This window comes from Sturnus vulgaris, chromosome Z, assembly GCF_052056855.1.
Source record: "Sturnus vulgaris isolate bStuVul1 chromosome Z, bStuVul1.hap1, whole genome shotgun sequence".
In the NCBI taxonomy this organism is placed as follows: domain Eukaryota; kingdom Metazoa; phylum Chordata; class Aves; order Passeriformes; family Sturnidae; genus Sturnus; species Sturnus vulgaris.
In genome coordinates, this window is record NC_142283.1 from 11,460,580 (window position 1) to 11,532,668 (window position 72,089).

Sequence of the window (72,089 nt, forward strand, 5' to 3'; positions counted from 1 at the left end):
GGCTGAGTGGCACAAAGTCAATGGAGAGCTTTTATTCCCTCTCTTTCATCCATGGAAAAGCAAGTAGTTCATGCACTAATAAAAACCAATCCAGGCAGATGTTCAACCTATTCCAAAATAAACATTCAGTTTCTAACAGAAGGGATGAGCTCCAGACATCTCCTCTTCAGCTTTCTGTCTGGCTCCTGTCCTCACAGGCAAAGTAAACATTCCCAGACACTTTGGAGTGCTTAGCAATTGGAGGAAAAATTTGCAAATAGGTATTGGAAAGAGGCAAAGAGACCCTGCCCAAGGTTAAACCATAACACCTTGTTCCTTCTTCTGGTCACTGACCAGCAATAGCAGAGTTTTATCAGCACTGCCCTCTCTTTTCAGCAGCTCAGAATCTGGTAGGGTGGTAAGAGGCAACTCTGAAACTCCTCTACAGAACAGAGATCCTGGAGCACCTGCCTGTTTGAGAGGCACAATATCTTTATAAAGACTTTAAAAGGCTTCAATCCCAGTTCAAGACAGGGATCTGCAGCAGAGGTATCAACGGCTGAGGCTCCAGGGAAGAGCCAGCTGAAGGAATACTTCCCCCTTCATCACTTTTCACTGATACCTCTAAGAGGTTCTTTATTCAGAATAAAACAACAGTGATGCTGCAGCACACATCCAACAGGGCACTCACTGCACATTCTACCATTTAGTTTGGCAGAGTAGTGCCTGACAATTTAATAAAGCCATAACTGGCTTTTTACAATGGCCAATCTCCCTGGCATTCATATTCCCAAAGTGGGTTCAGTTTCATCAAATAAAAATAAATAAATTTAATAAATTTAATCTCATGGTCTTTTAAAAATGATGCTAAAGTGCACTTTTTTTGCCTTACTCTTAGAGTGTATAATATAAAAGAAATGTAAAATGTAGAATTAATTTGTAATCTTCTGTATAAGACTCCCACATAAATGATGAGGCCTGCACTGATGAAACCGATCTCCTGTGGTTACAGGTGTTACAGACAACCTAATCCAGCAGCCTCAAGTCACTCAGTATTTCAATTTGCTCCTACCAAATTTAGGATTTCCAGTCAAATACCAGGCAATACATACAATTCTTTGTTTTTCTGCAGTTCAAAAGCTTCACTTCCCTCTGGCACTAGTGGATGCAGAAAGATCAATTGTTTAGCAAACTGATTTTGGAAGTGTGCAGCTCCAGGAGCCAGAAAGTTATGAACCCTCAATCTGCTCTGCAAAGTTTTGTAAGACCTATAAGGATAAGGGTTACAGAGACATGGGAAATGCTGCACTTCTTTGGACATTTAGGGATTCATTTGTATCAACCTGCACCAACCTGTGGGAGTGGCTTTGGTCACCTTGGGGCAGGGACAAACCTGCTGGGTGCTGTGATCTCCACTGGCTGCACTCCGACATCAGCTCCATACTGTGCTCAACAGCAGGATTAAAACTGAGCCACAAACATTTAAAAAGCACTCAAGCTCGCCTTGAGATCTGAGAAACTCTGAAAAACAAAGAAAAAAATAAATTCGAGCATGTATGCTTATATACAAGCATGAATTATCCAAAAGCTTCCAAATTTGCTGTATTAAAGTGTTTTGCTCTAAACATTTCTCATTTATTTTCTAACTGGAACGCACAATAGACTGAGGGGGATAATCTCCAAGTTCATTACTATTTGTTCTCTGTTAGAAAGATTTCATTTGAGGCTTAATGCCTTGAAATATGTAAACTTTGCATTTAATCAGAACAGCATCCGTTTCTACAGGCCCTTTTCCAATCACTGCTCCCATTATAGACCAGCAAACTACTCAGAAGCAAGAAGTAGCTTCTGATAATTTTCTGGTTTAAAATTTCAGAATTAATGAAGAAAGTTTAAGAAGATTCTGTAGCCCTTTTAGAGGAGCAGAAACTGTCTGGAATATTATTTTCATGGCAGTGGAGGGAACAGTTTATTTTCATTTTTATGCAGTCAAGTTTTCTTACTGAATATTCTTTTGAAGTGAGTATGTTAACATTCAAAATATTGAAAAGTTTCTTCTCATCCCTTATTTACAGTTTTTTAACAGAAAATAACTTCCAAATTTCACTTAAACTCAGAAATATTTTGAACATTTTAGCTATCATAGAAACTATAGTTATGTGCTACCTCTGACATTTCGGGATTTTTACTTTTTTTCAGTAGAATCCAAGGGGATCCTTTGAATTCCTCTTATGCTTCTTGAAAAAGCAGGCACTTGTCAAGGACTAAAACCTACTCTTACTCTGGAATTCTACAGTTAGCATATTTTTGGTGAAGATTTGATTAAATAGGAAGCGAAAAAATAGAACCAGGTGTCATTCCTATATTTTGATGTGATTGAAAATGGTCAGGTGTCTTAAGGAAATGAAAAAGACAATATAAAAGCAATGTTTGTATTATTGTAATCATAAATTAAAAAATACATAAAAGCAACAAGTGTTTTGCTCAGGAGCAAGAAGGCTCTTGTTTTTAACTGTAGGCCATTTTATGTCTTTTATTCAGAATATCTTCATATTCCACCAGCAGATCTGGGACATACATTAAGGCATCCAGAGTTTTAGGTTATTAAAGAATGTCATTGAGGACAAAAGCATGAACAATTAACTTGTGTGCAGTTATGATGCACATAAAAACCTGTATGAGGCTTGTTAGCTGCTTACAGAACCCACTACTTTGCACACCACCATCAAGATCATTCTCCAAGTCCTTACAAACTGCAATCTTTTTGCCTAGACTTTTTGTGTGAACAGCACTCAACCCTGCTGGTCTCGATTCCTCCAAAATCTACACACGGAATTTCTAATCAGAAAATATAAAACCTGGCAATCAAACCTTTGACAGCACCATAACTCTGCTAATTCTTTAGCTTTTTATCATCTAATTTCCATTACCTAAATTTGCATAGTCCATTGCTAATGTCATGCTGGTTAATTGTCACCCTGGGGAGATCTTGAATAATTTGAATTCCTCATAACTGCAGTCGTAGCTTGTCATTGCACTTAAGTATCTAAAATCTCAGTTACCAGTCAAATATATTGGGGCTCTCAGGAGTTACAAACCAGACCAATTCCCTTATGTGAAGACAGCATATTTCTTTTCATGGTCCTGATGTATGGGTGGATAGGAAAGGGCTTTACTCTTCAAGCAGCACTTTGGCATCCCAGAAAAATATCTCTGCTAGAAAAATTCACCAGGCAAAGCTAAGTGTAGCTCTGAGATTCCCAGTCACTGAAATAGTGGAGCTGAAACATTGCTTTCCAAGCTACACCAAACTCCCTGTAATTATCCCCTACTTCTCTGCTTCCTGAGCTCCATAATTCATCAGGAATTCAGCGTGGGAAAACAAAGCCTAAAACAAAGGTGTTTTGAACAAAACTCTTAGATTTTTAAGAGCTAAGCCTAGACATTGAGGCACAAAAACATGACTGACAAGCTGGTTAGTGTTTTAAAGACCCAGAGAGGAAAGAGGTTTCTTAATCATGACCTAAGTGACACTAAAAGAAAAGACTCCCCCTAAATCCTATTATCCATGACAGACTGAGAAGTGTGTGACAGAGTTGTACCATACACAAAAGGAAGGAATATGAAGCTAGAGCCACGTCACAGTATTTGATGAACTCTACACAGCAGCAAAGCTTCTGCACTATTTGTGGGGTGTCAGGAAAAAGAATGGGCAGGAAAAAATTTCTCCTTTGCCTTGACTTCTCACCTAAGACCTCCATAATGCAAATCTTATGCCCAGAGCTTCTTGAAAATAGAGGCTGAAAAATTAACTTTTCAAACAAGTCAGACAGGCCACTGATTCTGAGTATTATCTATGAGTCACATTCTCACAGGCCTTATAAAACAAAATGAAAATTTTTCTTTCAATGTGCTTCTTCTAAAATCAAAAACACTTCAATCCTCTTTTTCTCTGAAAGCACTGGTTTGGGGACAAGAAAGATTGATTTATCAACACATTCCTGCAGCAGCACTGTATTTTTTCATTTTTTCAATTATTTTGCCAGCATTTGTTTTACATCTCTTTTAATGGAAGAGGCAAGGAGAAATTATTATTTATATCTTACCATTTGTGGCTTCACCTCAGCAAAGGGGCCTTGGAAAAAAGGCAGGAATGATATGCTGCAATGAATTGCCAATAATGATTTCAGCTTTGTAACATATGCATAATATTTTCTATAAACAGAAAAATTGTGATTTTGGGATACAACTGCCCAAAATCAGCTCAAGGTACAGCAACATATACATGACATCCAAAATTTGCCAGAATCATACTGATCCCTCGTTAATTTGGGATCAAGAGACCAGTGACTAAAGTGTCACATAATTCCATGAAATAGCCCTCACTGGTCATTTTTGTAATTTGTGACAGAAGGAAAGCTGAAGTCTGAATAGAGAGAGACAGCACAAAGCACAGTGTAAATGTTTAGACTGAAACTATTCCTGTCTGGACAGACCTGTTTAAGCATCCACTTCAGTGCTGCTTCACTTTACATCATATCATCCTGTGTTTTTCATCACGAAAATTTTACTGCAAGGCATGTATTAAGACAGAAACCTTGAAAAATCACTTCTGCTTTAAATTCAATTTAAAAATTTAATTTAAAAATTCAATTTAAAATTTAAATGGATGTCTTCTGCCAGGATGCAAGGAAGAAGAGGAACTCTTTAATTGCCTATGACATCTTCTTGAGGCGTTTCTGGCTCACTTACCTGCTACACTCTGCTTTAATGAAGACATAAATGAGAGACTGTAGCATGTTACAGGAAAGCCAAAGCCCAAGAGGTCCTGTTTTAATTTGTGCATTATTATCTATTGTGCTCAAAGTGAATAGGTCATAAAAACAGGTGTTTCTGTTATGATCATCACTGGCATAAAGCCAAGCTATGGAAGTGCTATAAAGGAGTGCTTTGTGTATGTCAAATATTTCTCTCATGTATCAAACATCTCCTGTAATTAATACATTTATGCTAAAAGTGTTAATGAGATACAGATAGTTTATCCCTGGATGAGTGGTGCCCAAGACAGCTAATGATTTGTTGAAGGTCACATGTGTTAGTTGTGCTAGAGTACAAAATCCTCATACCCTTAATATCCCAAGATCACATCTTAACCATGGCTGTGCTGGGACAGGGAGAGAAAATCACCAAAGACATATCCTGGTCTTTCCTCCAGGGAAATCAATACCTTCCCACCAAAGAACCACCTACTGAAGGCATGTCATACAAAATCAACCTCAAGTCACTTAAATTACATCAGGTTTTGTTTATTTTTTTGTTATTTGCAGTTAATAGTACTTGCCAGTGACGGTCTATTTTGTTTGTTTAAACCTTTTCTGGTTTTCTGAACTGTTTCCTAATATTCTTACCCATATGTGCTGTACATAAATGTGTTAGGACAAAACTGGCCCCTCTGTGACCAGTTTTGGCTCCTGGCAATGAGGGTATCTCAGCACTGCTCTTTTGGTCACTGAACCCCACTGATGTTCCCTTATACTGGCAGGAATTTTGAGCCTTCAGCCCAACGAATATGCTTTATGTTTTGTTAAAATAAAATTAATATTCTGAATTCTGAATATTCTGCTTAGAGAGAATATTTCAGGGGGTGTTTTATTTGCTGAATCTCAGACAGCAGAGAGATCAGGAACTGAATTTAGAGAAACTAATTCTGTAACCTTGGATTCAAGCATTATTCTTCTCCATCCTCAGGAAATGCAGCAGCTGAGACTCCAGCATGTCATGGGAGAGCCTCTGCCAAATAGAAAACCAGTAGCTTATGGCTGCACTGTGCATTTGGAGAGACTTCCTTCACAGAGAGTCCTTCGTCCAACAACAGGATACTTATCTTCATAACCCAAACAGTTTGGCAAACAGCTTTTTGTGCAGCATTGTCATCCAGGAGTACCGGTATTTCACTTGGAGGTGCAGTGGAGAGCCCCTTCCATAGGTCAGAATGCCAAAGAGGAGGGATCCTGCCTCCCATACCTCAATAGCTGACACACAAGTAGTCTTTAAATACTGAAAACAAACACCAAACTTCTACGGATTCATGCACTGAGAGGCTAAATTAACTCAATAGGATCACTGTACACTGCATGAAATAAAGCACATGTTTGATTCCTCTGGCTTCAGTGTTATTTTGATATTCTTGTTCAGTTGCCAAGAGTCCCGAGTTATGGTTACATTACAGAACAGATGCTAAAATGTCCCCTCAGAGCATAATGAGCCACATCAAGTGACAGACACATTTTCCTAAGCATCCCAGTCTGGCTGGCATTGCCACTGAGCCTATGAGATGGCTCAAATATCCTTCCTTCTTTACAAGGCAGATCAGGGCATTTGTGTAAATAAATGTTGGCCAAATGCATTAAACTCTTCCCTCAGCTTGGAGGAATATCAACCACATTGTAAGGTTCAGTGTTAGGGAATGCTGTATTTATTTATTTATGTCTTGATCGGGTAGCTGTCAAATACACTAACAATGCAAATGAGTCCTCTAAGAAATCATTAAATTAGAGAAATTAAAACAATCACAGGTCATGGTACAGTTCAAAGCAATATCTTACTAGTTCAAGGTAATATCTCCCATAGACCGCCTATAACCAGAAGTAAATTGTATGTTTGCCTTGCAAAGAAAAACAAAAAAAAAAATAGCTCAGCAAATTATGCTAAGACTTAAACAGACATTCTAGGAGCATTTGTCTTCAGTATGCAAAAAAGTATATTAATTTGTTTGTTGTTCCTAAATAATTACCTAGAAATGCTTTTTTTTTTTTTTAAGAAATGAAAACAAATGTGAAAATTTTAACTTGCATTGATTTCAACTCCAAATAGGACCGCTGTGGTATTACACAGAACATGAAGAAAGTTGCACCATAAGTGGCTTTAAAAGATCCAGCTTCCAGAGGGAAGAGGAGCAATTTGAGCAGTTTATGTGACCAATTTCAGAATTTGATCATGCAGAAATTATATAGACTCCAAAAGCATCTTTTTGCTGTAATCAGCTACTGCAGTTCTTGAGAGTCTTTTATCACACAATCTTTAATCTTGCTTTATGTCCCTGGCTCATATGTCTTTAGCAATTCTACTTAACAGCAACAGAAGTGGTTTATTCACAGAGAAGAAAGAATCATCATCCCAAACCAACCACCAGCTTAACTATCAAAATTCTGGTTACAGCTGGCTACTACCACACCATTTTTTTGCACACCCATGTATTTTTCTGGGTGACCAAGCATTAGTAGCTTGCTGCCATGATCATTTACTTTCCCAAGAGTGCAGGTGCCTGCAGAGACAGTCAGATTTCCTCCAGAGGACTGATGGACCAACTGTCTGCTGCTGTGATCAGAAGGGACTGCAAACCAGCTCCCCTATGGAAATCCAACATGGAAACCACTCAGATGTCACCACCCAGAACTGTTCAGAGGACTTGGTCAATGTATCATCATCACCAGTTGAAAATTTATTCCACCAGATATTATCAGAGTCAGAGGAAGGGTCAGGGCACCCCACAGGGAGATCTGGTGTGACCCAGAGCAAAACTCAACCCTAAGTCAAGGAGAAGTTTTCTATTACAAGTTTTTTTTCATCTTTCCAGAAGCATTTTGTTGATACTCTCTGCTGTCAGAGTGTGACTCTGGGCTTGACAATGCTTTATTTTTTAGGAACCAAAACTCCTATGTCTAAAAACCTCAGATGTGGAAAAGAATCCAACTCAGTGAAGAACTTGACTCTATTCTCAAACAGATTATTCTGAATTTTGAATTAATTTCTTTCTGCATGCTGTGCTCAGCTCAGCTCTAATGAAAGTAAAAAAAAAAAAAAAAAAGGTATTTTGGCCAACTCCTGTCACCTCTGGTGTGAAAAAGAGTAGATGTGCCACCAGGGGTTAACTCTCTCTCTCTACTGTAGAAGTCATTGCATAGGATGTGTAGGACATATAATAACAAGAACTGGAAAGAATTTTAACTATCATATGTTTTCTTTTCATACCTTTTCCTTTAACCAAGAGAGCAGATGTGGTTTTTGCTTACAGATGAACATTAATCTTTTAATGAGAAGAGGGGTCTCATGCAAGGTGGAGGCTTTCTGAGAGACTAAAATCTACATATCCCCTGTAACCAGGCCAAGCATCTCCACTCTCACCACCACAGGAGGAGATTCCTGCTTCCACTTCATTTTCTTAGGCTTGCCTGCTGTCAGCAGGTACAATATGAGTTGCAGACACTACCAGTAATCACTTACAGTGAAATATTCAGTGCCATGCTGCTCCAAGGCTGGTAACAGTGCCAGGCACTCCAACAAGCATCTAATTTCCCCCGAGCTCCCACAAAAACAGCAGCATGCTTGCAATCAACACCACAAAACATCAAAACTTAAGTGACACATGCCAATAAAGGAAGAAAGTTTCATTTTATTTCAGATCAGTGAGCATGAACACATATAATGGGATTGAGAGAAAAAATTCCTCACATCCTTCTGCACTCATACACACTTTAGGCAAATTCTTCTTATCCCCAAATGAGCACAATTAGCTATATAATCCAAAGAACCCCAAAAGGAGGAGAAATGCAGGTTTATCCCCAAGTATCCCTGAAGTACCAGTACTTGTAGTAAAATTTATTAATATTTTGCCAGAAAGGGTTCAGAACTACAACTCACAACTGTTTCCCTCTCCTGCTGACTGCAGTGAGTGCAGGGCTCTTGGCTGCCTCTGGGCTTAACCTTCAGCTCTTGAGGTTTTACATTATAACTAAGGGCAGATTTTGAGTTTCAGTTGCTCTTATGTGAGTATCATAATCTGCAGGGAGGTGCTCTCCAGAAACAAATTCCGGAATGGAAAAACTTCATTTCAACATGATGCTTCAGACATCTTATCAATGGTTCTGTTGCAGTGTCTTGTAAATAACAGTATTTAACAGGAATTCTGCAGCAGTGTTTTGACTGACACATGTCACATACTTTCTCTATAAACATCCTTTTCCAGTGATTTTGAAGGATTATGATTGTATCCTGAAATGGAAGTGGTGTTTTAATTCCTGTCCTTGTCAAGAAACTTCCTTGACACTCAGTGCTGTTATGTCCTCCCAACACCAGAGCAAAAAGCAGGAAAATGTCTTCACTCTGTCACAGACTACCCAGGGCGGTGATAGAGTCACCATCCCTGGAAGGATTTAAAGATGCCTAAGTGTGGCACTTGGGAATGTGTTTTGGTGGTGGGCTTGGCACTGCTGTGTTAGTGCTTGGACTTGATTGTAGGCACACGTATTGAGAAAGCAAGAAAATTACAGCCTGAGAAATATTCCAGGCCGGAGCTTTTCAGCTCTGTTCCCAGCCGATAAACTGGTCCAGCTCTAGGCAAGGGAGAATTTCTCCCAGGGTGATAATTTGGTCAAAATAAAGAGGAATTAATAACAAAGATAGAACATCTGTTGTGGTGGGTGACCAGGCCCTGGGAATGGGGTGCCTTCTCTCTGAACCAATCATCTTTTTCTACTCTTGGAATTGTGAGTCATGCTATAAAACCAAGTGTATTTCTGAATAAACTTGTCTCTTTCTTTCCTATCATGAAAGACGACCATGTAGCTGTGCATCTTATTTCTGCCACACCTAAGGGGTTAAAACCCCTTTTCACGGCTACACTTGATGATCTTAGAGGTCTTTGACAATCTGATTTTATTCCAGCTTGATTCTATGGTTCAAAATTCTCTACAAACTGAACTTTCAAATTTGTGAAAAATCACATAGGGAAGGAAAGCTGAAAAGGAGTAACCTCACCTGATATAGATGTAAATCTGACAGACACAAGAAGAAGAACCAAGGATTACAGGGCTCAGTAAATATCTTACTGGAAATGCAAATTTCCCCAGACAACTGCATCCCATCCTGCTTGTAAACAGCAAGTGGCTGGACAGGACAACCCAGGGTCTGGCAGTCAAGATCCTCATCTCCAAGGATGCTCAGAAAATTCCCTGACAAGGAGACAAGTGGTTAAGTCTTTTTCATGTATTTCTCCCCTAAACTGCCAGAACCCTCTAGAGATTCTTAAAAGTTCCTGCCCTTAGGAATGAGAATGATCCAGAATAGGCCAGGTGACACTTTCGGTGCTGCCCTTGGCACTATGTGGGGCTGGTGCAGAGGAGGAGTAGTGGAAATGTTCAGACTGACCACACCACTGCTGCAGAACCTGAGATAACAGGCTCGTTCTTCAAAGCAGTAGGAGCTCCGGTTTAGAATTTTCTCATCATTCAGCTCATACTGACCACAGAAGGGACCTGCTTGGCCAGCACTGGCAGAAGTTAGGTATTTAGGGCTGAGGAGGGTGGGGTTGTTCAGACTACTGTGATGTGGCCAAGGCTTTCTCCTGAGAAGATATATTAAAGAAGATGGGAATGGAGAGGGAGAGAAACTCTCCTGTTGCTTAAAACACTCCCTTCCCCCCAAGTCAGGTTTCCAGTTGCCACTCACTTGGTCACTTCCCATGAGCTGGGTTTCCATCAAACTAGGAAGGCAGAGAAGACCCTGCTGAGAGCCTGGCTGCACTGATTTACAGCTCCCTGCACACTGTAGATGAGTGGGAGTACAACGAGAAAAGTGGAGTGGCCCCACCACCTCCTTGGCAAGGTGTCAGGACTGGGGATGAGACACAGGGCCAAGGACATGTGATGCTGACAGCTGAGATAGAGCAACAGGCAAATATAAAAACTGAAAACAAGAATTGGTATTTTTGTTTTCTCCTGATGCTGTGTGTCTGCAGGGGTGGATATCTCATTGTGATTGAACTGAGTCATGGATGGTGACTTCACTGGGTGTCAGATTGTGACATCTCCGAGGGATTTATTGTGACATCTCACTGCTTATATCTGGATGTCAGCAGAGTCTGGGCCAGTCTGGCTTGAGACAGAAATGGCCACTGAGAGAGACAGCAACTGCCCCATCTGCCAGGACTCTTGGAAGGACGTGGCTTCTGCTCTGCCCTGTCGCCACCGCTTCTGCCTGGGCTGCATCCTGCGGTGGGCACACAGAAATCCCTCGTGCCCACTCTGCAGGACACCCATAGACACCATCAGGTTTTCTGAGCAGGATGAATGGGACTATGTAGAATTGATCATCACCTCCTGTAGAGAATCACCAGGAGGCCGTAGCCTGGCAGGGAGAACTCCTGATCATGTGGATGAAAACAGCATACATGGCTCTGAGATGTCCCCTCTGTCCTCTCCACAGGGGACACTGTCCCCAGCTGAGCAGGGGCCTGCAGGGCCAGAGTCTGTTGGTGCCCTCCTGCCCGAGCTGTGGGCCAGACTATTGCAGCAAAACCAGCATCTCCTGGATTCTGTGCAGCCCTGGCTGCGCCAGAGGCTGGAACAAATATTCCGGGGCCGCTGGTGGCATGTTGAGGCCACAGAGAGCTGCATCCTGCGCTACCTCTGCGTCTGTGGTCCGGATGCAGAGGCCTTGGCCCGGAGGCTGCTGATTGTCCTTAAGGGGCACACAGCACCGCTGGTCCGTGGCCTCATCCAGGCTGTTGCAGCCCAGTGCAGCAAGGAGGCCCAGAGGCTTCTGCATTCCCGCAGCGCTGGGGATGAGGACAACAGCCAGGCGGACAACACCCACTCCAGCGGATCCAAGTCCAGCAGTTTCAGCTCCAGCAGATCCGAGGAGAGCACCCCCACCAGTAGCTCCAATGTGGAGGAAGAAGCTGGTACCTCAGAGGTCACTCACCATGGGGTTCCCAGCCACTGCCCGCCTGTGCCCGACCATGAAGAGTGGGACCAGCCCCAGCTGGAGCTGGTCCAAAAGGAGCTGGAGCTGCAGCAGCAGCCAGCAGTGGCAGGTCCCTCTGATCTCAGTCAGGGCAGGGGCTGCTTGTCTGGGGTGATCCCATGTGCCCAAAAGAGGAAGGCCCCCGGGCCTCTGGATTCTCCCCAGCCCAGCAAGAGGCCATGATGGGACTGACTTGACCCCTGCAGCCCTAAGGGAACCTCGTCATCATTTCAGATTAAATTATGAAACTTCATCTCTCTCTTCATTTCCCATCCAAGGCCAATGGAGTCCACGATGCCTTTGGGAAGTGATTTCACCCCTCCAGGTCTGACTTCCAGAAGGCATTTGTGAGGTCTCCATTAGGTCAGTCCCACAGAGCCAGGGGACTGAATGAATAAGTCTGTAAATGTTGGAGTCACTCAGTGGCTGAGACTGACATCCTTAAATGTGATCACATTTGAAAATCTTGCTTCATATATGATTTGACTTGTGAAAGGAAAGCCTGAATAAAGAAGCAAAAAACCATGGAGAAATAAGATTCCATTAAAGTTCTTAGTTCTTGCAGTGTTATGAGCTAATTTGAAATAGATTGTTAAGTCTGTAAGCACCTAAACCAGAACCCAGTAGTTGCTAGGCAGCAGTGCCTTTGCTCTGCAAAGACTCCGCTGTGAATGTGAGGTCAAGGGGAAACAGTCTTATGATGGTTGAGTCAATTGCTCTGCTTCAATCAGCACAAAAGGTGTTTTTCAATGATCTCCAGGGCCAGGAGGCCAATAGCTGACAAGTTAGAATTAAAGATTAATAAGAATGGTGACCAGAAGTATAGTGTTACTTTTACACTAGAATTTATTTAAAATTGCAATGACCACCCAACTTACTTCACACAGAACAGTGAGCACTATGCACAAGTGGACAGAATCCAGTTGATATTGTATATTATCTACTGTATTAGTAATGAGTGACAATGTGCCCCATCCCCATAGCAGCAGTGTATTGTTAAAAAAAAAGTAACCCTTTAACCCCTAATGCTATGGCTGATCATTTTGTTATATTATGCTATAATTATTGCACAGCAAGTTGTTCACTCAGGTGGAATAATGGACAAGGATGAGTAGTTTTTAAATCTTTCTTCTCTCTTCCTCTCCGAGTCTTTGTGCACATCTCCTCCCACCCTTCTCTACTTTGTTATGTACAGGTGTGTTTTCAGGTCCTGGAAACCTTGATTTTAATGTTTAACTTTGCAGATACTGGTTGCCTATTTTTGTTGCACCTGACAGGCACGGGTTACCACAACACAAGATGGAAAAAAAAGTCATGGTGAAAAGCTTACACTTAAGGCAGCTTGTGCTTAAAGGGAACTGCATATATAGGAAGGAAGTCTTTTATTTTATCTTGAAACCAGTGGGAGCTACAATTCAATATGTGTCTTTTGACCTGGATGTCTCTGGAGTTAGACTTCAGGATACCTCATTTTAATTTTGAGGAGTTCCTTCACAACATGGATCTATCCTGGAGCTGTTGGTCCTAGAAGTGCATAGTGCCTTGGAGCAGTGTTTCAGCAATCGAGATTCCCAGATTCCCAGCTTCCTCATCTGTCAGCCTCCAATGACCTCAAGTGACAGTCAAGTTCCACTTTCTTTGTTACTTAAATCTCAGGAGCTTCACTTCTTGCTGGAATTGCCTTTTGGTTTCAAAAGGCAGGCCATGTTAAAAGTCAGTGGCCAGCAGTACTGGCCAGCATCATGGCTTGAGCAACACCTGTCTTCTCAAAGTTATTTTCACCCATTTTCAGTTGTTTTTTTTTTTCCTCTGCAAAGATCAGTTCTTGAATGCTTTTTATATACTTGGAGGTTTCACACAATTTTTAAAACAACTCTGCTGAATTTTTTCTTTAAATAAAAAAGCATCCTGCCTGACTGAAGAGATATGTGACCTACAAAACATTGGATGAAGGAAAAAACACAGGATAGCAGCCCTTTGTGCTCGTTTCAATCTTCTGTTTGTCACTCTCTGTTGTTTCTCTCTTTTGGAGGCAGGCTAATGAATGACAGGGCTTAGTAATTATTTGGTCTGACACAGTAAAACTATTCTTACTTTGTTGCATTCCATTCTGAATCTGGGGGATTAACTGTCCCAGAGAAGTCTCCTGTTGCAGGTGCCAGTTCCAAATAACTCTGCTTTGGGCTTGTCATTTAGGGACAGAGTTCTGTAAGAGCAAAACCTTACCAGGACTCAGGGCCTTAGTTGAAAGTACCAGAACAAAATCTACAAGAGCACAGAAATTTAGGCAATGAAATGCTTTCCAGTTTCTTGGCATCCCAAATGAAAATGTTTTCTGCAAGACCCACAATAGCTAGAAGAGAATTTCTTCTTTTGTGAGAAAGAGCTCCCAAAGATAAGGAAAACTGAACAAAAAGGAAAACATAAAAGCAAAAATCTCTGTGTTGTAGAGGTTTAAGAAATGATTGATAAAGAATTATAATGGAAGCCTTTAGAAAAATTTTACAATACTGACTAAAGCCTCGTTCCAAGTAGGAGCTTACTGAGAGCCAGTGCCAAGGTCTTATCATCTGTCAAACTATGAGCAGCTTGCAAACCAGTTAGATAAATGGCTTCCATCCTTGAAACATTTAAATAAAACCAAGCACTCCTTTTACCCCAGAGGGGCTTTTGGAAGAAACTAGCTAACATAATTAATCAGGCTGTATGCTGGATATATGATTTGTGCTATATCAAACAGAGCATGTTCCAGAGCATATCAGCTCTTAGTCACAAATCACCTGTGAAAGAAGCTGTGAAAGAAGATTTGGTAAAAATTGGTGTAAGTGAGAAACAACAACATGAGCATTGTTGTAATAACAGTTCTTGAGGTATATTCTACATCTTTTTTAAAGACGGGTTTTTTCCCATGTCTCTTTTGGTCCATTTCTCTTGAGATTCCTTGGATTTCACTGACTATTCCCCTGGCTCGATAAGAGACAACTCTGCTATAGCCTTCTCCTTAAAACCTTGATGCAAGCACCAGCTCCTTGTCATCATGACAATTCCCATCTGTCTCTCTTCAGCCATTGGCCTCGGGATCTCTGCAACAATCCCATCAAGCCCTGCAGAGACCAACATGGTATTTGTCCCCAAAGTTCTCTATCACTCACTGTCATCTTACTGTGAGTGACCAGTGAACCTCCAGAATGGAAGGAGATGCAGTGGAGACAGACAAGGGACATATGCTCATGAAGCTGTAGGAATATTTCACTCTGTGATCCTCTTCCCATCTTCTGGGAGAAGGATGCACTCATGTTGTAAGCATCACAAGGAGGCGAATTTTTAATTTAATTTGGAAATTAAGTGAAAGGAAGTGGAAGATCACATGGAAAGTTTTTACAAAAAATTAACTGCTTTGCTCCTCTACAAACCTTAAATCTTTCTCTGCAAAGACTCCCCAAAGCACACTCTCTGTTCCTATTGATGAGTTGCCTTCAAGAATTGCCCCAGAAGGATGACACTGCACATCCTTTTTTAGCTGCTCAGATCATGTCCCTCTTTTCTTCCTTGTCCATGACTTCCTTGCCTTACTGTAACATTCCCAAGAAAACCTGTGGATTTTGGAGGTGCTGATTTTAATCCAATCTATAAATAATACAGCCTTGCAAAGAACACACTGGACCATAATATTTGCACATTATTTGGTCTAAACGACCTTGCTCTGATTTTTGGAGGGTCATTTTGTAATTTAATGGTTCAGCTGAATTCCTTGTCCTGAAACATTAGGTTTCTCGTTGTCTCATTCAATAAAGATGCAAACATTCCAGACCTTCTCAAGGTGAAACCAGCCATGAGAATACTGCACAAGTATGTGGATTTATGTGGATTTTCTGAAGTGATTACTTTTCTTGTCTAACCCTACAGAAAAATTATGCTGCTGAAAAACAATTGCTGTAATTGAACTGAAAGGATGCTAGGTAAATTTTATTCCAAAGTATAAGTTTAATAAAACTACATGTAAAGCAAAACATGAGTATTGATAAAGAGTCTTTGCAATGCTATTCTACATATTTTGTATTGATGGCAGAAATTCATGTGGGTTTTTTTCAGTCCCTCAGTTACAAAGAATGCCATAAAGCAAATTGCAACTGAGTATTTTCAGCTTCTGCAAAAGACATTAAGCAAAATAGCAGAAACAGTTATATTTGAGCTGCATTTACAAAGCCAGGGTCTTACTTTAATGCTTAAGGTCAGAGAAGGTAGAAGGAGAGGGCCTATTTGTTGAACATAAAGCCATAATGGAACTGTGCAAATTTATTCTGTTCCTCCCACCAAATGGACATTCTCATATTCAAAAAATCATTGAAAATTGAGGCCAAATTTCAAGTGACTTTATTTCAATCAGATGTGTTAAACCATTATAAAGAGCATTTTTAGTCTGGCTCAAGAAGTATCTTAATGAATGATAAGCAGAAAATCTGCACATTCAAAATTATGCTTTCTTGAATAAGTCAGATTTTCCAGAGGATTCAGAAAACAGGTTTGGGGTTTTTTTGCTTTGTTGAAGGGAGATTTCTGTGTTTAAAAGAAGTGAGAAGACCTCATATTTTTGGTTAGTTAGCTTAAGGGAAACTGGTTTGAGGGGTTATTTGGCTACTACTGAGGACACAGAGAATTCTGAGCATTTCCAAAAAGGGCTTCCTTTACTTTCAAACTCATGAGAGAAAATACATAATCAAAGAAAAAAATGAAGTAATTTTAATTCAGACATTGCTTTGCCCTCCATTAAGCCACAAAATTACACTCTACCCTTGTCATTAATACAAACACAGAAACACTGACAGCCTTGGTTTGGAGAAAAAGAAAAACTGTCACTACCAGTCACCTCATCATGATGAGAGCAGGCAGGGTTGGCAGAGCTGTTCTGCATTTAAGTTTCAGCCATTACATTGACTTATTGTATTCACACTAAGTGAAAAATGCAAAATAAACACAATATTTACCTCCAAAAGTGATACTGTGAATTTAAATCTGTTTACTTGTTTGTCATCCAGGCATTTATGCCAAAAAGGAATGTAATATGAATCCCACAGAAGACTCCTTTTTACCTTAATAACACTATTACTTTATTGGTCATTTAAAGTAAGTTATAAATTTTAAATATCTGAGCTCTGAAGCTTTATATCTGCATTTCTTAGATAAATCAAACTGCCATTTTACATTTGTAATTCTGTCCTAAGGAGGCAAGATTGTGTAAAGCAAAGAGGTGAAAATATGACTTAAAGGTAAAGCTCTAAAGGATTCTGCCCATTTAGTTTGTACAGAACTAGTTTTCAATTTAATTTAAAATTATTTAAAATAATTTGGAATTGAATGTGTGAGAAAATTTTGCAGATTTCACAACACACCTTTGTGATAGAAAATGGTCTTTTAAGGCTACATTAATTATGTAATAGATTATGTAGAGCACTCGTTCAAATCCCTGATATGGTTCAAACTCTACTTTTAAAAATTAAATAATCCAGGCAGTCCCACAAGTTCCAAGCTCCGTCCTTACAGTGCTATCCTGAGCAGTGTGCAGGACACACGGACAGCCTGCCCGCCCCTGCAGGGTGTCTGAAGCCAGGCTCACATCTTGGCCATGATTTGGTTTCTTCTGTTCTGTTCTCAGGGATCGTTTCCCTGCAAACTGAGAAACACAGAAAGTCCTGCACTGGTCTTTGGTTGGCAGCAGCTGCAGGATCTGGGTGACCGGGCTGCTCCAGCCACCGTGTGCTGCTCCTCAAAACAGCTTCAGGCACCATCCCAGTGACACTGAAAATGTGTTCTGGATGTCTGCACAAGGAAACACTGATCCCACAGGGAGAGGCTGCAGGGATGTGAGCCATGCAAGGAGAACAAAAATCAGAGGAGACATGGAAATTGAGGTGATGTCAAGCAGAAAAACCAGATAAAACTACATTTAAATTCATGTTTTAACAAAACAGACTGAAAAGATATTCTGAAAAATAACAATTTGTTAAATCTCTGAGATAGGAACTGGAAATAAAAGGACAGATCATGTCAGTTTCACCTGGATCACTGCTCTCATGGATTTATTTTCACATTTAAATAATCCATAGTGTATTGATTTAATGAAGCTTCCCTCACACACAGATTCCAAACTGTAACAGGCTGCAAGGTGCCTAATCCTGTGCTCTATTAAAGAATTCCATCCATTGCTTGGTCACATTTTCCTGTCCATGAATCTAGAGACAAATATGATGCACCACACAATTAGATGCAAATTATATGTGAGAAAGGTCTGGAAGAACAAAGGCTAGAGCCAGAAATACAAGTTAATTTTGACATCTAGCCTACAGACAATCAATTTCCAAAGGAGACCAAATGAAGAACATTCATTAAGCTAACTCACAAGTTAGAGGTAAAACTGAAGAAGTCTGAGGGACACAGTTTTGATTTGGAAAGGGGCAAGTTCAAAATTCAGGCTGCCCTGCTGTACCTCAAACCGGGCAACCTAGGCCTGGGACGTGTCCAAGTAACTATTACTTGTGAATATTTTGCTCATAAAAGCATCTTGCATGTCTTGGGATGCCAGTGCAAGCCTATTTCCTAAGCACATGCTCTCTTCAGAAGGAGCATGTGTTCCTCCTGGCTGGAGTGCAATCCAGTGCTGTGGGAGGGATTTCTTTTCATTCTTTGAAAACAGCTTTTAAAAATAATTTTCTTTTTAATACTCACTTCATACATTTCAGTGCAGTTTAGGTTGCAAGTTGGTGAAGAGATTCAATCTCTTTCTGCCTTTAAAAATTTGAGTGTGACGTTTCAGTAAACATCAGCTGAGTGAAAAGATTCTGCTGCTGTTTGTGTTATTACAAGTCTGGTGTGGTTCTATAAAAACGGTTTTGGTGTAAGCCAGCACTTAGCTCGTGCTTGAATTCCATGGTAGTGGCCTTACTTTGTTGCAATAATAAAATGAAGTCTTGGGAGAGAATAAAAGCTACAATATGCAGGGTAGAAAGAGGTCAACATTATTTGCTATTTCCACATGGGTCTCTTTCAGCTGCCTGAGCTGCAGTAGGTGGTTGTTGCATCTTCCTCTCTGCTACTTCACTGCATGAGTGCCATGGTTTGAGCTCTGTCAGCATGTGGAAAGTCTCACCCAATCCTCAGTATATGGGGAGAGAGGCACGAGGAGTGCCAGCTCCAAGGCTCTGTCTGAAGGGTGTGTTACAGGTGGGCAGAGGTGTCCCAAGTCCTGCCCTGCAGGGGGATGACCACGTCTCCCCAAGGCTGAGTGAAGACAAAGGAGAACTTCAGTGAAATCCCCAAGAGGATGAGAAGGTTGCACAGGGAATGGCCAGACTGAGTCAGACACAGCTCCCTGGGGCTTTGGCTCAACACATAAAACTGGAAGACAGCCTTTGCCTGAGCAGTAACTGAGATAGTTACTACACCACTACATGACATTCTAGACTCTTCTTCCAATCAATAGAAACCTCCACTTTTTCACAAACATTGACTTCGAAAAACAGTTGCTATAAACAAGCATTTTATTAAAATGTCAGGTTTCAGCCCCTGAGGGTGCATAAAAAAGGCTGATACAGAAATCACTGGCTCCAAGACAATTCCCTGAAATTTGTGTGAAATTAAAGAAGGGGAAAAAAGAGCAAGACGGAAAATACAAACTTTTAGTCACACTTGGAGCCAGATATATCCCCCTCCTGAGCACTTCTAAGAATTCACTTTTGTAATTCAAAAATGGTCACAAATTCTCCCTTTCTCATGAGTCAAAAGCCTGCTTAACCTTCAGCAACAAAAACATCCTCTTACCCTGGTTGCTTTATTCCATAAATCTTTCAGTCACCTAAAAGTAGAGATGAAGAACAGAAAACTAAGACAAAGTTAGGCCTGTACCTGAGTTCTCTTTTTGTGTACAAAGTACCATTACACATTCACTCCAACTTTGCCATTCAAAGTGCATTAGAATTTCACAGTTCACAGAATCACAGAATCACAGGATGGGTCAGATTGAAAGGGACCACAGTCAGTCATCTGGTCCCACCTCCTTGCTCTAGGGCCATCCTAGAGCATGTGGCACAGGATCGTGTCCCTATGGATCTGGAATATCCCCAGTGAGGGAGACTCCACCGCCTCTCTGTGCAATCTGTTCAGGGCTCAGTCACTGCACAGGGAAGTTCTTCCCCATGTTCAGGTGGAATTTCCTGGGCATCAGTTCCTGCCCATTCCTCTGGTGCCATTGTTGGGCCCCTTGGACCAGAGCCTAATCCGTGTTCTGAGATCCCCCTGCAGATACTGACAGACAGGGATGAGGTCCCTTCTTAAAAGTCTCTCCTTGAGGCTGAACCTCTCCCTCAACCTTTCCTCATAAGAGAGATGCTCCACCTTCACCTTTGTTGCCCTCTGTTGGACCCAGAGTCTGCTTCATAACCTTTTGCACGAGGCATGGTTATATTTGTGTATCTTTACATCCTCATTGCAATCAAGTGCCCAGCATCTGTGTTTGATAAATTGTCCAGTGTCACCAAAGGCACTCAGTATAGGGCTGGCTGCCATAGCTAACCCTGTAAAGCAGCTGATTGGAACCTGGAATCCCCTGTCCAACACAGGGGCTTATGTTACAGTCTTCAGGTGCTGGTCAGGAGCAAACTGTGTGCAGAAATTGCACACTCAGCTTCTCCCTTCTGTTATTCCAGTTCCCCTCTTGCAGGCTCCTTCAGAGTAGAGTTGCAGCATTCCCAGGAACAGCACTTAGAAAACAAACATTTAGAACAGAGCTCCAGCTGAATCTTCAAATTGTGGTTTGTCCACATGAAAGTGCTTTGCTGTGGTTGCTTCTGGCAAGCACAAAATTCTAAATGATCCATTTGATCTTCCTCCATCTCCTCCCAGCAGGTGAAGGTAAGTCACAGATGGTTTTGGGTTTCTGCTGTGTGAAGGGACCACTTTCCAAAGTCATCTAAGGATGGTTTTGAGCACTCTGCATTTACAGAACTCCTTCTCTCTGCTGTCTGCAGTGGCCCCCTGCAACTGCTCAGCATCTGATAGGATGCTTTCCTGTTAGGCATTTCCTTCAAGAACTACTTACTTTCATAAGCACTCTCTTTTGACATAGTTTCATTAATTTTCCAACCATTCCCCTCATATGAATTATTTTTTATTTATGTTTTTTCTCTCAGGTGTTGGCCTACAGGTGCTGGGTCACAACTAGGACCCTGTTTTCAAAGTCCATCCAGAAACTGGGGGATTTTATGGTATTCACTGGGCTTTCCTTCCACACCAATCAATCTGGATGGGAAACAACAAAACAATAGAGGTGATGAATGGATTGAGATCAGCCCTGTGGAGAAGGACTGGATGACACCGGGAAAGGAAACATTGGATATGAGCTGGCACTGTGTGCTTGGAGCCCTGAATCCCCTCTGTGCCTGAGTCTAAAGAGGGATGTCCAACAGGTCAAGGGAGGGAATTCTGCCCCTCTGCTCAAGTGAAAGCCAGGAACAGGTTGCCCATGGATGTTGTGGATGTCCCATCATTGGCAGTGGTCAGGTTCAGGTTGGATGAGGATCTGAGGAACGTGGTCTAGTGGAAAGTGTCCCTGACCATGGCAGGGGGCTTGGGCTAGATGATCTCTAAAGGTCCCTTCCATCCCCACCCTTTCTATCATTTCATCATTTCAGTGTACATGGGACAGGAGGGAAAAAGAAATTAAATGTGATCATGGCAGCAAGTTAATGGGGGGATGTTCTGGGGCACAGATGTGCAAAGAACTCAAGATGAAATCAGCACCTTGGGGAAGAGTCCTCTTAAAGCAGGAAATGCATCTCCTGGAGTATCTGTGGCCTTAGTTTCCACAGAAAAGAGGCAGTATCTCGGCACTCTGAAATTCCAGCTGCTGCTTGCATATTTACACCTTTAAAAGTCCAATTCCAAATGAAAAGGAATATAAATGCATACTTTAAGAGGCACTTACTGAAGCAAGGAGAAGCACCCCTCCCAATAACAACACAAAGAAGTCCTGATGAGCAAACTTCCATCTTTTTCCATGTGGGTTGTTAAGCACCAAAGTCTGGCAATGGACATCCTCCATTTGCACAGGTTTGAGGAGAGATCTCTGCACCCGGAGGCAGAGCCACGTGGTGGTTGCACACAGCGTCCTTGACTCACACCAGCCAATCCTCAAGCTAGGAGAAATTAGTGCCAAGTGAAGAAAGAACTGCTTGGGCAGATGACTCTCAGGGATGACAATAGCCAGAGGCGAGAAGGGAGGATGGCACAGCAAGGCCCACATTGTTATGGGTCCTGGGCTCTCCTGAGTTGTCACAGGGTTCCTCTTGCCCATGTACCCCACTCTGCTGGGACAGCAACTCCAGCTCCTTCCTGAGGCTGTGGGGAGGAGTACAAAGGCAATGGCTTCTGGAAACAAGGGACTTGGGAAGTGGAGAGGGACCTGGCACTGTGGGCAAGTCCCAGTGGGAGTGGATGGGGCTGGAGCAAAACATTCCTTTCTGCTTCTCCTTGAAGTGGGGAAACAACTCACAGAGATGGGAGACTCTCATCCAGGGCTGGCCACCAGCACCCAGGTTCTTCAATTCCCAGCAGTGCCCAGGAAAAGGCAGTGACAGGAGGAGGCATCATCCAGCCACAGCAGTCCATGCTGACTGGTCCCACCACTCCTCACAGAAAACCTTGGAAAGCTGTCAGGGGCAGAGATGAGACACAGGGCTGTAGACACATGATGGAAATGACCAAGGGAGAGCAACATGGAAATGTAGAAATTGAAAACAAGAAAAAGTATTTTCTTGTTTCTCCTGACAACATGCACTGGTAGGAACATGCACTGGTCACCTGCTGATGGAGGGTGATATCAGCGAGAGGCAGATTGTGACATCACCAAGTGCAGGATTGTGACATCTCACCCCTCACTGTTTAAATACAGACATGGGCAGAGCTGGGCCCAGTGTGGATCTGGCCTGAACTCCTACTGAGCATGACTGTGAGGTATGGAGGATCGAGCCAGATTTCTCTGGTGCTGAGTGGTGCCTGTTCTTGGCAGGTCCCAGTGCCAGTCCCAGAGCTACCAGCAGGGATTCCCCAGCCATGCCTAGCTGGGGCAGTGTGTACTTGCAGCACTGACAGGAAACATCCCACAGTTGGACATGGGCAGGTGACAGGGATTTAGGTAGGTGAGAGGGTATCCTTCTCCTTCCTCCTCTCTCCTGCAGGGTGTGACACCAGCAAAGGAGAGCAGCTCCTGATCCTCAGCTCTCCCCATGTACTGCAGAGGCCAAATATGGCCACAGAGACAGGTGGCCACTGTGCCATCTGCCAGGACACTTGGGATGATGTGTCTTCTGCTCTGCCCTGTGGCCACCAGTTTTGCCGGAGCTGCATCCTGCAGTGGGTACAGACAAATCCTGTGTGCCCACTCTGCAGAGGAGCAATAGAGACTGTCAGGTTTTCTGATGATGCAGGTGACTATCTAGAGATTGTCATCACAGCCCCTGAGCAGCTGCCAGCAGCCACGAGCCAGGCAGGGAGAGCTCCCGGCGGCCAGGATGAGAACAGCCCCCATCACCCTGTGCCGCCCCATCCCTCTCTTCCTCAAGAGACACCAGCCCGAGCTGTCGGCGGTGTCCTGCCCGAGGTCTGGGCACAGCTTTTCCGTCAACGACGGGAACTTCTGGACCCTGTGCGGACTTGGCTGAACCAGAGTGTAGAGGCCATCCAAAGGGACGAGTGGTGGGTGGCAAGGAGCACACAGAGCGCCATTCTGCATGCTCTGTGTGTGTATGGGCCAGACCAGGAGACCATGATCCAGAGTCTGCAGGATGTCCTGGAGGAACACACAGTGCCACTGATCCAGGACACCATCGACATCATTGTGAGACACTGCAGCTCAGGGGCCCAGAGGCTGCTGCGCTCCCATGCTGCTGTGGATGAGGATGACAGCCCAGAATCCAGCAGCAGCTCCAGCAGCTCCAGTTCCATATTCTCCAGCTTCTCTAATTTCTCCATCTTCTCTAGCCCCAACAGCTCCAACAACCCCAACTCCTCCAGCCCCAACAACCCCAACACCTCCAGCCCCAACAGTCCCAGCTCCCCCGGCCCCAACAGCCCCAGTTTCAGCTTCTCCAGCTCTTGGACAGGGGCTCTAGCCAGCAGCCCTGAAGTGTCTGTGGAGGAAGAAGAGGGAGCTGCCACAACGGAGGCCATGCCTGCCAGGGGCCAAAGCCATCCCCCAGCTGTGCCAGTGTCTCCAGAGCAGGACCAGCTCCAGGAGGAGGCAGGTCCCTCTGTCCAGAGCACCAGCCCCAGACCCTCTGGTCTCACCCAAGGCAGGTGCTCCTCACCTGGGCAGCCCCAGCGGTCCCTAAAGAGAAAGGCCCCTGACCCTAAGGACTCTTCCCACCACTGCAAGAGGTCCCCCCGCCAGTAGCACCAGCAAGGCTCTTACAACCTCTTATTTAAGAATAAATAAATAAATTGTCTTTATTTCCCTCACACAGTCTCTGGCCTCTGCTTCCACAACCTTCCCCTTGTGCCCCACCAGGAATGGCACCCATGTCCTGTGGAATGCAGCCTTAGGTCCAGGGCCAGGGTCATGTGGGCAGCAGATTTTTCCCCAGGAAATCCAATGCTCCAATCTCTCTGGATCTCTCTGCATGAGAGATCTGGTCTCTCAAGAGAGTCAACAGCCCCTCCCAGTTTGAGATCAGCAGCAGCCTTAAATTGGAACATTTAACTGCAGCATCCCAATCTTTGAAAAATCCCAACCTTCTCCTCCAGCTGAGGTTCCAGCTGTCACCCACTTGGTCAGTTCCCATGAGGTGTCCCACAACAACACAGGGAGGCCCACAAGACCCTGATGGGAGTCTGGCTGCACTGATTTGGACACATTTTTATTTATTTCCACAGTTCTGTGGCTTGATAATATGAAGGGGCTTTTGCCTGGTCAGCAGTGAAGTGTCAGACTGCACCTTGCTGGCACACTGCCCTTCCCCGTCTTCAGGATTCAGGTGGTGAGGACAGCTCAGCAAAGGCAGAAGGAAAAAAGTAAAGCTGCATCCCTGGGGTACCATTTGTGTATTCGCAGATTTCCTTTGTCCGGGGGCCCACATGTTGTCCTTTGGAGTGTGTCCTTGTCACCTCAGGAGTGCTCCCAGGATGGAGGCCTGGCCTTGTCATTGTGCCATTGAGACAACTGCTGCCAAAACAAAAGGCAGAGAGAATTCCTTCCTGGGTTTGGAGCCCCTCTAGACAGCACTGAAGGGACCCATTTTACAGGGCAAGCAAGGCAGAACAGTTCAGTCCTAAACACAGCTGAAAAGTGTCCTTGTGCCCATCACCTTCAATCCAGCAGGGCTGCAGAGAGGGACAAACTGTGACTTTTAAACCAAAAGGGACAAAATCTTGTGCAGAGCCTGGCCTGAAAAGCCTGGATGTGATGGCCTTGCCCAGGGAGGCAGACGAGAGGCCCCGGGAATAGAGACCAGGACTGTCCCCAGGAAATCATGGCAGAGTGTGAGGAGCAGGGATTAGGGACAGGGCCAAGGACATGTGATACAGGTGGCTGAGGGAGAGCAATATGGAGATATAGAAATTGAAACTAAGAAACAGCATTTTGTTTTTCCTCCTGACAATGTGCACCTGCAGGGATGGAAGGCATTCTGTGTCATCACAGCGTTAGAAATGAACTAACTTTTAGATACAATTAAATGGGAAAAAAGTTGTGTAGGGAAAACTGTTTATTAGTGACATTTCACCCAAGCTGCATGCATGCCCTCTTTCCCCCAGGAGCAGAACACATGCACCCTAAAAAAAATTACTACATTTTATGCCTTTTCCTGGCCAAGGGCAGTCCCTGTCTCCTTTCCCATTGGCTGGGTACTCAGGAATTTATATTCTCTCCTGACTACCTACTTTTCTCTCCCCTCCCCTCTCATCCTACTTCCTTTTTGGTGAGTTCTGCAATCTGGCTGCTTCTCCAGCTCACAGCAAAACCCAAAAAATTAACTAGAGCAAATCCATATCATAAATAACAACATATAGAACCAACAACTTTTGTTCTTGTACTTAATAAGCTTTTGGCTTCAGCAAAATAATACCTCATGTCTCACAACAGGGTAGAGGACTCTGATGTCACCAACCTGTGGATGGTAACATAAGGCAGCACTGGATTGTGACCTCACATCCCTCACTGGTTATCTTGGGGTTCCAAGGACTTGGAATGCTTTTTGTGTTGTCACTGGGGGTGGAGGCTGGAGTCAGAGAGCAGTGGACTGTGACTGTGACTGTGAGGGATGGATTGTGACATTGTGCCCCTCACTGCTTCCGTTCAGACATTGGCAGGGCCACTTTGGCTCCAGCCTGAACTCCCACTGATCCAGACTGCAAGGCCAGCAGGATCAAGCCAGCCAAGCTCTGGTGCTGGGCACGGCCTGTTCTTGGCAGATCTCGCTGCCAGTCCTGGAGCCATCACTCCTGATATGGCCACAGAGACAGATGGCAACTGCCCCATCTGCCAGGACTCCCAGAAGGATGTGACTTCTACTCTGCCCTGTCGCCACCGCTTCTGCCTGGGCTGCATCCTGCGGTGGGCACACAGAAATCCCTCGTGCCCACTCTGCAGGACACCCATAGAGACCATCAGGTTTTCTGACCGTGCAGACGAGTATCTGGAGACAGCCAGCCCTGTCCCCGAGCAGCTGCCAGTGGCCACCAGCCAGGCAGGGAGAGCTCCCGGCCACCCGGACGAGAACAGCCCCCATGGCCCTGTGGTGTCCTGTCCAGCTGCTCCACAGGGGACACTGTCCCCAGCTGAGCAGGGCCCCTCAGGGCTGGAGTTTCTTGGTGGCATCCTGCCCGAGGTGTGGGCTGAACTTTTCCGTGGACAGCCGCAGCTGCTGGAGGCCGTGCGGCCCTGGCTGCGCCAGCGGCTGGAGGGGATATTCCAGCACTGGTGGTGGCTGGTTGAGGCTGCAGAGAGCTCCATCCTGCACGACCTGTGCACCAAGGGGCTGAATGCCGAGCTGTTGGTCCAGGGCCTGCAGCCTGTCCTCGAGCACCACACGGCTCCACTGGTGCATGGCGTCATCAGCATCATTGTGGGCCAGTGCAGCGAGGAGGCCCAGAGGTTGCTGGGCTCTGGTGCCATCAGGGACGAGAACAACGGCCCTGTGGCCAGTGCCAGCTCCAGCTCCAGCTCCAGCTCCAGCTCCAGCAGCTCTCAGACCAGCTGGATGGGGGCTCCTGCCCATGGCCCCAGAGTCTATGGTGTGGAGGAGGAAGCTGGCACATCAGACACTGCTTTCCCTGGGGGTCCCAGCCACCCCCCACCCGTGCCTGTCCCCATGGCGTGGGAGCGGCCCCAGGAGGAGCCATGGCAGGAGGCGGTGACAGCGGCTGATCCCTCTGCCCAGGGCAGCAGCTTCAGCCCCTCCATCCCTGTCCTGGGCTGGGACTCATTGCCGTGGGGACCCTTGCACCCTGTTAAGAGAAGGGTCCCCAGCCCCCAGGACTCTCCCCAGCTCTGCAAGAGGCCAACCTGCTGGAAACTCTAGCACGGTTCTCTTAAATCTTCATTGAAGGAAAAGGAAATAAATTGTTTTTTTCCCTCACACAGTCTATGGGTGGTTCTTTCTCCCTGCAGGGCAGTAGATGCCAAAGGCAGAGTGGGCAGCAGAGGCAGCTGGTCTCAACACAGGCCCATGCCCTCAGCCTGTCTCCAGTGCTCCTCTCTGTCCAGCCACTGGCACGTCTGCTCTGGTTTCTCTGTGCTGCATGATGCTGACCAGGACAACCTGCAGATAGTAATTTTTCTGGCAGACAAGCAAGGTCTGGTGCAAAATTGATACTGAATCATAATTTTATCTCTATGTCCCAATCAAATAAAATTGTTTCAGCACAGATTTATTGTTATTGATAATATTATTGAAGGATAAACTAGTAAGTTTGACTCCAATCATTATTAAATCTTGGAAAAATACTTTATAAAGCAATAGTTGTCCTATTTCCTATTAATGAAAAAGCTGAAGTTGCCCAGTTTGAGGGAATTTGCTGAAAATATGTATTTAGTAGATACACTATCCCAGGAGAGTAAAATAAAAATGACTTGTAAAAGAAAGCAATATAATAGTGCTGGATGAGAATCATATATCTCATGAGTAACACATGACTGAGATTAATAGGGACTCAGAGATTTAATAGCAGAGGGATCTATTTTGTAATTCAGTTTATAGGAGAAGGAAGTTTAGAAGCCAAATTGCCTTTTAATGAGAAATTTTTAAATCATCTTTTCAGAAAGGAGGAAAAATAGTTATTTTTCAAATTTTATTCTTTTAAAATATTTTAAAATAAAAGTAAAAGAAGAGCAGCAACTCTTTTAATTCAGTAAAGAAAAATCGACAAGGAGATGGATAATGGATAACTTCATTACCAATTTTTTTTCCTTTTTCACTTCTTTCAGCCTGTCTCCACAGCAGACCCACACCATTTTTGTGCTGAGGACCCCAAAACTGGATACAGGGCCTCTCTTGACTTTCTGGATAGCCTTCTTTCATGCAGTCCAGGATATAATTGGCTTTCCAGACTTCCTGCACATGTTGTACCTCTACCTGGAAAAGGTCTGGGCTTATGCCTTTCTAATGGCTTTAGAAACAAGCTTTCAACCTGGCCAACAGATGTAAATTTCAAACAGAAATAAACCAAAAGGAAGTCACAAAATAAATAATAACAGAAAGAGGAAATGCCTAGGAGAGATAAACAGACTCAAGAATGGCTGGAAGAGCAATGTACAACGGAGCCTGGTGACATTGCCCTGAAGTACAGATTGGCTCTCCCACCACAGTGATAACTTTGCACAATATCAGGGACAGGTTTAGCTGGGGTTAATTTTCAACAACTGTCAAAGTCAGATGCTTTAAGTAGATAAGTGATAGGCTTTCAAACGCAAAGCCACTTTAAGAGTCGGCTGGTAGTCTTGAAGCCCTGCTAAGCCTCCAGCTCTAGATTTCAGATTTTCATTCCCTGTATTCATCTTAGAAATATTGCAGAAATGTTATCAGTTCTTTTCTCACTGTCTCCCAGTGGGTGCCGTTCTTTAAATCTCATTTGCCTTGGCTTGTTTTCTAGACTCTTTTTCAGAATAACCTTTAGCCATCTCAGAGGCTCAGGAAGCTGCCGAAGAAGGCTTTGGGCAAAGTTCTTTGTTTGTCATTCAGTTAGTGTGAGTGAATATTGTTCCACCTGCACAGACTCTAAGCAAGGTTGCAGCCGTGGAGACAGCTGGATGACACATTAATGTTTGGCTTAGTGTTTTTTCATCTTCTCTTCCATGTTCACATCACCAGTGTTAGATAGGAATTTTTCTTGAGGTTGACTGCATCTCTCAGGAAATAACTAGGTTGTTACATGCTCAACATTTTTAGATAAGTACTACCTATATAAAGAAAGATCTTGAGATGTTTTCTTTGTACCCCTCTGAGCTCAGATACACCAGACTACCCATGAACTGATCTTCATGAATGGGCATCAGATATTACTCTTAGAGTCCATTTTTCCAAACTGGTTAATCCTTCGGTTGTGTTATTTGCATTTTGCCACAACAGATGTTGTCATCTCTCGTTTATGGATGCTGCCACTGCTAAGCACCACGATATTACTGTCAACAGTGAAAAAGAAAGGGCCTAAAGGAAAAATACCAGCCAGCAATGGGGTTTCAATTAAATCTACATTTCTTAGAAAACTTTCATTTCCTTTATATTTTTTCAATTGTTCTAACGAACTAGAAATAAAACACATCCCCTAAAACTAAACATGAAATCTCATTGCTAGAATCTATCTTTTCCCTACTTCTAAGACATAAAGCAATCACCTCAGAATCTCAGAGATTTATGACAGCTCTTTACTCTGTCTTGTCCCCCTTTTATTTCTTCTTCAGAAACATCATGTTGGTTGTTTGATTAATCTGGAATCTGTAATACCTTTTCTACCCAAGCACCAATGAGTTATAATAAAGTTTTAATGAAAGGCTTTTAAATATGTCACAGATTCCTAGAATAATTTAGATCGGGAAGAATTTCTCGACATTTGTAAGTCAGATGGCCTCCTTAGTTCTGCACGTTGGCTGACTGTTATAAGAACAACTTCTCTCCAAATTAGTGGATACCCTGGACTTGCCACAGGAAAGGAGGGCAGAGAGAGAAAAGGGTTTTATTGACAGCATACAAAGGGATATTTGGATATTTCCAGTGATGCTGAGGACTGGAGAAAGCAGCTGGAGCAGTGTAAAACAATTGTGTTATGAGAGCAATTCAACAATAACTCAGTTACAAATCAGCAGTGGTTATTTTCCATTTAAATTCAGTGATGGGGTATCTGGGATATAAACACTTGGATTAATCTAAATCCAATATTCAGCAGTGGATATTTGCTGAATCAAGTAAGAAACTCATAATTAATACAATGGGCTTTTCTTTTTGGTGTAACATGCTCCCTATATTCTCTAAAGAAACGAACAAAGACATGCACACACACACAAACCTGACAGCAAGGCGCAATCTTTAAGTCTAAAATCTTTGATTTTAGGATATCTGTGTGATTTCACTGCACTAGATATGTTTTAATGAAGTGAAATCAGTTCCACACAAAAGAAGGAACTCAACAAAAAGAAAATGCACATTTTCTAAAGGGAAACTTAGTTTAAACGAATGTTTAAAACTGATAGCGTTGAAAACACATAATCACAGAATGATTATCTGCAGGTGCTTTATTGAAGAGCTCTGGGAATCAGGGGTGCAGACCAAAATCTGACTCTGACATGGATCCGAGATGAACATGTTTTTATACCTTTTTCATTATATAACTCTATATTAATTATTAAATCCATATTTTTCTATTGTATACTATATATATTGATCTTATCCAAGCATGTATTCTTGTAATTTTTATTAGGCCCCCTCAAATATTCTTTCTCATGATTCTTATTGCGATTAAACAATAATCATACTCAATTACCAAACAATTGTTACATTTAACAATCATTTCATTTATCATATGATGATTACGCAGGTGTAGCTTCACATGATCTAGAAAAAAACAAAGCTCAATATTCGTTCCCAGGGCCTAGTTCCCTTTCCCAGGCTAACCAGACCCAATCTTCTTTTCCACCCTCCCGAATCTATTGTATGCAATTCCCATGATTTTTAGAAACATTTTAACCCTATGCTATCATAACCACCATTGAAAAAGTTAAAATTAAAATCTAAAAAGCTGCATTGCTTTTGGATTTTCTTTTTTCCTATTTTCTTTTCTGCAGAGTACTGCCTATATAATATATTTATTTTCCTGCTATTTCTCCCAAATTCAATTATCATTTTAAATGCATTTTCATATTTACTGAACACCATTTATGTTGTTTTTATATAATTTCAGTCAAAATAAGTTTAAATTCATATTCTCTTTGCAGTGAAGCATGAAAGCTTTTAAGACACAATTAACTTCGAAATACTCAAAAAACTTTCATCAGCTTCTTAATGAGATAACAGCAATTTAACTCCCTTTCACAAGAGAGCATTAACATTTTAATTCCTAATCAACGATTTTATGAAACCGATCAAAATGATCCTGTGATACTCAAAACAATCCTGTGGTATTTTCTATGCAAGTAACTGACTTCTTTTAAAGTTTTGTTTTTCAAAGATAATGTCCCAAAAATACTAGCCAACCAAAGTGAAACAAAATGGAAAACCCTGACAAAAAGTCATTGAACCTTCACCTTAGAAGAAAAAAGGGGCAACTGTGCTTTTGCAGAAATGAGATAGAACTATCCCAAAAGAACTGAAATATTTCTTGTGAGGTATTTAAATTTCTTGTAGAAATAAATGGGCAAAATTCAAAGGCAATTTTAAATTTCTTTTTTTTAATTTAAATTTAAAAATAATTTTTAATTTTAAAATATTTGTTTAACATTTGGTGTTAACTTTTGATAGGTTTGCCTGAACTGCACAAATAAATAACTTAAGAGAGAGGAAAAAATAACATTACTAAGAATTATACAGTAATATATAATAGTAGATGGCATCATCTGTGATGAGAGCAGGAGCATTTTCAGGATGCATATTTCTCTACTGAAAAATCTCACCCTGCATAGTTACTAATATTTTAGGAGTGAGAGAGTCTATTGCCCAAATTCCTCATTCTCCCAAAAGAATATTTAGCTGCTCTCTGCCACACTAGTTCATGTTAAACCTAGCAAGTTTCAATTTATTGCTAAATACGCCCAAGTGCTTCACTTATTTTGCTCACAGACACAGGCACTGAGAGAATATAAAATCAACTGCCTTGAGAATCTCATATAACCAAGATTTTAGAGTAGTTAAAATGTAGTTCTTCCCAAGTGGTTTTCCATAAAACTTGTCTTCATTTTTTTTCTTCTTCTTTTTTTTTTTTTTTTAAATTACACTAAGCTGTAACTGTGATAATGTCAGCTAAACAAGTTATTATCTCCCAAATTTCAGTTATCCTACAAGTGGAATTATAAAATTGCTTATATTATCACAGTCTGTTGGTTTTCTACCTGTAGATTTTGAAGTTATGTTTGGCTACTATTTTTCTCCATCTCTCTGGACGGAGAATAGGGGATAGAAACGCAGATCCAACAAGCTGAGAAGGATGCAGTGTCTTACGAGCTGCCCTGATTGATACTACACTTATTTTCAAGCTGATGTCACACATACACACAAATCCGGCCATCAGTAGGTGGGGTTTCTTTTATCAAATTTATTTTTACTGGGTGAATTTGCTTTGCTCTGCTTAACCACACCACAATCAGCAATAAGCTGCTTATAGCAATCTTCTCTTCAATCACAGTTATCATTTATGACATAAAGCCCAAATTCCTCCTAGTGAAGGTGCCCTCTGCAGTTAATGGCAATTCAGAGGCACTAAGCAGAGTTCTTAAAGTGCCTAAAAAATATCTGTTTCTCTTTACAGGCTGCAGTGAATTTCTAAATAAAAAACAGGAAATAATCATAACAACAATTGAAAAATCAGCCCCTTTGGTCTAGTCACCTTGATTTGCCTCCACCGTCAGACCATTCACCTGTTTTGCACCCTTACAAAGGGTGAAGTCTGTTCTTTTTAGGCTGAAAAAGCCTAATTTGAAAACTGCTTCTATATCTTGTAGCTGAAATCCCATCCACTCCAGAGCAGCTGTAGTCAATCCCCCTTTGCTGGACCCTTTGGAATGAGGAATGTGGTTTTTTTTCTCAAAACAGCATAACTCACATCTCTGTGGATTCATCGTGCTTCTTATTGATCCATTCTATTGCCTAAGAACTCCGAGATCACTGTATTAAATATTGTTTTACTACATAGTGATTTTTAAGAAATATTATTTTAGAAAGTATGTACAAAACATTTTGAACTCTCCTCACTCTAAGAGTTTCAGGCACAGCAGTCCCTTAAATTCTGAGGCAGCACAAAACATTTCCGTTTCATCTCCTGCTACAATTTCACCAAGTCTTCCTGAAGGAAGAAAATAGAAAGCCTTTAAGATTCTCATTGAAACATTCATCTTGTAAATCTCATCTTTTTTCCAGTTAATAGTTTTGAAAACTTCCTCCCAAAGTGAATCTTTCTCCAAGCAGATGATCTGGCAAAACCCGTGTATGATCAAGTGACAAGACAGAGTTTGTAATCTCACAAATTTGTTTTTCCCCCTAACACCTCTGAAATGTATTTTTTCTGATTTTATTTGCTCTTTAGAATCTGTGAGAGACGATAGGAATATTTTTGCTTGTTGGGAAAGTGCCATAGCAATGTGCTGTTGATTAGATATGCTCTTGTCCTTACCATAAACCAGAGACACTGAACTACCAGAAACATCAGGGATTTCATGGGAGGAGATAAGAGACACAAAATCTGGTTTATTCTTTAAGTTCTCTTGAATAATTCTGCAAGTTTGCAAAGTGCACATAGAGGTAGTCACTAGAATGAGAGGCCATTATTCACATCCCCAAGTCTTTGCTTCATAGTTTTCATATAGTTCGTAAGTGAGGGATAAATCCAAGATTGGTCTAATTAGTAAGGGTAAAGGTACACTTTGGTGTTTGATGTGTGGGGATCCCTGCAGTCCCAGAAGGGATGTTCAGACCAATTTCTTTGGTTTCATTCCCTCACAGCAAAAAATAAAGGAAAAAACTAGCCTCAAAACACACAAACACACTTGTTAAAGCAGTTTATTATAATAAGGAAAAAGTCATCTGACATTTACATTGCCATTTCTGTAGATACTTCAGGCAGAATACTGTACATATGAACTGTGGTTCTTGTAAGTTACACTGACTATGAATTAAAACTTATACTAATATATGAGGTAAAAGCATTTTAGTTTGGGTCAGCTAGTTGGCTGGACTCCATTCATGATATATTAACACACTCATTCCAAGAGATGAGATAAAAGTTACTATAATTAAAGCAGCCAGCTGGTGGTCACAATTGCCATGCTGTGATTTGCAAGTCATGGGTGTAGCCATGTGAAATGGAAAGCTACCAGAGAACAAAAGCATTTAAAGTGCCAAGATTTACTGTTCTAGCAAGTGTGGATAAAAAGGCCAGAACCAGCGAGCCTGAGTTCTTGCAAGAAACAGATGGTAAAAAAGTCTACAGAATTAACATGCAAACACAGATAGATTGCTGCAAATGCCACCAGCCTTTCTTGCATCAGATCACATGTGTGGGAAGATGAGCAGTTCATCAATGACCTTATTTCAGATTTCCCAGCAGAGCAGTGTCATTTCAGAGAAATCCATCTTTCCCTACATAAGTAGTATCAGTTTCCAATGGCTGAAACAAAAGAAAAAAATCTCTGAAGGAATATTCTAAGAAAAGAAAGTATTTCTTTTCATCCAGTACCAGAGGAAATCCAACATCTACCATCATATTAATCACCTACCATGATAATAATAATTTAAATCAATATAAATTGGCTGGGGAAGGTGCAAAACGCTGCCTTTAGATCATATTCATTTGCAATAAAATTGATTCCTTTTGTGGAGGGGATCATAACATTAGAGTTCTGATTTCTGGTAAAAATATATATAAAGTTTACTTAAATTTTTATTTCTAATAATCTCAATGCATCTGCTGAGCTAGGTGAGAATGAAAAGAGACAGTAAAAATGGTTCTACATTGGTCCCATTTGATGTTAAGTGCTTAAGGTTAGATATCCAAGTATCATTTATGAAACATTACCAATGCTATGTTTGAATTATTAAATGAAAAAGACAGAAAGACTGGAATATTATCCACAGCAAAGAGAAAGATTTCAAAGCTCCAAGACACGTAGCATCAAGCTTTTCACTTCATTACCTAGAAGAATTCACAGCACAATATATGATAAAATTTAGCACTTGTACAACACAATTTTTCTGAAGACCATCTGAACTCTAGAAGTGTGAAGGAGACCTTCTTTAAAGGGTAGCAAGGTTTAAAGGTTTCTCCCAAACAAAAACTTTCCAGAAATTTTGACCAAAAAAATGAATCTAGGTTTCATGTCTCTAAACATAATGAAATGATGGGATCCAATTGCTTCCATAGATTGAGAGTTCAGGTAGAACTTCCCTTGAAGTGTCTTTAGGGAAGATGCCAGTTTAGCATAACATTCAAAACATTATCATTTACCTATATATCTATTTTCCTCATAATTTCCAATTGTTTTAGACATACTTTTCTCTCTCTCCTCTTTTCCTAAAACCACTTCCACTTTTATGAATGCTCATTGAATTTAGATGACATCATTCATCAAATTTCTGATTTGGCAGGTCAGTGTAATATTAGAGAAAAAAAAGAAGTGGGCTGTTAAAACATTTTGATTACTTTTTCACATCAGGAAAAATGGTGATCCGTGCCTGGTAAATACTATCACAAGTTATAGCAAATATTAATAGATCTTTATCTGGATGATTAAATACCTCTCTTTAATACCAAGTGGCTCCAAAAGCAGAACATTTTTTTAGTTTGGGAAAGAAAGAACATGATGTATAAATGGAAAAAAAGAGAACGAAGGGAAATAAATTATATTACTAAGACATCCAAGTATTCTTTCCCAGGTTTATCCCAACACACATGCCTTTAAAGAAAAAAATTCTGAGTGTTTTAAAAAGCCTGAGTGCCAGTGCTCATGTCACAGATCATGTCCAGAATATTTGTTTCCTTTTCTCTCCAGTTCCAAGGAAAAACTGGTAAAGGCATACTGATAGTGATTTTTTTATACTGACGATAAGTATCATTTATATTTTTGTGAGGCATCTTTCATGTATACTTTAAAAAAACATTGTACACTAAGAACTGAACATCTGAGGCATTCAAAAACATCATGCAAGCTGAGATCTTTTCCAAAAAGAAAAAACTGTATGTATGGAACATTTTAATGGAGTTAACACATCAAATAGTTAGATTTAACAGTAAATTTGAGCATGTACCTTAATTTCTTAATGTCTTAAATATTGTAAGTCAGTGTGCAATAATCTGAAACAAGGTCAGCTATATTGCAAACATGTAAGTCAAATTATGAACGTGTTATCAAAAGCATTACAGGGATATGTGTTGATGTGGAAGCTGTAGCTATATCCTATCATATCATCCATTTCTAAAGAACAAAATTTCATTTTAAACTTTGTTAATTATCAAAATAGATTTGGATAAGTTGCTTGCAGCAATGATAACATTATTTCATACACAATTTTTATATATTTGTCACTAATCTTAAAGCTGTTTAAATAAAACAAACAATAATGTATTTTAATTTTCCTCAGACTTTCAAAATATGGAGCAAATGCAATGCATAATAGCATTATTATACATCCAAGTCTTTTTTAGGAGTAATCTTTGCACATGATATCAAATGCAGTTGTGTTTTGCAAGTAAGGCCATCTAGTAGAAAATAAATTGAGATGAGTAGGTTAATTCTTGAAGACTGCCCAAATAGCTCATTCTTGAGAATGCCACCTGGCTTAAAGGTCGTTTAAGTATCTCCTACCATGTTGTGTTCCTTCATTTAGCTCCTTCATTTAAAGAGATTAGAATTTACAAAGTGAAAAATGTAAAAAGAGACCATCAGGATACTATCAGCATCCTATTCTCTTCAGGAAGAAAAATATCAGTGGAGTATCTTATATTCTCATTTTTTCCTCTGGAGGCAAAATCAAGATTTGAAGTTTCTTGCTACTTACATTAGAAGTACCTCCTTTCTCTTTCTCAAGACAGTATAAAGCCACTTTTTATGAAATGAGAAAAGTTAAGTCTGCATAACAAATCACTTAATTAGAGCCATGTAATTAGCTTGCCTTGAGAGAGCCCAGTAAAAGCAGCATGTTCTCAGCAATTATTCACCATAACAGTGAGAGGAGAATAAAAGACAGAAAATCACTGAAATCTTGGTAGAGCAAATATACTTGCCTTCTTCTAGAGGAGTTAATGAATGCCACAACAACATGGATTTAATGCTTCAAGATAGATTGCATATTCTATCAATAAAGAAATAGGGCAGCTAAACTCTAAAAATGAATAGGCAAAAAATAAGTTCCCTCTTGAATTGTTCAGTAAAATAATGTAGCCATTTGCAGAGGAGCAGTCGCTTCCATTAAAGGCTTTTCTCTGCCTGAGCTTTCTTTTCTCCATTTGCAACTTTTTTCTGTAAATATTCGGATACTCCTTCAGCTTGTTAAGGCACACATCACCTTTCCATATGAGGTGCAGAGTCTTTGATATGTGTTTTCTTGGCAGTAAATTCTATACTGTGACTCCATTTCAGACTGCCTATAATCCCTTCAGTGCCCCATATGTTCATCTTTTTTAATATCATCCTCTACTTTTTCTTCACAGTTTCAATAAATTTGTGATACCGACAATGACATAAACTAAATCCTAATATACATGTCCTCTTGATAACTATCATTACTAGAAATTATTCTTCTGAGTCAAAACACTGAACAAGTATTCATTGTGCATAGGCAGGTGTGTACAATGAATATAACTGTGAAAATTATGTGTAAAATAGTAAAATGCATTAGAAAATATACAATTTCCCTCTATTCTATATTCACTATGGGAGAAGTGCATGAAAGACAGACTGTCAACAGCTTTCACATGGTCTAGCCAAAGGAAAATAAACCACTAGAAAACTTCACATCATTTAGTTTGGTTTAGTTCTCCATATGGCAGGAAAATGAGTCTATAATGATTAGTTTCCATCACAACTGGAGCCACTACACTTGGATACCTGCGGGTTTCTCTGAAAATAAAATCAAAACCAGAAAAAACCACAACAAGAGTTTTCTTCCTGTAAGATAAAAAAAATCACACATCAATCTTTTCTCTCTACTGAGGCATATTATGAATCAATTCACCTTCCACTTTATCTGGAATTTACAGAGTTAAATCTTCTAGGCATTTTGGATGGCTAGGTGCAATTTTCTAGCATAATATCCAAACATTTTTAAGCATTACTGTCTGCTTAAATAATTAATCTTTTCCAGTGGTGAAGTGGAAGAAAATAATGTGGTGGTGGACTGGTGACTCATGACTGGTTCAAGACACACCATCAGGATCCTGGTCTGTAGTCTAAAGACTGAAGAGAACAACTCTTTAACAAATACATATTCTCAAGCTTTATGGATTCTATCCAGCTGTTAAGTACTCCCACTTCCAGCTTACCAATTATAGGAAATCATTATAATAATTGTATCCAACTGCTAGTTAGATATAAAATGACTGACATGATAATACACTACTAAATTCATAGAATTGGCAAGATATTAAATTAGTAGCTTTTCCACTCTCACTGACAAGTGAGACTCACTGACAAGTTTTAACTTCAATAGTAGTTAAAACTCATTCTTTGGAGGGATTTTAATTGTTAAATATAGTCTTATTCATATCACATTCTCAGTGGTTTTTTTATTTCAGGAATAGATTTCACTGTGAATTATATGATGCAAGAAGGAAATAAATCCACCACCTCTCCAGCTATAAATTGACAATTCAGCTTTCAATAGACTAAAGGAGCAATGAAAATGAGAGTGCAATGATCTTGTCAGACAACTGAGGTGTTAAATGAAAAAAAATTTCATATTGATTTTTCATTCTTCCTTCCCCCATTTTGACTGCATCAAATTCAAAGAATGCTGTTTCTTCCTCAGCTTCAACAAGAGTTGACAGATACAAAACCAAACAGTTCAAGGGACACACTAATTTTTCCAGTGCCAGGGAGATTAACACATAATGGTTTGTGCTCTTTCTGTACCCCAGGCAAAAGAGACACTTTAAAAGGCCAGCTCAGAGTACAATAAGTTATAAACTGAACGAGTGAGGAGCAAAAGGACTTTATCCTCTCAGTGGGATACCAATAAACTTTGGAGACAACATAAGCTCGTGCCTATCTAGAGCATCATTCCATTCTGGGCCTATAAAGACCTTGAAATATAACACTCCTGAGGGCATTTTCCAGTCATTTCCCACCTGATGAGACGTAATTGAAAGAGAAGGGGCATAACACCTTCTTTCAATAAAGCTAGCAGGTTTCATACAATATTTATGGGTTTGGGTTGCACACACAGGGATAATGTGGAATGAGCAATGCAGAAATCAAAGCCTTCTTCTTTGGCCCCAGAGCTCTGTAGTCCCTATAAAACTTATAAAACAAAAGAAAGCATTTCTAAGCAATTTATATATCGTCCTAGTAAACAGATTCTTAAAAATAGTGACATGGAAAAAGAAAGAACGTTGTAGAAAATAGATGTTGAAGGTTTCACAGAATGAAATTTCACTTAAAATTCATCTCACAGATGCGCTCCCAAAGAAAAATGTTAGAACAAGCCAGTTCTATGTTTGAAGAATATCTTCCATACCTCACTAGATTGAATTACACATAAGGACAGAATCCTTTAAAATCACTCCAAACATAGTGAGAGATGACATTCTTTCTTTGACACTGCTATACTGTGCAACTGCACAGGACTTTATTGACAGACATAAAATCAAAAGGAGGATGGCTGCCAGGTGACACATGACTGTCTCTAAAAACATCACATCTGTCTCGTTGGGTCAAATGAGACTGCACAAAAGGAAAACAGTAACAGTGACCAGTGTTGATATGCCTGTTCCAAAGGTTTCCCTTTATTCCTAATAGTCTGTGAAGGAATTTATTACTGGTGATTCTCTGCCAGCAGGCTTCCTGTCTGTTTAACACACACTAACAACTAATGAGTTTCTCAGTACAGTGTTCCAGTGAATCCAGTTAGGAACAGTCCACATCTACAGCGAGGCTAACATCTGAGACTGAGATTATGACCCTGGCTGCAAGGATCAGAAGAAAAAGTATCTGTGTAAAACAAGCAAAGGCTTGAAAAGAGTTTCAAAGCAAGTGCAAATATTCTAAGATTGGATATCTCTGAAGAAGGGACAGTAGGTTAGTGGAAGGGCAATAGAGCTGTGACAGAACTAAGTCCTGACCCATGCCTTGGCAGATCAGCCAAATGCCTGGGGAATCTCTGTCAACACCTATTTAAAGACCTGTCTACACCACCCTAAAGGAATCTGGCTGTAAGAAAAAGACACAGAACCAAAATCATGAGAAATTTGGTTATGTGATTGATGTAATGTACTGCCGTTTCCTTGGGCAATCCATGTCTACAGTGCTGCAGAAACCATTATTAAATCCAACAAAAATCACCTCTGTGAGCTGCAGTCCAGGAGCTGGTGTTACCTCTCTGTCCCTACTCACGCTTAGCACAACAAAAAGACAACCCCAAGTCAAAAACTCTACACAAAACCGGGTTTGCCATTTACACTTCCTGTGCATTACACATCTTATGATGCATCTGTCTCCAGTTTACTTTTTAGAGTGGGAAGTTCATTGCAGTGTGTTCAGTTTTGCATCCAGCTACATCTTCAAGTGAATATTTAGAAAGCACTCACAGATCAGACACTGGAAATGAACCATTCTTCAGTCTCTGAGACAAAGTATGAAGATGAAAAAACATCTTCTGTTCTCTGCTGCAGATAATCTGGTTATCAGAGGCCAGTCCACACAGATTTGACAGCTGTGAGCCAGTGAAACAGTCAAAGTCATTGAAAGTGCTGTGAGGAAAAGTTGTAGGCATAGTGTCCTCTCCTGTGGAAATGAAATTTCCTACAACAAAGCCTAGTTATGTAGTGCAGCATTCTGACAACTTAAGTGCACTGTGTGCAACGTTCATAACAAAACAGCAGAAATTATGAGGAAAAATGTTCTGTATGTAAGTGAAAACACACTTACTTTTTCTTTTTTCCCCAAGAGAAAGTAAAGAAGCTGCTTTTTCTTTCCAGATCTGTCATCCACCCTCAAAATTCTTTACAAGCTGTTAAAAATGAATGGTTTAGGTCACTCAAAGGATCACCAGCCAAAGGTATTGGCAAAAGAAGGATCAATATAAAAGTAAAAAAACCGACAAAGTTTGTTGGCAAGGTTCACCCTACAAGTTACGGGATGGTGGAAGCATACAAAAAAAATAAGAATCTAAAATAAATCAGACTGACAATATAAAATCAACCAAAATTTATCTAGGTGGAGGTTGGGGATGCAAACAAGAATGTAAAAGGGTAAGGACAAAAAGGATGAAAGGATCCTCTTGAGTCATAAGATTCAGAGTGGACTTCCTTGCCAAACCTAGCCCTGGACTTGACAAACAGTTTAGGCCTAAAGGTTTGAACAGCACTTAATTGAAAGCTTTATTTAAAAATTTGAGAGTAGATTCTATGTAGTTTGCTATAAGCATGACAATAACTCACTTATAGTTCTAACTTGAATACAAATCTAACATACCTGAGGACACAGGATTTGCATTTGCATACTCACAGACATAAAGAGTCTGTGCAAGTTATACTCATGAAAAATCCCCCTCAAATTCAGTGCAATACTCACTTCAGATGCCTTTGCATCTTTTCACCAGGCGAAGGGCTGGGTCTCAAGGCATTGGGGGTATTATGCCAGGATCCATTTTCATTTTCTGGTCCTCCTCATACAGCAAACTCGAGAGTTCACTGGCTCTGAGAGGTGCCACTTAAGAGTAAAGAAGAAACCATTTCCTCCCCCACACCCAGCTGGTGTCATTTTTAGATGTTTTAGATCAGTCTCTGATAGGAAACTGAAAAACAATTTAAAACAAACCCCATCATAATTTAATTCTGTGGAGCCTTATTGGAATATTATCAGTACAAAGTCCTGTTCCCTTCCATTCAAGCTTCAGTGACTTAATCTCCCAATGGCCCAGCTCTCATTCTCTAGTGCTTTGATGGCTGTCTTTGGTGAGACCCAAACTGCTCAACACGTTACTCTTCCAGAGAGGTTTTTCTGCCTCTCTTCATATTTTCCTCCATCTTTTCATGAACAAATCTCTTATGGATTAATATGTTTTTCAGAGTCTCAGAGTGAGCTTTCCCCAGACCGAAGGCAAACTGTCTCTCAGCCAGCTTACAGACACTAAAACACAAAACCACAAGTGTCATACAGGCCTTGGCATCAGAAAAATGCTGTATTACCCAAACCCATGGCCAGCTTTTGGGGTATGCTTAATTTTATTGTCCATTCTAAAGGCAGTGATGGCATGTGACATAGCTACTAACCTTGCAAGTTACACTTCCAGCACATTCAGGAGTTAACATATTTTCTGACTGACTGCTATTTCCTTTCTTGCTTGTTGGGAGTTTAGGAAAAATAATTAATAGATTTCCTGACTGACCAATTTAATGCTTTTAATTGAAGGAGAAAATTAAGCTCAGGCATGAGTAATCTTGGATAGCACCTTGCAGGACAGTTATGTAAAGGAGGGAATCATCTGAAAAAAGCTCAAAGCAAAGTATTCTGGTGATAATTTATGGAATGCAAAAGAGATTGGCATTTTTGACAGCGAGATAGACTAGAAGACTGGCCTTGGAGGATAACAGTGTGAAAGAGAGACTAAACAGATATTTGAGATTGTAGAGAGCTGGAGTTCAAAAATATTCTGTGAAAAGAGAGCAAAAATGTTAATTGAACACATTATTTGAAAGCAGGGAACTCAAAAAGGTTAAGATTCTGTGGGTATTAAAATTAAAATATCAAAACAGAGAGGTAAAAGGTTCAAGAAATGTGAACTAAATGAGTGATTTAGCAGCAAATTGAGTTCATTGATTTCAGAAGTATATTGGACAGATTTCCAGTAGTAAAGCAGATGTCCATTTACTATATGGATGTTTGAGAATTTTTATTATAGGAAATTATCCCGTATAGGGAATTCTGAATTGGCTACAGAGAACGGGAAAAATCTGAATATACGGAAAGGGTAATGGTGCCTTACTCAGAATTACAGCACTTAGACCTCTGAGTGGGCAGAGACATGATTTCCTCACAAAACTCATCAGCCACTTTCAGGGAAGAGGAATAGCTGTGATGACTGAAGCTGTCACAAACCCCCATCAGAGCAGTGGGTGTTAAGTTGTGCCTCCTAGTCAAAATACATATTCACCAAAGTATGCTTTGGAGAAATGTAGAACTCTTATGAATCTGGAACAAATTTTTAGAAATTTTCTCTCAGCTTTGCCTACCAAAGTAAGAAATAAATTCAAGTTTTCATAATCTTTCCTCATTATGAGAACACTTAGGTCTGAAGCATCTTGGTCTGAGAATATTTTATGGCCTTTCCTGAACACCACCGAAAAATAAAGATGAAAAGACATCTCCTTAGATTGTGTTATCCTGCACCATTCAGCCTCACTGAACTCAGTAGAATTGTAGTGGAGCTTGCTATTCCAATGTTCAAGAGCTTTTGTGAATAAAGCTATCACAAACTGATTTAGATAAAGGGAACAAAGTGTATGGATTAAAAATGCATGGATCCGTTTCTAGCTTATCCATTGCCTGTACAAAGTTTTCTTCAGCTGTGGAAAACTAGCAAGACTTACTATTTATATGGCATTTTTATGTTCAATTGTGTCTGTAGAAATGTTAACTACAACTCACTGCTTTCTGCAGAATGTTTATTTGTCAAAAACCAAACAAAACCAAATGAGAAGGCAAAAAAACTCCAAAACACCACAGCCCAAATAAGACTGCATTTTGCTCTCAATGGACAAAGTTAATTTAATGCAATGTAGATGTAGTTGAAGCATTTCAGTATTTTGTCATAAATACAGCTTATTCCATTTCTGAGCCACTTCAGTCTAATACCAACATCATTTCCTGGCACCTAAAATTATCTCAAAGCTTTCCAAAGGGTAAGAGTCAGAAGTGAAGGAGTCCTACACTTTTTTTGGCAAAACGTACGTACCTTTTTCAGCTCCACGATTTCTCCCTTGGCTCGTGGCCCCACTTTAAGAAAGCTTCTCTCCACAGCCCTGCAGAAGGGTGTCAGGGAAGGGGCCAGCAGCTCCACGAGGGCAGGAAAGCCAGGAGCCTGTTTTTGGCTGACAAAAGCAGTGGATGCAGGATGCAGTGGAGCAGGATGAAGAGTGACAGTCCCAGGTCAGGCTTGGGGCCAGAGAGAGTGGCCAGGGTCAGGCACAGATCAGTTAAAAGGCAGTAAAAGGTCAAGCCAGCAGGTCAGGTTGAGAACTCTGTGCTCACACATCGACTTACACAGCTGTGGTGTAGCAAAGGCAGGGACGTGCCTCAGGATAAGAAAATTTTCCAAGTTTTCCATTCCTACAGGCATAAAAACAAACTCAGGAAAAAAGGTCAGGTTTTTTTGCACAGATTGAAAAGTAAATGTTCTTACTTAAAATCTCAGTAATAAAGTTACTTTTGTGTACATTCTTTAAAATAAAAATTTAATTTAAATATAGGCAAAATTTTAGGAGTCAGTAAGCTTCACAGTCTTAGCTTAAGTTACTACAGCAGAAGAAAAGTTGTCATCATCTCCACATGTGCTGAATAAAGAAAATACTCCTGCAGAGATGCAGCTTATCCAGTCTCAGCTTATCCAGACTCTAACAGATGTTCATGGGAGGCTGTAATAACTGCAAAGAAGTGGAGATGATGCTTTGAGTTGAATGGTTGGAGTCCTAAGGAACTTAGCTAGCCAAATCCTTATGTACTTATTTCAAGAATTTCTGCACATCATCTTTATATGTTTAATGGGTCACAACTGTAGCTCCATTCCTGCTGCCTCCCAGCTACCAGTAATTTATGTGGATGCAGTGAACAGCAATGGCATAGCACTGCTTGGAAGCTCTGTTTCTGAAAGTAGTAGTGAAAAAATAGGCTCTGATTCAGAAGCACTGCAATGCTTCATGTTTTGCAAATGGGTCTAAAGGAGAAAGGAAATATGCAAATTAATTTTTATCTCTGGAGTTGAAATTAAGCTTTTTTCAATTAGACAAAGTTGCCGACTAAGAACCCTCCTCATTATCATAAAATTCCTAAGATGTGGTCGCGACTGTGTTGAAATATCTTTTTAATTTAGCTTTGGATATTCATTGTGAAAAACGAGCCCCTGAAATAATACCAACATCTGGCTGTTTGCTTACTGTGGTGGTTAACAGCTGGCCTGAAGGCCTAACAGTTATAAGTAATCCTAATTTTGTAACTGAAACATAACTGACTATATAATTAATTATTTAATTACCTTGATTATATAACTCGACCAGTCTGGACCATTGGGGTGCAGGTCTAGGCTGCTGGGGACACAGGCAGCTCTTGGCCAGTTGGCCAGGTGGCAACTGGATTGGCCAAGCAGGACTAACCATGCAGACCTTCAAATCCAGACAAGGAAACGAGCACGCAATAAAAGCTGGCTGTTGTCTCAGGAACCTTGGTGTGTCCTGTCAACAGCAGTGACAAGTGGTGACTGCCAACGTGATTCAACAAGCTGCTGCAGATACTGTGCGGGACAGAGGGCAGTGGGGATTGCTGCCTGCAGCCTGCAGGGCTGTGGAGAGCAGCAGGGAGAGCTGCGGTAGTCCCGACAGAGCAGAGGGTACAGCTGTGAGCAGCAGAGAGAGCTGTGGAAGGCAGCGGAGAAAGCCACGTTGGTCCAGACCCTCTGTGAATAGAAGACACTGCCAGGAAATACGGGAGTGAGGACTTTGGTGCAGGAAGACACAGTTACCAAGGTGTGGACCCTTTTTTAAAAGAAATGGGAGATAAAATATTATGAGCAGGCTTTGCTAGCCTTGCTAATGTGGTCCAAGAGCCGAGTATGGGATGTGACCAAAAGAGCTGCCCTGGACTTAAAAACATGAGAGCAGGATGGCAGATTTATAATTGAAGCAGCCTCCATAGGCAATGAGACCGACCGCCATTAATGCAATAAAGCTCTCAAGGCTCGTTCAGGATTTATTAAGGTGGTTAAAGATCAAGCGGGACACGAGGATGGTGGAAAGGACGCTGTGGGCACCAGCTGCGGAAGCAAGTGGTGAGGACAGGGCACCAGGAGGGGCAGCAGATGGCATGGATACCACACTGGGCGTGTGGGGGAGGAGGACGGGTGAAACAACTACATCATGCTTGCTGGTCCGTGCCAGGATGTCTCGCCCAAGAAACATTCTGCAGCCATGCGGATTTGTGCCACCGGCCTGTGCTGGCACGTCTCGCCCGAGAAACAACCTGTGGCTGCGCAGAGCCACGCTGCTGGCCTGTGCCAGGATGTCACATCCGAGGAACAACCTGCAGCCGTGTGGAGCTGCTCGCCTGGCCTGTGGAGCATGCATCGCCAGTGGAGCATGCCAATCGCACCGAAGCCATACCTAGCTGCTGCAGAACCACACCTGCTGCTGTGTTGTGCCATGCTGCTGTGTGCATGCAGACTGCAGGTGAGCAGTCTGCAACTGCATTGGATCACACTGGCCCTGCAGCTGCTCCACAGCAGCGCGCAATTCTTGCAGAAGCAGAGCGCCCTGTGGCTGCACCAAGTGCGCCTGCGTGGCCAATTGAACCATGCGTGCCAGAGCTAGACACGTCCTTTGCCCTCATAGATGCACTTGGACTGCCCCCTCCCAGAGCTGACTGGCTCGGCTCCAAGACTGTGCCTACAACACAGCCTCTCTTGGGCATTCCCACTTGCTGCTGCAATTTGTAAGCAGACCTGGAGACATGTCGTCATGGAGGCCCAGTGTCTCGATTTGAAAGACAGGTATGTGCTAAGGAAAGGCGAGAACCCCTTTCCTGAGATGCAGAGTGCAACCCCCTCCCTTCTAATTATTTTAGTGTCAAATCAGAGGCTTTCAGGCAGGAGATATGGGGATAGGAATAACAGTTCTTTACTGATATTTAACAAGGCAAAATAGCAGAAACAACACCAGCTATAAAAACTGACACCAGAACAGAGCAGTGTAGCTCAGTTCCAGTCCCTTTTGGCCACAGGCTCCCTCTCCCTGTGCTCAGTTCCCGGTGCTGGGGGCAGGGCAGGGCCCGCGCAGTCGCAGAGGGCTGGAGTGATGGCGGCGGCCCAGGGCTGAGAGGGATGGAGGAGAGACTCCCCCCTCACGGGGTCGGTCGTGGGGCTCGGCAGAGTGCCCGGGGGTAGTAGGGTGAAGTGGGAAGGCAGCAGAGCGATGTCCAACGGCAGGGAGCGTGGATCTCGGCGCTGGGATGTCAGGGGAGATGCTAGCTCGGAGCACGGGCTGTCCTCCTTCCACTCCACGAGCCAAGCGAGAGCAAGAGAGCCCACTCCATACCCCTCTCCCACCTTTCCTTTTCCAGTCTCCCGGCCATCCACCCACCCCGCTGTGAGAGAACATTATAGTTACTAAGGTGTAGCCACAAATACTTAGCATAACAATGGGAGAAATTCCACAGAAAGAAAAGGGAACAATTCAACCCCCAACACCAGGTGTTAAGCGAATATAACATCCAGAAGCAGCGGCAGGACAGAGGATCCCCACGTTTCAGCGCCATGAGCATTGTTGCCCCCACTACCAGAGTCGGAGCAGCCCCTGGGATATATACCAACTAGAGATTCAAAAGACACCTACAGAGAGAAATTGAGACATCGCCCTGCAGCAGAACCCTGAGATAATGCTGCTGACACTGCGCTGCCAACCCAACCAGAGTCTGGCAAGAAGGAAAGGGAGCTGCGGTCACGAGCGGGAACTTCAAGGGAGCAGACAGAATTGACATGCCCCTATCGGGTGGTTGGGAGCCAGGACACTTGAGGTATTCCCAGTGCTAAGAGGCAGTGGAACTGTGCCTGATAAATATACACCCTTCTAGTGGCCAGCTCTTTCTGAATTATGACAGCTCATTGCCAAACATGGACTGGGGTCTCCTGACGTTGCTAATATGCTGGAATTTTTAACCACTGAGGAAGTAACACTTTTTGATATCAAGCAGTTGGCAAAATTGACCTATATAAATTCAATATATAGTTTTTGAATCAACATGGTGATGTGGTGCAGAACAGTGGGAGCTAAGAAACCTAAAGATCTCACTGCAAGATGCTGCCCCACACTTTGGGGCATATATTCCTCAACTCCTAGGACTACCACCACTGGAGGACCCACAACTTCAAGCCAGGTTAAATCCATTAGTGCTGGCACAGGTAAAAGATTTGGGGATGTAGGCATTATTTAAAGTTGCAAACATGGCTACCACAACCCTAAGGTATTCAAAGATCAGACAACGAGTCAAAGAACCATACCTGCAATTCATAGGGATATTGTAGGATGCCATGGAAAAACAAATCATGAATATTGAGGCCAGAAACCAATTAATTTTACAATTTGCAAAGGACAATGCTAATGAAGATTGTTGAAAAATCATAGAACTGCTGCCAAATGAAAATCCATCATTAGACAAAATGGTAAATGCCTGTGCCAAGGTTGGATCTGATTCCCACAACATGTCCTTACTAGCAGATTCCATAGCAGCTGCTGTAAAAGTGACACCCCATTGTTACAGATGTGGACAACAAGGCCACTTGAAAGCAAACTGTCCTCACAAGCCCGTTCAAACAGGAACATTTCCAGGACAGAGAAATGCAAACATAAGCTGTAATCAGTGTGGGAAACCCAGTCATATGGCTAGACAATGTGAATACAAAATTTATAATAACAGACAATCTTTCAAGGACCAGGGAAATGGAAGACAGAGAGAGGGCAAGACATGAACTGATACAAGCATCTTCCCACCTTCCTGTGCAAGCTCGTGTGACCGCCTCACAGGAGGGACAAGAGGATCATCTGGGATGGATGTTTCCACTCAGCCTCAACAACTATAAGTACTTTGAAGGTACATAAAGTCCCTCTCCAGGCCCAAGGGCCCATTGGGAGAGGATTGAGCACATTGTTGATTGGGAGGTCCAGTGCCACACTGCAAGGTATCTTTGTTCACACTGGTGTTATTGATGCTGATTTTACAGGACAGTTACACACAATGGTATCAATCCTAACTCCACCTGTATCCCTGCAAAAACACGAATTGCTCAGCTCATCCCTTTCTAGTCTTCTGTCCCAAAAACAGATCCTAAGGTACAAGCTTCAGGTCGACTGGAGAACCCCAGGAATACTGGACCCAGGGCATGTGTGATCAAAGACCTAATATGGTGTGTACCATCACAATGCCACAGGCAAGACCCTTGGAAATAAAAGTCAGTGGGATGACTGACACAGAGGCAGATGTCACCATCATCTTTGCCAACACTTGGCCTTCATCATGGCCCACCACAGCTGTGGGATCTTTCGTTCCTGGCCTTGGAGGGACCACACAGAACTGCTTCAGTAGCAGAGCTGTGTTGGTCAGAAATCCAGAGGGCCAGACAGCCATGGTTTGGCCATCTATCACCACTGCACCACTTAATCTGAGGGGGAGGGATGTTCTATCTGCATGAGGAGTCTGGGTAGTGACAGATTTTTAGCAGGACCCACTGTATTAAAGAGTGTAAAATATGCCACAATAGCCCTAAAATGGCTTACACCTCAACCTGTGTGGGTACTACAGTAGTCTCTAGAGAAACAGAAACTGCACAGCCTTAAATCCCTAGTAAAAGAACAACTAGCTCAAGGGCACGTAGAACCATCCACAGGCCCTTGGAACACTCTGGTATTTGTTACAAAAGAAAAGTCTGGTAAATTGAGGTTCCTCCATGACTTGAGAAAAATCAGTGCAGTCATGGAAAGCATGGGTGCTCTGCAACGTGGTATGTCATCTCCTACAATGATTCCTGCCACCTGAGATATTTTGATTGTGGACCTAAAATACTGGTTTTTAATATTTCTTTACACTCAAGTGACACCCCAAAATTTGCTTTTATGGTGCCATCTATTAATAGCACTGCACCAGTCAAGTGTTATCAATGGAAAGTTTTACCTGAAGGGATGAAAAACAGCCCCACAATTTGTCAATGGTACGTTGCTCAGGCACTTTACTCAGTAAAAGAACCATTTCCAGGAGTGTATTTTTACCACTACGTGGACGATATCTTGATTGTAACTTGTCCTTGGGTGACTTTGTGATGTTGAATTGTATCCCCATTCATCTGTTCAGCCCAGAAATAAGTTTTGTACCTTTAAGGCTAAATCTGAGCATGGAAGTGGGGGAAGGAGAAGCTGTGGAATGTCTGAGGAAAACATAGAGACAGGAGTTTCATCGCTTCATCTCCTGGACTGTCACTGTGGTGGTCAGTGGGAGAGAGCTCTCCTTTGCTTTTAGTTAGCTTTTGACTAACTGAAGCAGAGACGTTCCCTGGACGATTTTTTTCTCCTTTTTTTTTTTGCTTGGAATTACTTGAACCTGCTCTGGATTGGGCACCCAGGGAAAGCACCAGGAGCTCGCACCTGTGGCCCACCAGGGCCTGGGCAGTGGCATTTTCCAGCATCAGAGGGACTGAGAACAAACTGAGCCGAGCTACCACCACAGCAGAGAGACTTTTTGAATTTGTCATCTCTTCAGAGCAGTGAGAGGTTTTGTTGTTTTGTATTGTTCATTTTTTTGTGCTGGGCAGTGCTTTGTCTGTTGAATAAACATCTTTTTTCCACTTCTCTCTGAAAAAATTCCTTCCTGAACCAGTTGAGGGGACCCCTTTAGAGGTTTTCTTCCAAATTTGCTCTAAACCAGGACACAACCCCAACCAAAAAAGACCTTTCAGAGATCCAGCCAAGCCTATTGCTAACATTAGAACATTTGGGCTGCAAGTAGCACCAGAAAAAGTGCATCAACCAGTCTGGAAATACCTTGGACACAAAATAATGGATCAGACCATACAGCTGCAAACAATTAGACTTTCAACAAAAATTCAAACCTTCAACCCAAAACCTTTTGGTTACCATACCTTTTGGTTACTGGCTCAGACCCTGTCTATGATTCACCACCTCACAATTAACACCCTTATTAACCCTATTAACACCCCTATTCTAAGAGGTGATCCTGATCTAAATTCTCCCAGAAAATTAACCACCGAGGCAAAAGCCACTCTTGAAATAGTAGAGCAGTCTATCACAAACAGCCACAAACAGTCAAATCCACCAGATATGCCCAGAGGTGAGCATTACTGTATTTATTTTCATCACCAATTTTAATCCAATCAGGATTATTGGACAGTGGGATACTCAGTGGTCTGACCCTTTGCATGTTTTAGAGTGAATGTTCCTGCCTCACCAACCTAAATAGATGGCACCTATCATCTTTGAGTAAATTATACAATTAATCATCAAATGTTGTCAGAGATGTTTACAATTAAGTGCAAGAAATCCTTCCAAAATTATCATACCAGTCTCACAAGAACAATGTGCTTTGCCAACAGCACAGCTTTACAAAGTGCCTTGCAAAATTTCTCAGGACAAATTAGTTACCACCTAGCAAGCCACAGATTTCTGGAATTGAGTGGAACCACTGAACTATCCCCAAAACCACTGAAAACTCAGACATCTCTAAAAGGTGTTACAGTATTTATGGATGATTCTGCCAAAACGGGAAAAGCCATTGTAGCATGGACAGCTCACCTCAGCTGGTGGATCTACATGCTACTGTAGCTATGGCTTTTCAACATTTTCTCCATATTCCTTTAAATATTGTGACTGACTCTACCTGTGTTGCTGACATCACACAGAGGTTAGATCAAGCTCTGTTAAAAGAAATTGACAATGCACACTTATTTAACCTACTAAAAATGCTATGGTATACCATCCAAGCCAGAACTTGCCCTTAGTACATCTTACATATTAGAAGCCACACAAATTTACCAGGTTTTATCGCAGAGGGCAATGCTCGAGCAGATTGCTTGGGCAGCCCTACCTGGACAGCATCACAGCCAGATATGCTGGCACAAACCAAGGCATCACACGCCTTTTTCCATCAAGGTGTTCAATCCCTACAGAGACAATTCCTGCTGTCAAACACAGAGGCTCAAAATATAGTTAACACCAGTGCTGGCTGCCAAGGCCACACTGCACCACTGCAAATGGAGGTAAATCCTCATGGGCTGCATGTTTTACAAATATGGAAAACCAACGTCACACACATTCTTGAATTCGGGTGTCTAAAATATGTGCATGTGTCAATTGACACCTTTTCATCAGCCAGGTGGGCCTCAGTACACACATGGGAAAGGAGATGGGATACCACTGCACATTGGCATTCAGCCTTTGCTGCTTGAATATCCCCCATACCATCAAAACAGACAATGGCCCTGCACACATTTCACCAAAGACAAGACAGTTCCTTCAGCTTTGGAGAGTGTCACACTCTCCAAAGTATTGGTTGGTGAGTATTCCCCACTCACCAACATTCTAGCCGTGGTGGATCATGCACATGACACTTTAAAATGAATACTTGATAAACAGAAAGGGGGAATGTGTGGTGAGACCCCACAGAGCAGAGTTTATACCCTGAACCACTTCACAATACTAAAAAACTCCCAGAATCCAGTAATTTTAAATCACTTTTTATCATTGCAATCATCTAGTGATACCAAATCACCTAAACCCAAGGTAATGGTAAGAGATATTATCACTAATAAATGGGAAGGTCTGTGGGATCTTCTTACGTGGGGACATGGTACACTTGTGTTTCCACGGACACTGGAACACAGTGGGTATTTCTCAGATGTGTTTGCCCTGCTCTAAATCTTGCTCAGGATCTGAAGCAACATCTTCCTGATAACCACCAAGCAGACCTTGTGGAACAGTGATTTAAACAACCTGTACACCTGCTACATGGAGATCTGGGAAAAGTTATTTAGGAATCTTTATCTATTCAGGGATATGAAGATTTTTTATATTTAAGAATATAAGGACTTAAGGATTTTGTCTGTTTAATGGCAAGAATAACAAACCCGAATCAAGACAAATTGTTTCTCCTGTTGTTTGGCTTTATAAGGGTTCTACAGTTGAATTGTTTCCTGTTTGTAGTGTTAAGTTGTAACTTTTAAGTAATGAGCTTGTGACATGCTATTTTGAGAATTTGTGTTGCTGGTAATCCCATTTGACAGCTCCTGGACATGAGTGTTTCATCCTCAGTGGTACATGGGATACATCATTGGCTGAGAGGAGCTAGACTTGTCCAGTTGAGTGGAAAGCCTCTTTCAACCTAGGCTTTTTATTTGTGACATCAGGATTACTCTATATTATGCCACATTTGACATCCTGTCATGTCCAGGAGGATGACAGATACTGCTTTTGTATTTAAAAATAAAAAAGGGGGAATTGTGGTGGCTAACACCTGGTGTGAAGGCCTCATAGATATAAGTAATCCTAATTATCATTTTATAACTGAAACATAACTGATTATATAACTAATTATTTAATTACCTTGATTATATAACTCGACCAGTCTGGACCATTGGGGTGCAGGTCTAGGCTGCTGGGGACACAGGCAGCTCTTGGCCAGTTGGCCAGGTGGCAACAGGATTGGCCAAGCAGGACTAACCATGCAGACCTTCAAATCCAGACAAGGAGAATGGCACTCAATGAAAGTTGGCTGTTGTCACATGAACCTCAGCGTGCTCTGCCACGTGCCTGTCTCCAACAGCAGCAACAGCTTGCAATTGATCTCTACCCTGATAAATGCCTCTGTACTTCAGTGGTTTGCAGCAAAAAAATAATTTCTGCCATTCACCGTTTTTGCAGTGATCTGTGCAAGAATGGTCTATGCATGGTTGTACTTTTGTAAATATTTTCAAACAGATAGGTTTTATGCTGAGTTTTCAAAAAGTGTTTTTACTAATGCAGATATACAACACTCCTGTCTGATGGCAATCAGCAGCTTTTTCAGAGCAACCAAAGCCCTGAAGACTAAGCAGCAAGTGAAGCCTTTTAAGACCTTCCATTTGTATTTCTAGAAGGTTGGTTTTAAGGCCAACATGAGAATCATAAGACTACAAGGAGAAAAAAAAATTCCATTTCTTTACAATTAAAAGCAATGGGAAATCGTTTGGGAATAGCAGATTGCTATGGGAAAACACTCAGGATACTTCTGCCTCCTATCTTTGTCCAAGAGACATTTGCTATTTGTGCACTGCAAGTTGGGAAACCTTGTTATTGCTGCAGCTGGGACAGAAGAGGACCAGTCACACACCAGCAGCGTGTGCCAAGAGCAGCCTTGTCTGAACCACATCCTTGTGGACACCAGTCCCATGGGGACATGAGGATTACTGGGTTGTGTCTTTCTGTGGAGAGGATTCCGAGGAGGTGAGGGAAAGGGAGGGTGCTCATCAGTCCCATGTGTGGCTCGTTTTTCTTTCTCAGCTGAATACACGCCAGTGACAACTTTTCCATTCACACTGAAGCACTTCCAAGTTGCTCGTTTTGATTCACTGGGTTGTAAATCAACCCTAGTGTAATTTTAGACCCTGTTTTTTGCTCTCCATGAAATTACAGTGGCTCATTATAATAGAGAGCAGGTACTCCAGCAAGATTTAGCAGCATGAAAACTAGGAAGTCACTAAACTACATGGACACCAGCTTTCAATCTCTGAGTATTAAATTAAGAAAACATAACTATGCACAATCAATTTAGATACCTTACCTGATTCAAAGTAAAGGGTGTTCACACTCAAAAATATGTTACTGCTTTAGTTTTATGAGCATGATATATCAGCTTTTTACTCTTTTCTCATCTGCATTTTCCTATTGATCAAGAAATCTGAGTGTAGAGTAGATAGATTCATGAATGATAGGCCTCAGTGCCACTTGCCTTGAATTTCAATTTCTTTCCTGCCTTTCTGTGACAAATTTATATAACCCCTGAAATCAAGGTGAGCTTTTGCTTTCACATATTTATGGCTTCCAAGCTGTGTGCCTAATGGCCTGCCCTGTGTTTATGTGAGCAGTTTACTTTCCCAAGTAGTAGTAGTAACAGCCAAATGATTAATTCCCCAAACATACTCTACTTTCATTTTATATTATCCCACCTCATCATAGAAAATTAGATGAGCTAAAATAAATTAAATTAAAAACAGTATTAAGAGTGAGGACCTGCTTCTTATGAAGAAATAAAATCATGTCAATAACTCATGTTCTTATACCTCCTCTCTGTTTCTTCATGCTCACAAGTTTAGTACATTATTTTCCTCACCCCAAAAAGCTGTAACATTCTCATAGAACAGGAGAACAACCCACCAGACCAAAAACCAAAACCATGGAATATGTCACAGCTTCTTCCATACATGCCACATAAAATTCAGACTGCTTCTGTCAGTCTCTTTCACTGCACAACTCTCCTTTCTTTCAGCAGCATGTATTGGTCTTGCTGTCTCCTTTTTTATCACAACAGTCTGCAAAATACACCTTTGCCCCTGCTTTCTCATTCCACATCCTTTGAAGCACCCACTACAAACAGGAGAGAGTTTGGGAAGTTCTTCAGATACTCATCTGCATTATTTCAAGCTCCTGTAGGAACTATTTTGACTTTGCAAAAAAATTAGAATAAAATAGCAACTACTTTTTTATTAATACATGTATTTCATCACAACTAATGTGCTGATGCATCCAAAGTTGTTTTAACTCCATTATTCTACCTTTTCAGTGATGCCATCTGGCCTTCCCAGATTATGTGTCCTAGTAACAAAGCAGATGGTACCCAGCACAACGAATAGCCACAGGTAACACGACTCTCATCTCTGTCTCAATTTGAAGCAGTTTGGCACTGCCCGGTCACTAAAGGCCATGGAACTGATGTTTGGATCCCAAGATGAACACGGAGGCAGGCCAGCAGGAAATACACATTTAATAGTCAATAAAAATAGACAAAAGAAACCTTGAAAACCAGAGATTTGCTCTTGTGCCTCTGTGTAGTTTACTTCTGGGAAATTTCAGTTGTGACAACAACTTAGATTATTTGTCTGTTACATGGAAACCAGAATTATCAGATACCCAAAGTTTATATAATCACTTGGAATAAAGTTCTCAAAATGCAACATATTTAGCCAGATGTAGAGGAACAGAATTTTATTTTCCAAGTGCTGCAGTGCCCTCAGGGAAGTGAAGACAGATACTTTCTTATCTTAGTGCATTGCTTACGCAGAAAGTGAATAACTACAATAGTATCAAAATATCACCATCTTAAAAACACTTGAAAAGCTGTGCAAGATTTAATTCTTTTCCCCTCATCAGTCCGAAAACCACATGTCCCAAACTCACAAAATTATTACTTTGCCTGTCATTGGAGAATAAAATAAACACATTCCAAGTACTTGCATTTGTAGAGAAGACCTCAAGATCATGATGCATTTAGTTTCCAGAGTCAGCAGGCAAATTAAATTGTTTGACTTTAATACCAGTCTCATGATTTTGGGGTTTTAGTTTGTTTTGTTTTTTTTTTTTTTAATCAGTCTATGTTGGCAAAAGTGCTGATGGATGCCAGAACCTGCAAGTTTTACATCTATTAGTAAGTGCTTAGCATACTAAAAAAATACCATATGTTGCAAGATGCCCAATACTGTCTTAACGGGGTTTGAGGCAATTTAATAGGAACAAAACCAGATCCAAACCCCGGGTTCTGACAAGAAGAATGCTTGTGGCTGCATATCTGTTGGCTCTCAGCCCTAAGGATATATTTTTACTGTAATTCTCAATTGCATGGGAAACGCATATGGGTGGCAGGTAAACACCTGCTGTTTACCAGATGTTCACTGTTCCAGAGACAAAACCCAAGCTGTATTTGGCAGCAGAGGAACTGGCTGAACTTAGAGCAGAACTTTTGATAGATTATTATTCAAGAATTTGCAGAAAAGGGTGTGCAGTCTGTAGGAGCTTTCTGAAAACAATGTATTGAATTAAAACAATGGGATTTTTTGAAAAGCCTGTGTCTTCTAATCCCACATTGACTTGAATCATACTTTCCCGGATTCATTCTTATTATTTCACTTTGACTTTAACTATACCAGAATGTGCCTTCATACTTTCCAAAAATAAACACAGATCAGACCAACTTGCACCAGACTGCGAATTTAAGTCCTCGCTTACATGTCATCATAAATCATCTGGTGCAATATACACATCAACATATTACAAATGTACCTGCCTAAAAGTTAAAAATTCCTGTAGCTATGTTACTAAAATCTGGGCCTACAAAATCAAACAATTAGCCTCCAATTAGATATGCATGCTGGAAGATGATAGGAAGATGATGCTTATTTTCTTTATAAAAATCGTTCTCTCTCTCATGTTAGTTTGCAGTTGATTTTAAAGAATTCCCTCCATGTCTAATGACTGCAGTGTTATTTTTCAAACCCCACAGTACAGTGCAATAATTCTTAAGAAGTATGCAGCTAAAAAACTGGAACTATTTCATAAACAGGAAGGGAAAGAAAAAAAATAGGTTGAGGTCATTAATAAGAATAACAGCTCTGGAGCCATGATACTTGGTCTGTCATTTAAAGAGAAATTGCAGTAATTATGTGGGCCCAGAGGGTTTCTGCACAGTACCTTATTTACCTAGGTCAATGGTGCCTGTCCAAGCTCCACATTTGTGAGCCATTTACTACTACATTCATTAGGGCATACGACCCAGCTGAGGGTGGTTAATGATTTGTTATTATTCAGGAAGACAACATCACTGAGGCTGCTGGTTATGGCAAAATAGCCATCCCATCAGTGCTTCTGTTCCAGCATGCCTGAGCAGAAAATATGTTTTAGAGCCTCAAATGTGATGGAGAGATGGGGGATCTCATCCAAGTATGCAGATACCTGATGGAGGATATTAAGGAAGATGGAGTGAGATGTTTCTCAATGTCACTCAGGGATGGGACCAGGGTCAATGGGAACAAATGAAAGTACAAGAAATTCCACAGTAACCATATTTCTTTTCCTGAGGGAATCACTAAGTATTAAAACGGGATAGACTCTACAAAGAAGTTGTGGAGCCTTTGCCCTTGGAGACATTAAAACATTGACTGGAGACAGTTCTGGGCAACCTGTTCTGTGTCTGAACAGATGGGTTAGGACCCAGCCCCTGGCTTGGTGTAACTCCATGAAAATTCTTTAATTTCCAGTTATTGCTAAGGAGACTAAAAAAAAAAAAAAAAAAAAAAAAAAGACAGAAAAGGTGGAGGGGAATAAAAGAGAAAAAGAAGAAAGGGAGGGAAGGAAGGAAGGAAGGAAGGAAGGAAGGAAGGAAGGAAGGAAGGAAGGAAGGAAGGAAGGAAGGAAGGAAGGAAGGAAGGAAGGAAGGAAGGAAGGAAGGAAGGAAGGAAGGAAGGAAGGAAGGAAGGAAGGAAGGAAGGAAGGAAGGAAGGAAGGAAGGAAGGAAGGAAGGAAGGAAGGAAGGAAGGAAGGAAGGAAGGAAGGAAGGAAGGAAGGAAGGAAGGAAGGAAGGAAGGAAGGAAGGAAGGAAGGAAGGAAGGAAGGAAGGAAGGAAGGAAGGAAGGAAGGAAGGAAGGAAGGAAGGAAGGAAGGAAGGAAGGAAGGAAGGAAGGAAGGAAGGAAGGATTAAAACAGAGCACAGCAGCCACTCAGATTGGAAAATATATTTGTATGACCACCCCATAAAGGATGGGCTGGTTTCTTGTCTTAGGTACATTTTCAGCAGTTCTCTATTGAATTCTACAATCCATGGTTGCAGCCAAACATTTAAAAGTAAGACAGGGAACAACAAATTGTCTGTTGTCCTTTAAGACCTCCCTACAAATTCATGAGTGATCTACAAGTGGATTAGGACCAAAGAGATCTTCTCTCCAATGAGCTGTTTGAATGTTCATTCTTGAAGCTTTGACAAAAGTTGAGCAGTTTTAGTTAGAAGTTTGTGGTTAGGCTCAGTCTCAAAAAAAAAGGGATTGCTAAATACATAAGAAGATATTATGGGTTTCAAAGCCTTTTTTAAGGCTTATCCCCAAATTCTGGTAACATCCTGTCAACACCCAGCATCTACAGGTGTTGCTTGTTATCACGTATAATTTTCACTGGAGACAAAGGAAAATGCTCCCCCTCTGGAATACTTGGGTCAGAAAATTCTGCAGCAAAAGCAACAGCAATGAAAATTAATTGATCTTGCAGAGCTATGCATTTCATCTCTTGGCATCTTATAAATGTCACCCTTGTAATATGAGCAGAACAGGGGAATTCATAATCCTAACTTACTATGCTATTATGAGAGCTGAACAGGGATTTAATACATCTGGTCTTATTCTGAGCTCATAGTTATTGAACAGAACAAACAGTTTTCATTTCTCTGGAGGCTTTGTTTCGGCCTAATTACTAAAGCAATCTGTTTAGCTTTTCCAGCTGCACTAAAACCAGAGCTCTCAGACAGCTTGAGACTCGTGTTCTCCAGTTCCTCCAAAGCCAAAGTAGGACCCAGTTACCCTGTAATGAAGTGCCAGTGATATTCTGAAGACACCATTTCAGTTGATACAGCTGGATCAGAAAATGGGCTGGATTTAGTATACAGGACTGTCCAGGCACAGAGTTCACCTCAAATCACAGGCAAAGAGTTGAGCCTGTCAGGGTGTCAAGTAAGCACTACAAACTGTCATCAGTAGCCAAACAAACAGATAATTAGTAAAAGCTCAGTTATTCTCAAACACAATACAATCCCACCTCTGTACAGTGATATTTACAGGATTGAGACTAGAGGGCTTAAATCTATAGAGACATTTTGCCCTTTCTACTGGCAGATTAGTAAATTAAGTCGTATTTTAAGAAGTATTTAATGTTATCTGACTTCTCTGAAGTTCCTGGTCCCAGAGCCCTTATGCAAATTTCCAGTCTGGCATGATTTATTCCCATAATGATGCTGCCTTCCATGGACACGAAGAAATCCTTCTTCTTTATAAGTAGGTGTGTATTTTTACAGCATTGCGTTGCTCCTGTCTGGAAATGCTATGGCTGTATGGATTTTTCTGTTTTTATCCATTGCTGAAAGAGTTTATTGTTAAATGTCAGTATATATGAAAACTCACTACTGTCATATCAAGACATGTCCCCAGCAGAAAATAGTCCAATTCCTCTACCCATATCAAGACAAAGGCCTGACTTCCTCAACAGCTTTCTAGAAGAATTGCTGGAGGCCTCAGGTGAATCACTGAGAAATTTTCCTGAGAGTTTAACAACTATATTTGAACTGTCATGGAGTTTCAGCAGTATTGCACAAATCCCTGCCTCCATTTTCCCTCCCTTTTGCAAGTACACAATAAAGTCCTCTTTTCCTCCTACATTTTTTTAACTGTTTTTCTTAAAAATAGAAATCCAGGATTTGATCTTTTCTATGGTGGTATATAACACAGAATCTCATGATCAGGATACAGAAGCTTCACTGGAATTGGGAATTTTTTCTATCACAGAAACTTTAAAAATTAAGTGAGAAACCAAACAAACTGATTAAAGCTCCATCAGCACTGGAAGAGAGATTTGTGGCGTCAAATGGAATTAGCCCTACCTTACTATTTTGAGAACTCTTAGGGATTTAGAAGGATAACCCAGAATGCCAAGGTGGGGGATCCTAGCCTCAAAGAGTTACCTTGGGTACTGTCCTGACCAGTGGTTTAACTCCAATGGTTTAATTCCTTCTAAGAGCAAAAGGCAAGCAAGGATATCCTTAGTTTTCTGCCTGCATTATCTAACTTTCAATTACTACCCATGGATTTTGCAGTGACTTTTTACTACTCCAGCAGATCTGCAAGTATATTCAAGTCTGTTTAAGATTTTTTTTTCAACTCAAAGAAAATTAAATGTGTTCAGCTATCAGTGTAGTCAAAAGGATATCTCCAAGTGTCTCAAGGACAAGTATCTCCATCTTTTGTGAATTCAGAGTGCTGCATATTAAAAATAAGTAACATATATCATTGTCAATGCACCAAAGGTCTTTGCACAGCAGAACTGATTCCAGGTCCCAGGGATGTCATCAAGTTCTTTCCACCCACTTTTCATTTATGCTGCCTTATATAATCATAGGACAAGCTGATCCGGATTTTACTTAATCTTTGTAAATGGAAATATAATAATTGGATTAACATAAAAGAGAGGCAATTTGCTGATCACAAAGCTTTTTCCGCCCAAAGAAAAATCGAAACAGAGGAGCAAACAGCCAGAGTTCTGAAAGTTTTAAATCTCTTCTGAACATATTAGAGACGTTAGATGATGAGCATACTAATATTAGCATTGTTTAGATTGAAAGTCAATCAAAGATAAATCAAATGTATTTTAATTTGGGTCTAAATTATTAATCATTTCTACATTGATATGTCCTTTCAGACTTACATGGTGGGCAGGTAAAAGTAATAAAACTGTTGGACATTCTTATGTTGTGTCTTTCCAGTGAACCAGTTTACATGCTCTGCCATCAATTTCTCAGAGCAATCTCACTGTTTTCTGTGTGTGATTTGGAACTTTATTAACATCTTAGCCTTGCCTTCACTGTCAACTTTGCAAACCAGTATCAAGCAGGTTTTAAGCAGTTCCCCTGTGTTGTGCAGATTGGTAGTGCTTATACAATGAAAACCCAGTGGAGAGAGGAAAGGTTTGGCTTCCATGTGTTTATTCCCCATTCTCTGGGACTGTAGATACTACTGCTAACACAGTGATTATCCCAGCTCCAAATTGCAAGCATGATAGTAGAAAATTAAATCACAGAACAAGCACTTGAACTCGCAAAGAGAGAAATGATAGTGTGGCAATGTGTTATAGCAATTACTTCTGTAAAATGGGACAGAGCTGTAACAGAAAGGTCCTGGGGAAATTGTCAAGTGTGATTTAATCTGAGTTGTATGGTGATGAATAGAACAATATTCTGAAAAAAACTGAAAAATCCAATTTCATCACGAAAAAGCAATTTCTCTTCTGTCTCCAGAGGAACACACGAACTCAGAGAGGGAAAGGTGTCGTTTTATATATGCAAAATGCTCATGAGACAAGAATTTCTCTGCAGGTGTGGCTTTCAACAACATCACAATGATTCCATTCATTTTACAACAGTGGATGTGGGGAAGCAGCCAGACCTCACAATATGTTTACTGACTAATAATATTGAGGTAGCCAAAAGCTGAAACCATTTCTGAGAGAGACATGCTCAGGAGCAATTCTCCCTTAAAAAAGTAAAATCATGACTTTACATTGTAACAAAGGTGTTACACAGAGACTCGAAGGCATCAGAAAACAATAAATATCTCCCAAGTACATGAACAGCACAGATAATTATGGAGGATGTGTTCCTACATAGGATTTAGCTTACCTATGACAACAGATAGAAAAAGAGTAGCATGCAAGGCAGCATACAACCACCTCTCAGAGGAAGAATAATCAGCATATAAAGTGGAGACTATAATCATCACTAAGCAGGAAGGAGGCTGAGTATTTTATTCAAATATCTCAAATAATAAATTCAAATAATAAAGCTAGGAAACCATACTATTTTTCTCTAGTTTTTTGCCATGCTACAGCTGTTTTGCAGCCTCACTTCCTAATTTCTATATATTCATTGTAACAGCTCCTAGAGCATTACAGACCCCAAAGAACCTTAGTTCCTCAGCTGAGCTTTCTCAGAACTGACTCATGCTGGAAACTGTATATTTTATTGTCTCCTACACTGCTTGGGAACGAAAAAAAAACATAATTTACTTTGATAATTAGAATTAGAATATTGCAAGAACTCTCCTCCCAGAACTACATTTGCCATGAGGTTATTTATCTTTGGAGCCTATTCTTGCAAGAGCCAATTAATACATTGGCAACATTGTGATGCTCAATGCTCCATAATTAGTCTTAAAAAATGAAGCCCCAGAACACTGCAGTCTCAAGGATTAATGAACAGCAAGCTGGGCATCAGGTTTTAATAATGGCAGACACTGCATTTGAAATTTTTATATGAATACTAGTGAGTTAAAGCCCAGCTTCAGTACCCAGTGGTAATTAGGGGAAGAACCTGGCAGTAAAGCTTTTATTACTTGCTCCTGTCTGGAAATGCTATGGAGTCTTATACCTTTGGGTCTCTGCAGGTTCACAAGAGAGGAGATCTTGATGTGTTTTCATGGTGCTGTTTCCACCACCCCATGGGTTTGCACATGAGCAGCCTAGCACTGACTCTCATCTCTTCCAGCAGCGTTCCCACCCTGCAGTGGTGAGGAAAGGCAGCCCAGAAAGCCTCTGGAAGGACCAAAGCTCTCTTGGCACTGGTGACAATGGGATTGTCATACTGGGCTGCAGGAGAAGCAAAGCAAAGCCACAGCTGAGGCATCTCAGAAGTTCAGTGAGGCTCACACAGATATGTTTGCCTGAGCCATTTCAAAATTTAAACCCTGCTGGAATTCTGAGTCAAAGTCCATGTTTCCATAAAAATTTTAGATTTTACCAGAATTTCCAAGATTCAGCTTTAGACATATCCAGACAGCACAGTATCCAGACTGAACATTATTCAAACAACCACCACTCTTCCAATCTGTGACAGCTCTTTTTGTGTTTGAACTTTATTTTCCTGTCCTTTCCAGAGAAATTTTCTTCTTTTCTCACTGGAATCAAGCTGCAAAAGTCCACAGAGAACAGAAAAGGGCTTCCTTTTTTGGCTACTTACATGAGCTTGGCAGTTCTTCAACAGAGAAATAAATAAATAAATACATAAAATTTAATAAAGGAAAAAAAGAAATAAGGATGATGAAAATACCAAGCAGTCAGTCATAGCAAGTTAAGAAGTGGTCTGAGCAGCATGGGTCACATATGACCACATTATGTCAGGAATCCTCTGCCTCTTTCCCTTTTTAGCTACATTCTCTGAAATGTTAGTTGAGAGAAACGGCAAGGGCTCCTCTCAACCATCCAAACAGCAACCTACAAACTTCTGTTCCACCTTTAGGTTTCAAGGTGGAAATGGCATCCAGATTTTGAGAAACAGGAAAATAAAACAAATTTAAAGGCATCTTTAGCAAAAGTGGTACAGATTTAATCTGAATAATTAAATCCGTTTTAGTTCTTCTGCACCTTCTCAGGAAAAAGTTTGCATTAATTTAACAAAGTTGCTATAAATGTGAGGAGTTGTTAAAATTAGTGGGCCACCTTTTTTTAGAAAGTATGGTTTTAATACTAAACCCACTCATTAAAGAGAAAAGTATCATATTAAAGGCCAAGACTTCCTACAGGGGTTGGAAAAATTCTGACATGAAGCATGTCTTGAAAGGATTAAAACTTCTCAGAAAAAGACTCAAGTGCAAAGTCCTTACAACACAGTGTTTCTCTTGAAAGAGCAGGTATGTTGAAATAAAACCATTAGCAGGTTCTGTATTTAATTTCTATATTTAAGAAAGGAAGCAGCATTTTTCAGATTGATACTGATTTTCTAAGCTACCTTTAAAACTTTAAAAAATGTACTATGTAGTCAAAAGAGAACTCTAACTTTTCAATTTTCTAATTTTCTTTCTATCATACTTTCATTTCCTTAACTGAATACCTACACTTGGATAGAAGCACATACATATATATCTATATGTACAGTGTCTCTATTAAGAAAAGTTCTGATATTTTGGTTTTTAGGGGGGCTTTACTCCCATCAGTGGCACATCATGCTAAAGTCATCCTTCAGGCAGTGCATAATGTTGCCTTTTAATTAAATTTATGCTGTCCCTTCCATGACTTTCCTTAGATACCTGTCATAATTGATCATTACTTTTAATTCAGCCTTTGGAATGAATGGATATATTGGCTTTTGTTATTATGTTGTTTGTCTTTTTAATATGATGGAAGAAACATCAGCAAGGAAAAAAATTTAAATTTATTTTAAAATAAATTATTGAAATATAAACTTCTGGGAAGGAAAATTTATCTGTTACTTTGAAAGTAACTTCTTTCAAGAATTCTTCAGCTTCTTCAAGAAGAAGAAATTACTTCTAACAAAACCATACCACTTCGTTTTGTTTCCTTAGAAATCAGTGTTCTCAAAACAACATACAAGTAAGATGATCTAGAAAACACTCCCAAATGTACTAATAGCCTCGAACATGTATGTTTCTGCAAATGAAAGTTCATCCTTGAAGCTCCTCCAAGTATCAAGAAATGCCATCATACAGATACCATTTCTGAAATGCCAAGCCTCATTCACTCACACTACAAAATAGCCCATCAAGTACAAAAAAATCTCAAAAAATCTGAAGTGGAACAGGCAGTGCCCTAAATGGTTCAAGTGAAATTTTATCTGTTTGTGTGAGAGTGATATGAAATCAGACATCCTTTCATTGCTAGCACAGGTTTTCAAGTGACAAGCCTTAAAGGGTAACCAGAAACCAAGGGATTGCAGCAGCCTCATGACTACACAGTCCAGCCTGCACTTTCTTTGGCCAGATTTCTGTAGACAGTTGAGGTTAATTTGAATGGAGGATGAAAGCCTCCATTTTCCACCCAAGTGACACATTATTCTAGTGGCACAGAACCAACAGCAATTTCACATACTCTCAGCCTCTTTAGAAACCACTGATTATGTGTCACATTAACAAGAGAATTGCCCAAAACTTAAGAAAAGACATGCTTCTTTTGCTTTCTTTAATCATTTTTCTTATTCCTGTCAAACTTGTTTAAAACAGACATGTTCAGAGAAAGTGATATCCTGTCTTCCACATTTAGTACCAGAAGTTGGCTGTCAAAAGAAAGTTATCAGTTTCACCAAGCAGCTACAGAAAACTACCATAAGGCAAAGTGTTGGGATTGCATATGCTACAAATCACCCTTTTTTTTTTTTTGGTCTAATTTTGGTTCCACTAAAAAGCTTCTGATAAGCTCCTGTTATTGGCTGGTAACAAGAGATAAAAATTTTGGTAGATGAAGACATTAGTGCTCCCTAACAGCAAAGCTATAGTCAGCCTCATCATACCATGTGAGAAAAATCTTCATTTGCAGTCTACACAGTTTGGTAGCTTCAGGAAATAACATGCACATTCAGAGAATTCTGTTTTCAGAACATGTAACATTACAAATAAACAAACAAACCAAACCAAACCAAACTAAAACAACAACAACAACACAAAAAACACCCAAAAAACAAACAGCAAACAAAAGATTCCCCAAATGACAACCAAATACCAAACCAAAAACAAACCAACATCCTACATAATATCTGAGTTGTAATGGACAGTTTGGGACATGGAATTACTCCTCATTTAATACTTTGGTGAGCAAAGATTTTTCTTGTTGAGCTGCTGATGTCTGTGGATGCTTAAAGCCTTGCTTCTTGTGGAGTTAGGTTTTTCATTCCTGAAAAAACAGGGATTCTATTTCTATGTGATGATTCTTCAAGACCATGTAGGATTGACACGGGCAAAAGCTGTGCACACAAGCTGTGGGAGTTGACAGCCTGACACTGAAAAAATCTGTCATATATAGAGGTCTTCGAGATCCTTGGCCACAAAAAAGGGGAAAAAAAGTCAAGAGAGAGAAAGCAAAAATAAGAAATTTCAAAATATTTCTTTTGGAGATGCTGTATCTACTGTTTAAAATTACCTTCAGTGAAGCTGTTCAATAAGAAATTCACACTCACTCTCCACTCTGGCCTTCCAAAAATTGCATATTTCAGTGACAGATAGGAGATTATCCAAGTCTGGAGCAGTAAATCAAACTGATTATTCACACTGTAGATACCTTCCAAAGATAAGTATGAATGTTCTGTTGCTTTAATTAATAGGAATTAATTATCTGTATCTTTCAGGCAGCTTGAATGTCTCATCCCAAGCTAAGGGCAAGGAAACGAATAGGAAGGAACTACATCAAAAGAAATATGTTCCAAAGAATGCAAATTCGCTCTGATATTCTCCTTATAAGCTTTAAATCCAAAGACACACTGCAGAGTCTCTGTAAAAAGCTGAACTCTAGGGTCTTCTCTCAAGAAAATTTTTAAGCCAAGAGAAGACTTGCAATGAATCACAGCAAATCACAGCTGAAATTCTGCAGAAAGGCTGTTGCAAAGCCACAGCTTCTGCTTTGCTCCCCCATTTTCAGTTCTGAATAACCTGACCTGTGGAAAGCCTTGCTTTTGCAGAAAAATTTTGGACAAATCCTCATACAACCTAAATCCACAGTTAGTGTTTTCCAGCTCAGAGCTGGGGGCTGTGCTGCCCTTCTGGGCTGATTGTAGTGAAACTGTCTAAGAGCTCTGTCTCTGCTTGGGGAAAAATTTAAAAAATAGAAAATTTTTTAAAGAGACTGCCTGAAGGCAGAGGTCTCCTCACATGTTCTGCCTGTTTTCCCTTCCTGCACACAGGAACAGGCTGGTGATTTGGATATGTCCCTGGCCTTTCACTGTGGTTGAATTGTCACTGTCAGACCACAGTCTGGAAGTAGGCAGGTGACAGCATCCCTTAACATGTGAGGATATTAGAAAGGCAGTCAATCACCTGAAAAAATGATGTGCAATAAGAAAAACCACTAGCAGAGATCAAAATAAAGCTAATGAAGGCCAGGAGCTTCTGAGAAATATACTTAGGACCATTAAAAGTCTAAATTCCTACATGGAAAAATGTAAAATGCTGTTCCTTAAAATACCAAACAAAAATAGGAATTTCAGATTCCTCTTTGGTAGAAAGCTACTGGAATGCTACCTAGAAATAACAGGTGAAATAGCTCCTTGAAAACAGGAACATCACTAGCCAGAGCACAAATTCCCCTAGGATCAATATACCATCTGGCAGACTAAGCTCAATTGCATGAAAATTCATAAGGAGCAGACATAATCCATGCTATTTGGACTCAGGGGAATAAATATGCTGATGGTGCATGGATCATCAGCCTAGAACAGGGATATTTTTCTGTTCCTGCAAGATATTCCAGTATTACAAAACAGATAACAGATTCAAAGCACAAGAATACTGATGCTCATTTTGTCTCCATCCACATTTATGAGAAACATATGTACATAAACAAGCTTATACACAACAAACAAGAAGAGCTGGAGGCCCTGGTACAACAGCAGAGCTACAATGTAGTCACCATCACAGAAAGGTCGTAGGACGAGTCACACAGCTGGGGGGGCTGCACTGGATGGCTACAGGCTCTTCAGAAGAGACAGGAAAGGGGGAAGAGGTGAAGGGATGGCCCTCTGTATTAGGGAGGCTTTTAATGCCATGGAAATTGAAACTAATGACAATGAAGTCGAATGCCTGTGGGTAAGAATTCAGGGAAAGACCAACAAGGCTGACATCCTACTGGGAGTCTGTTATCGTCCACCCAACCAGGAGGAAGAGGAGGACAGCTTGTTCTAAAAGCAGCTGAAGAATGTTTCAGGATAACCAGCCCTTGTTCTTGTAGGTGGCTTCAACCTACCAGACATCTGCTGGGAACTTAATACAGCAGAAAAGTGGCAGTCCAGGAGGTTCTTAGAGTGTGTGGAAAAGAATTTTTTGTTGCAGTTGGTGAGTGAGCCCACGAGGGGAGGAACTATGATACATCTGCTGTTTGCAAACAGCAATGGGCTGGTGGGAGATGTGGTGGTTGGAGGCTGCTTGGGGCACAGTGATCATGAAATTTTAGGGTACTCGATATTTGGTGAAATCAGGAGGAACATCAATAAGACTTTTACACTGCACTTCTGGAGGGAAGACTTCGACTATTTAGGAGATTTATTCAGAGTTCCTTAGGAAGCAGCTCTTAAAAACAAAGGAGTCTAGGAAAGGTGGGTGTGCTTCAAAGCAGAGATCTTGAGGGCAGAGAACAGACTGTCCCTGTGTGCCTCATGATCAGTTGATGAGGCAAACATCCAGCCTGGAAGTGCAACGAGGTTTTGAAGGAACTAAGAAATAAACAGAGGATGTATGATCTTCGGGAAGAGGGTCAGGTCTCTCAGGAAGTACTTAAGGGGGTTGGTAGGGCATGTAGGAAAAAAATTAGGGAGCCCAAAGTTCAGTTTGAACTTAATTTGGCAGCTTTTGAAAAGGGTAATAAAATGTTTTTACAGATACATTAATGGCAAAAGGAAAGGTAAGACCAACCTTTGGCCTCTACTGGATGCAGGAGGGAACTTAATAACTGCAGATGAGGAGAAGGCAGACATGCTTAATGCCTTCTTTGCATCAGTGTTTAGTGGGAAGATGGCTTGTCCTCAGGACAACTGTCCTCCTTTGATGGTAGATGGTGTCAGGGAGCAGGATGGTCCTCCTGTTATCCAGGAAGAGGCAGTCAGAGAACTGCTGAGTGCCTTGGGTAGTCTTAAATTTATGGGACCAGATGGGATCCATCCCAGGCTGATGAGGGAGCTGGCAGATGAGCTTGTGAAGCTGCTCTCCATCATTTACCAACAGTCCTGGCTCACTGGTGAGGTTCCAGGTGGCTGGGAGCTGGCCAACGTGACACCCATTTACAAAAAGGGTGGGAAGGAGGATCCTGGTAATTTGAGGCCAGTTAACCTGACCTCTGTACCAGGTAAGGTAATGGAACAGTTTATACTGATGCCATCACACAGCACTTGCAGGATGGCCAGGGTATCAGACCCAGCCAGCAGGGGTTCAGGAGGGGAAGGTCGTGTTTCACCAACCTGGTCTCTTTTATAACCAGGTGACCTGCCTGGTGGGTGCAGGAAAGGTTGTGGATGTTGTCTGGTTGCACTTCAGCAAGGCCTTTGACACTGTCTCCCACAGCATTCCCTGGAAAAGCTGGCAGCCCACGGCTTGGACAGGAGCTCTGTGCTGGGTTAAGAACTGGCTGGATGGCCGGGCCCAGAGAGTGCTGGTGAACGGGGCTGCATCCAGCTGGGGATCAGTCACCAGTGGTGTTCCTCAGGGCTCTGTGCTGGGACCTGTCCTGTTCAATATTTTTATTGATGACATGGATGAGGGCATTGAGTCTTTCATTAGTTAATTTGCAGATGACACTAAGCTGGGAGTATGTGTTGGTCTGTTGGAAAGTAGGAAGGCTTTGCAGAGGGACTTGGAATGGCTGGATGGATGGGCAGAGTCCAGTAAGATGAAGTTTGATAAGTCTAAGTGCTGAATCCTGCATTTTGGCCACAATAACCCCCTGCAATGTTATAAGCTGGGGACAGTGTGGCTGGACAGTGCCCAGGTGGAAAGGAACCTAGTTGACAGCCGACTGAACATGAGCCACCAGTGTGCCCTGGTGTTGTATTGCACTAAGAAATTGTTTTATATTTGCACTGAATGGCTTATCCCATTCTCCCCACCCAAGCTGTGGCCTGGTAAAGTCCTTCCTTTCACCCCTCCCCATCAGCGGTGTCCCATTGGTCGCGGGTCTGTTTCTCCCGTCCCCTTTCCCCGAGTTTAAAAGTGCCCACCATCTTCTCTCTTGCTCTATTTCTCCTTTCACCACACAATAAACTGTGGACTATTTTTCCTACAGGAGAAAAGAGCCTCCTTTGGTTTTTTGCCTCCGTCTATGAGGATTTCCCATCCACCTCTGGTCCAGAGCTAGCCAGAGAGACAGGAGAAAAGGAATTTACCTCACCCTGGTGGCCAAGAAGGCCAATGGCTCCTGGCCTGTATCAGGAATAGCGTGGCCAGCAGGAGCAGGGAGGTCACTCTTCCCCTGCACTGGGCACTGGTGAGGCCACACCTCGAGTGCTGTGTCCAGTTCTGTCCCCTCAGTTCAGGAAGGACATTGAGACACTTGAGCACATCCAGAGGAGACAACGAGGCTGGGGAGGGGCTTGGAACACAAACCCTGTGAGGAATGGCTGAGGGAGCTGGGGTTGTTCAGCCTGGAGAAAAGGAGACTCAGGGGTGACCTCATCACTGTCTACAGCTCCCTGAAAGGTGGCTGCAGTCAGGTGGGGCAGGCAGCAACTGACAACTTTCTCCAGGCAGCAACTGACAGAACCAGAAGACCCAGTCTCAACCTGCGCCATGGGAAATATAGGTTGGATATTAGGAAAAAGTTTTTTATGGAAAGAGTGATAAAGTACTGGAATTGTCTTCCCAGGGAGGTGGTGGAGTCACCATCCCCAGATATGTTTAAAAAAAGATTGGATATGGCACTCAGTGCCACGGTATAGTTGAGGTGTTAGGGCATAGGTTGGACTCAGTGATCTTGAAAGTGTCTTCCAACCTGCTGATTCTGTGAAAAAAGAAGAAAAATATATACCTATACAGCTGCAAACACATACTGCAAAAACAGACTGTACACACCTAAATCTTACAGCAATGTCATACAGTGATAATATGCAGAAATGTGTGGACAATGCTCTCAGGCACCAGTTGTGTTTTTTGGAGTGTCCTGCACAGGGTCAGGTGCTGGACTTGATGATCCTGGTGTGTCCCTTCCAGCCCAGCATGATTCTATGATTCATTTTGCATGCAAGAGAGAAAGGATTTTACTGAGAGTTTTTTGATAGAAATGTGAATTCCTACTTAATAACATCAACAAAACACCTCAAGCATCATAAAACACTAAAGAAACATAAGCAATTATTTATTTTTTCTTCACAATTATGACAATTTGAAAAAAATATGAGGGCTTCATTTTTGTTTCCCAGTTCTACAAAAATTCCTCATTTATTGTTCTTTGTCAAAGGAAAGAGAGCAGGCTGCAAAGGGTCAATGGTATTTTTGCCTAAAAGAGCATTTCCAAGATTAAAACTGATCATGAAGTTCAGCACTTGACAGCCTAAAGGTCAACTTCTGAAAATGCAGAAAGAAAGAAAGAGCAAACTGTCCAAGGCATCCTTGAAAGCAGAAGGTCATACCAAGGAACAATCTTTGTGACTGATAGTAAGCTTGCAAGTCTTACAGTTACTTATAAATTGGCTTTAAAGATCTTGTTTCTTAGTGCATGCTGCTGTGCACTGGTAGAAATATCACAAAGGAAAATCATATCTGAAACAAAGTTATGGACAAAGAAATAACCTTTTCAACACACACTTTACTGAAGTGTTGCTGAAGTTAGTTTTATTACCTGGACCTGTCTCACTGCTACATTTCTTCAACAGGACAGTGATTTATTCTTTA

The 72,089-nt window shown here is 41.3% G+C and overlaps 2 protein-coding genes across 2 annotated transcripts; both read left to right on the forward strand.

The window, feature by feature from the left end:
- Window positions 1–10,923: 10,923 nt before the first annotated feature.
- LOC148219667 (uncharacterized) lies at window positions 10,924–17,575 on the forward strand. Its single transcript, XM_088156465.1, has 2 exons — window positions 10,924–11,808; window positions 17,435–17,575. The coding sequence occupies exons 1-2, from the start codon at window positions 10,924–10,926 to the stop codon at window positions 17,573–17,575; spliced, it is 1,026 nt and encodes a 341-aa protein (XP_088012591.1).
- An 8,698-nt stretch (window positions 17,576–26,273) lies between these two features.
- LOC148219668 (uncharacterized) lies at window positions 26,274–46,755 on the forward strand. Its single transcript, XM_088156466.1, has 2 exons — window positions 26,274–27,179; window positions 46,327–46,755. The coding sequence occupies exons 1-2, from the start codon at window positions 26,274–26,276 to the stop codon at window positions 46,753–46,755; spliced, it is 1,335 nt and encodes a 444-aa protein (XP_088012592.1).
- Window positions 46,756–72,089: the final 25,334 nt, after the last annotated feature.

Bases quoted from the DNA above. Each gene is read 5' to 3' on its own strand.
- LOC148219668 (XM_088156466.1), top strand. From the start codon at position 26,274: ATGGCCACAGAGACAGATGGCAACTGCCCCATCTGCCAGGACTCCCAG. The intron at 27,180-46,326 runs GTGACAGCGGCT...GGTCCGTGCCAG, and splicing joins AGGAGCCATGGCAGGAGGCG to GATGTCTCGCCCAAGAAACA.
- LOC148219667 (XM_088156465.1), top strand. From the start codon at position 10,924: ATGGCCACTGAGAGAGACAGCAACTGCCCCATCTGCCAGGACTCTTGG. The intron at 11,809-17,434 runs GTCCAAAAGGAG...TTCTGTTCTCAG, and splicing joins ACCAGCCCCAGCTGGAGCTG to GGATCGTTTCCCTGCAAACT.